Raw genomic sequence first — 71,182 nt, forward strand, 5'->3', positions numbered from 1 at the left:
GGAGACAGGTTATGAGGTGGGAAGGATGAAAATGTATTACCGTATGCCTGGTCTACAAGTAAAAACTAATGGACTTAAAGAAATAAATGATCCTTATGGCAATATGAGGGCCTTTGTGACCTTTAGGCATCACTTCATGGATATATACCTGGTCCATGATGAAACCATTAGGGATCTTGATAATGTTGTGAGATTTCCAATTATAAAATTACCTCCTATCGTTAGCTCTCTTAAGCTTGGAGCTGTGGGAGCATAGTCCAAACCTATAAAAGTGGCTAGGCCTATAGTAGAGGAAGCAAAGTTCATGTGTGCAGCTACATTACTGAAGAAGAAAGGCAAGAGAGTGGCTGATATGGATGTTGCTAACAGTGCTAAGTATGGTGATGAGACTGGAGATGTGAATGACAGTGGAGACGCAACAGAATCATCAGATGATGACAGTGGCATTAACTACAATGCAGAAATTGCAGACAATGACTATGCCATCTCAAAAGGAGATGATGATTTGTATGTCAACGATTTCTTTGATGAAGAAGAGAAAAGGAATGAAGAACATGCAGAGGATTCAAAAGATGATGAGCTACACAGGCCAAAGTCTGATGAAGATGGAGTTAAGATGAAATTCAAAGCATTTAGGGATGATGATATTCTATGTCCTATTCCATCTGGGCAAGTGTTCTAGAGTGTTGAGCTACTTAGGAAGGTTGTCAAAGAATATTCACGCAAGAACAGGGTCAACATCAAGATAACATCTAATGACAAGATGAGGCTGACTGTACGGAAAACCGCCAGCAATCTTGATAGGGTGGTGCGCATGACCGGAAGTACCAGAAGGGATCACACATGGGGGGTTTAACCTAGGTTTGGACCCTCATCTTGGAGGTAACACCCTACTCCTGCTTTAGTTTTTGATTGATGGGGGGAACGCCTCGTGTGAGGGGGTTACAATATCTATGGAGATGTTGCTATCGAGACTGTGACTTGATGTCAATGCCCTGAACTATCCTAAGGTATCACCTTATAAAGGGGGGCGAGTCCTAGGGTTACTTGGTTTGCTAACTGGCCTGGAGCCCTGATCGGTACGAGGGCTTCTTGACTTGCATGCCAAGATGAAGACACTTCCGGATTGAGGGCTTCTTGTGGGACGAGGGGCTCTGGCCACACCTTGTCTTGTTGGGACCTAAGGCCGGCCCATCGACAAGCCACCCTCGGTTCAGTACACCGTCAGTAGCCCCCGAGCTTGTTTGGAGTTTTGGCCATGCTTTTCCCAAATTTCTTGAGGACGAAATCCGGACAAGCTCCTCCCATATAAAATGATTGAACTAGTCTGGCTTCAACTTACCCGGCCTTAGCTGGTTCGTCTTCTTTTCCAACTTTTACATGCAGAGATCATTTGACAATGTCATTGTGAGAACTAGCTGGTTCATTTCCTCTTTGCCTTGGATTGTAATTAACTTGTGGTCACATACCCGTAAACCTCAACGAGAGTCAAATACCATTTCTTGTGCTCTCTGTGGGATCCATACTCTTACTTCGAAAAAGCTAGAACTGTACTTTGTGCACTTGCAAACCATCAAGGGGACGGTGAGCAGTTATAGCAGACCGGGCATAGGCAAGACAAAAAACAGACCCGAATCTTAGTTTGCGGCAAGAACAAGCGTGAAGAACAGGCACAACCAAAGAACATAGTAGATCCCCGAGTAGCTGGAAATACGAAAAGGAACGACGAGCAAGGACGTCAGATCAGGAATAGGCAAAAGCGAAACCAAGTCCGAACTTTAGTCAGTCGGAGAAGCAAACGACACGTTGGCGGACGAAGCAAACAGAGCGCCAACGAGCGGCAAAACCACCATGGAAGCTGGAGGAACCGGGCACGGGATGTAAGAAGCACCTGGCGTGCACAACGTGTGGCATGCAGTGTGGAACGACGAAGATGAAGAAATCTCGACAGAAGCGAGAAGAGACATATGAGAGTTGGGGGCTACCCCACGCACAATGCAAACCCATTGCGAGAGACGGGCGACAAGAAACATGAGCCACTAACCAGCGGGACTAGAAACAAACATGTGGTTGGATGGTTAGAAGGACAATGATATCACCAGCCCACCAGAGAGTAATGGTGTTCATATTTTTCTGTATTTATTTCAAATTTTCCGGCGATGCACTTTCAGTGAAAGAAGACGTTCCTGTTGACTACAAGACATCCGTGGTGACTTCGTCAATCTTAAAATGATATGTCGGTTCAGTCTCTCGAAGATGCTTATAGGAATAAGATGTGCGTCTCTGTGTTTATAAGGACACAATCACGGTCGCGCATACAACATTGATGCGAAGTTGCATGATAAGAGGAGAAAAGGAAGTATCTCAAATAAGCCGAGTACTTATTCAATGATGAATAGATCAAAAAAATTCTTGGAAAAAGAGAGAAAATGTTCATGACGATAATTCACACGCTAGTCTTGCATATTTAAAATGAGGACGGATTTTCTACCATGCACGGGATATTCCGTGCATGCATCTTTCCGACACACACTGTTGTTGTGTACTATACACAGTACATCTCATTCCACTTCTCTCTTTTCACTCAACTTCTCCATTCTTTTTCATTTGATTTTCATTTTCATATATCTTTTGGGTCAAAAGTGTGAATTTTGATATCTTTGCATATTTGGGTTCTTGGCGACAAGAGCTATTTAATGAGACCATTGTTGAATGTATTTCCAGAAAAATGATTTTTGAATCTTAAAACATGATGAGACTTAATGAAACCACACAAAATTATAGACATTTGTCTAGCATAATGTATCGAAATGTTACATAAGAATTTATTGCGTCCCAATGTCAGGGATCTTGGTAGCACTTGGTAAATTTGTTTAAAAAATAATATTACGAGTTTGAATTTAACATGTATTCTTATGAAGTTATAGTAGGGTTTTTCATGTTCTAGAGTGCATCACTTTGTCACATAAAGTTTTACACAAATATTCAAAACATTTATGAACTAGACTCTCAGTTCAAAAGATAAAATGCATTCAAACTTGAAAATAAGATGGAAAAAACATGGGTGGGTAGAACATGGCATAGACCGCACAAAGGTAGCTACAGGAAAAGCTGCCAGCATTGATGGAGGAAGTGGGCACGCATATGCATATAACCAAATCTCCAACTAGATCAAGGGCTGAACCATGCAGGGCCGTTCCTGACATTTCAGGGGCCCGGGGTGAAAGTAAAACACGGGGCCCTTTAATATAAACATAAAATACTAGTGTATAATTTGACCTCGGCTCTTGAACATCCTAATACATATGTGTAAATATCTCCTGCAGCTAGCCCATTAATTATCATTAGGTAAATATGAAAGCATAGCTTAGATTCTCCCTCTAATTTGAACTCCAAAGCACGTCATATACAAATTTCTAGGCTACAGATCGGTGATCCATTTTATGAAATGATAAAAAGAAGCAAATCAGGATATTTAACATGAAGCTATGTCCGTATTTCATGTTGTAATCAAAAACTGATCATACCTGGATATTGACTAGTTCTTGTGAAATAGAAATATGCTAAAAGTCACGAAAACAGTATCCGCTAAACTTTGAAAATACTTGTAAAACAACACCGTTCTGGTGATACCTCGGCAACCATGAATCCAAACTGAGCAAACTGGTTTCGATTGAAATACAATCAACGACCATTAGAAAGTTGATTTTTGTGTCATCTCGAGATTAAGCACGGATAGTGCAGTTTTCAGCACACTAACCTTATCCAATGATTGGATTATCAAAAAGCAATTCTCGGCATCGACTTCAATTAACAAAAAGCAAATTCGGGAACCAGGGACTAGGGACTACCAGAGGGGTTACCTTTGAGCTGTAGATCATGGATTTAAAAATCAACTGAGATTCTGACGATCTGATCCAATGTAAGCAGACCTTGTTCGCTCTTGTCCTTTGCTCCTGCCTGCTGCTGTGCGGTGACAAGGCGAGGTGAGGGCGCTAGATCAGGCGATGATCAGGAGATGACAAGGGCGCTCGGCGCGAGGGGAAATTCATCCTTCGCCTGCGTGCGTGCATGCATGGTTGCCATATCAAGTTGTATACGTACACGCAAAAGGACTGAAGCCATGCTACGATCCAGATTCGTTTTCTTTCCTAGAAAAAATTGATTTTTTTTCAGCCGAAGCCATGGGCTACTTGCAAACCTGAGAGTGGGCCCTGCATCTTGGGGGCCCGGGGCGCCCCCCCCCCCCCCCCCCCCCCCCCCCCCCCCCCCCCCCCCCCCCCAGGGCCGGCCCTGGCACCATGCATGGGATATCCCGTGCATGGTAAATATGCTTTTCTCTATTTAAAACAGGATCTTGTATTTTGTGTCCTTAAATAAACAGGATCTATACTTCGGCGGCTAAAATTACAGTTTGCGTAAAAGTAGTAAGGAAGGTGCTGACACATCGAGAGGTTGCTAATCATCAGCTTATAACAGCGGCCGTTGGATCCTCAGTGCCGGTCGATCTGAACGGCGGAGGACGCGCTCGCCGCGAGCCTCGCAACCCCATTGCAATGGCGCTGTCGGTGCAGGTCTCCGCCGTCGCCGCCCAGCATGTCCTCCCTCTCTCACGCCGCCTCGCGTCTGCTCCGGGCCCGGCGCCTCCTCTCACTCTCCACCGGTCCGGCTCCAGCTCCGGTCGGTTGGCGCGGCGGGCGAGCGTGCGGGTCCGCGCGGGCGCCAGCGGAGGCAGGCGGAGGAGGGAGTCCCTGTACGAGGTGCTGGGCGTGGCGCCGTTGGCGTCGCCTGCCGAGATCAAGCGCGCGTACCGGCGCCTTGCGCTCAAGTACCACCCGGACGTCAACAAGGAGGTGCGGTGCTCCCCTCCTCTTCCCATCCAAGCAGCAGGATTCAGCGATGGAACTAGCTTCAGTACTGTTTCCTGATGGAGATTTTGCTGACAAGCTCCTGGTTCAATGTAGGCGAATGCTCAGGAGAAGTTTCTGAAGATCAAGCACGCCTACAACACGCTGATGAACTTGGAGAGCCGGCCCAAGTATTCGGGCGGCGGCCATGATGCACAAGAGGAGTTTGATTGGTTCGGTACTGAAATCTCTTCTCTTTTGCTCTAATGTCGAACTATATTTCGTGCCAGTCAGTAAAATGGACGTCTGATCAATGATCAACCACTGATCAGATGTCTTTGTTTTTCCGTACTTACTCAGATATAAGAAGTGTAATTGATCGAAAATGTTCATTTCATTGACACCACTTCGGTTCTCATTTTGCAGCGGCTGTCATTAAAGAGATGGAAACATATCTGAACTCGGAAGATGGCCTGGATTTAGAGTGCAAACCTGAAAGCGTGTGGGAAGCAGTATTTTCGTGTTTTCTAATAACCGCCATGCTTATCTTCGTGCATCAAGAAGACTTGATTGTCCTCATCAAGTTCTTATCATTAGAAGTGCGCATTTTCATCAAAAAGTGTTGTATGACAATCAACTCTTGTATCAGAAAGAGTTGATCGTCAGTGTTTATGTATTCTCTAATGATAATTGGTCTTATCGCCACTCTTATCTTCTATATACTATACCTGACATAAACATGATACTTATTGAGCTTATTTCATGTATAGCATATAATCTTACTATCTACTATCATGTTTGGCTATAAGTGGCACATCATTGGTGGCCCCCACAAAATGTATCTAGTTGTTGTCCTCATCAAGTTCTTAGTATGTACTTTCAAGGTTTTTAGTGAATCCAAGATTCACATTGAGTATAGAACAACCATACTATGAAGTGGGGCATAAGCAAATACTATGTTTGAACTCCAAGAACAGTTCCTAAGCCAAAATCCTCCAAATTCTACTCCATGGCCATCACTTTGTATGGGTTTCTCTAAGAGCCTTGTACCTCCGAAAATTTATCTTCCTACACTATCAACCCTCTTAGGGTTATTCATATTCAGGGAAGAAACCTAGTTTCAACAATTCGGAGCCACCGCTTATGTTGTTCCAGAACTGCCGAGTCAAATCCTCCTTACACGTCCTTTGTTTGCTATGGCACTTTTGAGCACATCATTTTTCTTCGGCACTTCCGAGCCGTGTCGGTTTGCTTCTCCACTAACTACTGGTCACAGTAGAACTTGGGTACCTCTCTTTCTTTTCAGACGGAACTTCCTAGTTGTGACTCAACACTTTCTACAAATTCTCATTCCAACAACTGCTCGGTTTACTACGGTAGCCATTCTATCTCCGCAAAAAGTGCTGCATTTTTTGTTTGGAAATGTCGGTCAACTTTCAGTTGGTACTTTTGAGTACTGTATTTCTTATGGTTCCTGAACATTGCCCTGCTCGTTCAAATTTATTTGAATTGTCTTGATAGTTTTGTTAGTTTACTACCTAAGTACCTATGCTTCCGCCCCTAGTATCTTCTCATACCCTTTCATGGCTACAACAATCTGTTTCATTCATCATTGTTCATCCTTGTGAGCCACTTCCATCCCACTTCACCTCACTCCATCCACCTACCACATAGAGAAAGAGGGATAAGGCAAGAAAGAAGAAAGAAGTGTTGGGTGATTCCATGTGGTAGGTGGATGGAAAGCCAGGAACTCCTCTTTATTAAATCCCTACACCTCAAATTCATATTTTCACCGCAATCCTACCCTTGTGTCAACATGGCAATGGGGAACCGCTAGCCACAGGGGGGAGAAACCTATTAGGGCAAGGGTATGGAAAAAAATACCCATGGCTAAATAAATGAGAAAACCTCACCCATCAGGTAGTGCAGATACGGGAGGTAGAAACCATACCTGCATATCCACGTACCCATGTACTAATATACTCTAACATGTGGGACCTAGATGTCATTGTCTAAAATTAAAAAACCTTGCTTGTAAGACCCCCAGTCTGTGTCGCCCAAATTCCATCACGCCATCGCACGCACCGCACACACTCATCCACCCTCCCAACTCTCGTTCCTGATTCCTCGCCCTGTCTCGCTGCTTAATCCTAGGTGGATAGGCGGGAGACCTTTTCCCCGCATGCACCTGCAATCCTCCCGTGTGACCATGCAACTGTCTCCTCTCGCGGTCTTGCCTCAGCGGATGCATGGATGCACCTCACTTATTTTTCCTCCATAAAGTCAGGCCGCCCCCTTCACCACCGCCAGACGACCAGAGCATCTCCTCCCAGCCACCTTCTATGCCACATGAAAGTGCATTAGCCCCTAATGGTATTTCTGTGTAATGACAATGTGGAGTGAGGACTAATGATGATTACTAGTTTAGCTCAAGTCATCGGTCTCTAAGAATTATTTTATGGAGACGGTTGAGCCCCACTTTAAAAGGAAAAAAAGGTGTGGTTATCCGAAGACTTGAGAGTTTTGTTTTGGTTTCTTTTGAGTAATAGGAAAACCACACTATTAAGAGGGGTCGAGGTGTTGGGAGAAGGTGTGAGGTCATGCAAAACATATACACCAACTATCCTACTCCTACCACTAAATATAGCCCATTATCTCACTTCCTTTGTGCTCTTGGCTAACCTACCCTATGCCCATGGGGTCCAGGGGCCGTGTTCACGTCGTCCTGAGTTTGCTCTATGGACACCGTATGCACACGGGCTTGCTAACCCCCATGCCCACTAGGTTGAGCTGGAAACCCCATGCACACGGGATCTAGGATTTTTGTCTCTCTTGACCCGTGCACATGGGGCCATCTAGTGGGAACGATCACTTTGAGGGTTAAAGTATAAAAAACCCTTCTTTGACCTCTAACAACTAACCCTAATGTCTTGAGCTACTCCACCATTCCAAACCTTCAAAAGCTCAAATATTCTCGATCCCTCCACTCAAACTCCATCATATTTCAAGGATTGAAAGAGTAATAACCGATCTACACTTCCATGAAACAAATTTGTGATCCCCGATCGATTTCATCATCAACACTTTTACTTTAGGATATTTAGGATCCTAGACGCTAGGAGTCAAGGCCCATATGCTTGCTTGCTAGTGGTGTTCTCCGGGAAGTTTGTAATGGTTAGGTGGTCGTCGTCAAGATCATACCCTGAGTGATTTTAGGCTTGTCCGTTGAGGGTGACTCAAAGGGAGAATAAGGTGAGGCACTTGGTGGCGCTCCAGAGCTTTGGCTTCGGCACCTCTCCAGCGGAGACTAGAACTCCCCAAAGAGTGTGTACTTCGGGATACATCTGCGTCCTCGACTCACTAGTGGCTTATCCGTTCTCGTTCCTTTACTTTCTTTGTATGCTTGTTGCCTTGCTTACCTTATTGCTAACTTGATTGCCATATATGTTGTTCTCACCATAGATTGCATATCTAGAGAACTTACTTTATCTGCATTAGCCCCTAAAATAGGAAGTTGAGCTAAAATTTGTAGTCTCCTATTCACCCCCCTTCTAGTCGACCTCTCGATCCTTTCAATTCGTATCAGAGCTTTGACTCTTCATTAGGGCTTAACCACCTAAAGAGATTATGGCTGATCATCCATAGGAGGGTGTGGAACTACCACAAGGTGAGGGGGTTCATGCCCCTCCACCCGAGCTTCCCGCCATTGCTAACCCCATTGTTCCTACATCAGTCGCTACCTTGACTGTAATGGACTTCTCCTTACTATTGTTGGATTTAAATTTTGTTATGTTGAGAGAAGCACGCTCCACCATCAAGTATGAGGTGGATGTTCTCTTCAAAGCCTCCACATCTGCATGATCCTCATTTGTTCCAAGTGTGGCTCATGATGTGATGATACAAGAGAAACTCTTGCTCATCTCAAGCTTACCACCATACCTCTCTACAATTCCATAGAGCCTCATTACTCGCCACAACCTATCCCTCATCCAGATATCAATCATGTTGGGGCTCCACCCCCTTTGAAGGTTAACTCATTTTCTAAGTGGAAAATAGTTACGGGCCTTACATTCGCAATGCCTCGATGCAAGTTTGGTGGGTGATTATCAATGGCTTCAAGCACCATGATCATTGGAGCCTTACTCCAAGGGAAGCCATTGATGATCAACTCAATGATATCGCCCACAACATGCTTTGACTTGCAGTCACTGATGAATATAGCGATTCCATTGCTCCTTTCAAGACCGCCAAGGAAGTGTGGGATTGCCTTGAGTACATTCTCGAAGGTGATGCCAACATTCAAATATATTGGTTGGCCTTCTCAAGAAATAAGTCAATTTGTTTGCGAACAATGATGGAGACCGCAGAAGGAGGTGTATCGGAAATTGAAGTCTCTTGTGTTGGGTCCGAGGAACTTTTGTTGCACATGGGTGGATGACATTTTTATTGAAGTCATTGTTTTGAGGAACACACTATGGTTATGATGATTCATCAAAGTCCCGACTATGACCGAATGACTCCCAATCAATTTGAGTTTACTTTCACCACCCATGCACTTTTCGACACTACTAGGGAAAAGCCTAGTAGTAGCGCGGGTTAAACAGCTAGTAGTAGCACGGGTTCCCGTGCTACTACTACGGCGCTACAGCTAACTTGTAGTAGTAGCGCGGGTGCACCCGCATTACTACTACATTTGTTAGTAGTAGCGCAGAGTAGTGGCGTGGTTGCCACCCGCACTACTACTATTAATTTAAAAAACAAAAACAAAAATCTCAACCCCGTGCATGCTGTCAATGGCAGCAATGGTTCGATCCAGCGATGGCAGGGGTCGCCAGTGATGCGAAAGGGCAGCGGCAGACCAGATCCAGCGACCGCTGCTGTAGAGGGCCCGGATCCATGGCCGAGCAAGGCGGCGACATGGGGCTCCTCTTTTCAGCAAAGGCAACGAGCTCCTGGTCGTCCATGGCGATGACCTGAACGGGCAAGGACATGGGAGGGTTGAGTCAAACCATAGGGAGAGAGATAAAAAGAAAAACGAGGGAGAGAGGAAGGAGATGGGGGTAGCAGCGGGGTTGGTCGCCGGTGGTGAGGTGCTCCGGCGTGGTGGCATGGAGATGCGGGGAAGACCGACGAGCTCCAGGACACCGCTGGCCTCTTTTGGCGCCATGGAGGAGGAGGCGCGCATGGGTAGGAGGTCCATGTGGGAGCCTAGGGAGATAGAGGGGGAGAGTGAGGGGGGAGAGGAAGGATTTGGGGGAGGAGATAGGGATTTCAGGGCTCTTCAAAAACCATGTACTTAGTAGTAGCGAGCGATATAAACCCGTGCTACTACTATCAACTTAGTAGTAGCGCGGGTTTATATATACCCCTCGCTACTACTATGGCATGTCCCGGGGGGCACGGTAGACACCACTTAGTAGTAGCGAGGGGTATAAACCCGAGCTACTACTATCAACTTAGTAGTAGCGAGGGGTATAAACCCGCGCTACTAGTAAGCGTCTACCTATAAGCTTTTCCCTAGTAGTGGGAGACCAAGTCAAAAACACCCTTGCAATTGTTCAAGGGACTAATAACTCCAACCTTGCATTGAAGGCCAAGAAGGTGGTTGTGAGTGCTTCAAGAGAGGAAGTTGGAGAATAAAGATGTGTTGAAGATGAAGAAGATAGCACGTGCTCGACAATTGACTTTGAAGAAGACTTGGCCCTCTTGGTCAAGAATTATTCAGGCACCATGGGAAACAAGGGGGAGAATCTCAAAGGGAGGTCCTTTGGGAGAAGAAAGTGCTACAATCATGATTGCTCGTGACACTTTGTTGCGGATTGTACTTCTGAGAGAAGAGAAGACGAATCTGAGAAGCTTGTGCTCAAGACAAAGAAATTCTCCAAGTTCACCAAGAGGAGATATGATAAGGCGTTTGTTCATGAGGATTACATGTCCGGTGACGAAGAAGGCGATGAAGATGAGAATGTGGGTACGACCGCCATTGTTGTGCACTCCACACCCTCCTCCTCCACTGACTTTTTCGACTCCCCCAATGAGAACATGACATGCCAATTGTTGGGTAACGTAGCAGAATTTTAAAATTTTCTACGCATCACCAAGATCAATATATGGAGTCATCTAGCAACGAGGGAGAAGGGAGTGCATCTACATACCCTTGTAGATCACGAGCGGAAGCGTTCAAGAGAACGGGGTTGATGGAGACGTACTCATCGTGATCCAAATCATCGATGACCTAGCGCCGAACGGACGGCACCTCCGCGTTCAACACACGTACGGTTGGGAAGACGTCTCCTCCAACTTGATCCAGCAAGGGGGAAGGAGATGTTGATGGAGATCCAGCAGCACGACGGCGTGGTGGTGGAAGCAACGGTGATCTCGGCAGGGCTTCGCCAAGCTCAGGGAGAGGGAGAGGTGTCACAGGAGGGAGAGGGAGGCGCCAGGGGCTAGGGTGCGTCTGCCCTCCCTCCCCCCACTATATATAGGACCCCTAGGGGGGCACCGGCCCTAGGAGATGCAATCTCCAAGGGGGGGCGGCGGCCAAGGGGGGTGGAGTGCCCCCCAAGCCAAGTGGGGCGCCCCCACCCCTTGGGTTTCCATCCCTAGGCGCAGGGGGAGGCCCATGGGGGGCGCACCAGCCCATTAGGGGCTGGTTACCCTACCACTTCAGCCCATGGGGCCCTCAGGGATAGGTGGCCCCACCCGGTGGACCCCCGAGACCCTTCCGGTGGTCCCGGTACAATACCGATTACCCCCGAAACTTTCCCGATGGCCGAAACTTGACATCCTATATATAAATCTTCACCTCCGGACCATTCTGGGACTCCTCGTGACGTCCGGGATCTCATCCGGGACTCCGAACAACTTTCGGGTTACCGTATACTAATATCTCAACAACCCTAGCATCACCGAACCTTAAGTGTGTAGACCCTACGGGTTCGGGAGACACGCAGACATGACCGAGACGACTCTCCGGTCAATAACCAACAGCAGGATCTGGATACCCATGTTGGCTCCCACATGCTCCTCGATGATCTCATCGGATGAACCACGATGTCGAGGATTCAATCAATCCCGTATACAATTCCCTTTGTCAATCGGGACGTTACTTGCCCGAGACTCGATCGTCGGTATCCCAATACCTCGTTCAATCTCGTTACCGGCAAGTCACTTTACTCGTACCGTAATGCATGATCCCTTCATCAACCACTTGGTCACATTGAGCTCATTACGATGATGCATTACCGAGTGGGCCCAAGAGATACCTCTCCGTCATACGGAGTGACAAATCCCAGTCTCGATTCGTGCCAACCCAACAGACACTTTTGGAGATACCTGTAGTGCACCTTTATAGTCACCCAGTTACATTGTGACGTTTGGTACACCCAAAGCACTCCTACGGTATCCGGGAGTTGCACAATCTCATGGTCTAAGGAAATGATACTTGACATTTGGAAAAGCTCTAGCAAACGAACTACACGATCTTTAAGCTATGCTTAGGATTGGGTCTTGTCCATCACATCATTCTCCTAATGATGTGATCCCGTTATCAAAAGCATCCAATGTCCATAGTTAGGAAACCGTGACTATCTTTTGATCAACGAGCTAGTCAACTAGAGGCTCACTAGGGACGTGTTGTGGTCTATGTATTCACACATGTATTACGATTTCCGGATAACACAATTATAGCATGAACAATAGACAATTGTCATGCGCAAGGAAATATAATAATAACCATTTTATTATTGCCTCTAGGGCATATTTCCAACAGTCTCCCACTTGCACTAGAGTCAATAATCTAGTTACATTGTGATGAATCGAACACCCATGCAGTTCTGGTGTTGATCATGTTTTGCTCTAGGGAGAGGTTTAGTCAACGGATCTACCACATTCAGGTCTGTATGTACTTTACAAATATCTATGTCTCCATTTTGAACACTTTCACGAATGGAGTTGAAGCGACGCTTGATATGCCTGGTCTTCCTGTGAAACCTGGGCTCCTTGGCAAGGGCAATAGCTCCAGTGTTGTCACAGAAGAGATTCATTGGGCCCGACGCATTGGGTATGACTCCTAGGTCGGTAATGAACTCCTTCACCCAGATTGCTTCTTGTGCTGCCTCCGAGGCTGCCATGTACTCCGCTTCACATGTAGATCCCGCCACAACGCTTTGCTTGCAACTGCACCAGCTTACTGCCCCACCATTAAGAATATACACGTATCCGGTTTGTGACTTAGAGTCATCCAGATCTGTGTCGAAGCTAGCATCGACGTAACCCTTTACGACGAGCTCTCCGTCACCTCCATAAACGAGAAACATATCCTTAGTCCTCTTCAGGTACTTCAGGATATTCTTGACCGCTGTCCAGTGTTCCACACGGGGATTACTTTGGTACCTTCCTACCAAACTTACGGCAATGTTTACATCAGGTCTGGTACACAGCATAGCATACATGATAGACCCTATGGCCGAGGCATAGGGGACGACACTCATCTTTTCTCTATCTTCTGCCGTGGTCGGGCATTGTGCCGTGCTCAATCTCGTACCTTGCAATACAGGCAAGAACCTCTTCTTTGACTGATCCATATTGAACTTCTTCAATATCTTGTCAAGGTACGTACTCTGTGAAAGACCAATGAGGCGTCTCGATCTACCTCTATAGATCTTGATGCCTAATATGTAAGCAGCTTCTCCAAGATCCTTCATTGAAAAACACTTGTTCAAGTAGGCCTTTTGAAGGAAATATGCCCTAGAGGCAATAATAAAGTTATTATTTATTTCCTTATATATCATGATAAATGTTTATTGTTCATGCTAGAATTGTATTAACTGGAAACATAATACATGTGTGAATACATAGACAAACAGAGTGTCACTAGTATGCCTCTACTTGACTAGCTCGTTAATCAAAGATGGTTATGTTTCCTAACCATGAACAAGGAGTTGTTATTTGATTAACGGGATCACATCATTAAGTGAATGATCTGATTGACATGACCCATTCCATTAGCTTAGCACCCGATTGTTTAGTATGTTGCTATTGCTTTCTTCATGACTTATACATGTTCCTATGACTATGAGATTATGCAACTCCCATTTGCCGGAGGAACACTTTGTGTGCTACCAAATGTCACAACGTAAATGGGTGATTATAAAGGTGCTCTACAGGTGTCTCCAAAGGTAGATGTTGGGTTGGCGTATTTCGAGATTAGGATTTGTCACTCCGATTGTCGGAGAGGTATCTCTGGGCCCTCTCGGTAATGCACATCACATAAGCCTTGCAAGCATTGCAACTAATATGTTAGTTGTGAGATGATGTATTACGGAACGAGTAAAGAGACTTGCCGGTAACGAGATTGAACTAGGTATTGGATACCGACGATCGAATCTCGGGCAAGTAACATACCGATGACAAAGGGAACAACGTATGTTGTTATGCGGTCTGACCGATAAAGATCTTCATATAATATGTAGGAGCCAATATGGGCATCCAGGTCCCGCTATTGGTTATTGACCTGAGACTTGTCTCAGTCATGTCTACATTGTTCTCGAACCGTAGGGTCCGCACGCTTAACGTTACAATGACAGTTATTATGAGTTTATGCATTTTGATGTATCGAAGGTTGTTCGGAGTCCCGGATGTGACCACGGACATGACGAGGAGTCTCGAAATAGTCGAGACATAAAGATTGATATATTGGAAGCCTATATTTGGACATCGGAATTGTTCCGGGTGAAATCGGCATTTTACCGGAGTACCGGGGGGTTACCGGAACCCCCCCGGGGGTTATTGGGCCTACATGGGCCATAAGGGAGAAGAGGAGGGCCGGCCAGGGCAGGCCACGCGCCCCCTCCCCCCCTAGTCCGAATAGGACAAGGAAGGGGGGGCGGCGCCCCCCTTTCCTCTTCCCCTTCCCCCTTTCCTTCTCCAACAAGGCAAGAGGAGGGGAGTCCTACTCCCGGTGGGAGTAGGACTCCTCCAGGCGCACCCCTTGGGGGCCGGCCGCACCTCCCCCTCCCTCCTTTATATACGGGGGCAAGGGGGCACCCTAGGACACACAAGTTGATCCTCATGATCGTTCCTTAGCCGTGTGCGGTGCCCCCTTCCACCATATTCCACCTCGGTCATATCGTTGCAGTGCTTAGGCGAAGCCCTGCGCCGGTAGAACATCTTCATCGTCACCACGCCGTCATGCTGACGGAACTCATCCCCGAAGCTTTGCTGGATCGGAGCTCGGGGAGCGTCATCGAGCTGTACGTGTGCTAAGAACTCGGAGGTGCCGGAGTAACGGTGCTTGGATCGATCGGATCGGGAAGACGTACGACTACTTCCTCTACGTTGTGTTAACGCTTCCGTTGTCGATCTACAAGGGTACGTAGATCACACTCTCCCCCCCTCATTGCTATGCACCACCATGATCTTGCGTGTGCGTAGGAAATTTTTTGAAATTACTACGTTCCCCAACAGTGGCATCCGAGCCTAGGTTTTATATGTTGATGTTATTTGCACGAGTAGAACACAAGTGAGTTGTGGGCAATATAAGTCATACTGCTTACCAACATGTCATACTTTGGTTCGGCGGTATTGTTGGACGAAGCGTCCCGGACCAACATTACGCGTACGCTTACGCGAGACCGGTTCTCCCGACGTGCTTTGCATAGAGGTGGCTTGCGGGTGACAGTTTCTCCAACTTTAGTTGAACCGAGTGTGGCTACGCCCGGTCCTTGCGAAGGTTAAAACAGCACCAACTTGACAAACTATCGTTGTGGTTTTGATGCGTAGGTAAGATTGGTTCTTGCTTAAGCCCGTAGCAGCCACGTAAAACTTGCAACAACAAAGTAGAGGACGTCTAACTTGTTTTTGCAGGGCATGTTGTGATGTGATATGGTCAAGACATGATGCTAAATTTTATTGTATGAGATCATCATGTTTTGTAACTGAGTTATCGGCAACTGGCAGGAGCCATATGGTTGTCGCTTTATTGTACGCAATGCAAACGCCCTGTAATGCCTTACTTTATCACTAAGCGGTAGCGATAGTCGTAGAAGCATAAGATTGGCGAGATGACAATGATGCTACGATGGATATCAAGGTGTCGCCGCCGATGACGATGGTGATCATGACGGTGCTTCGGAGATGGAGATCACAGGCACAAGATGATGATGGCCATATCATATCACTTATATTGATTGCATGTGATGTTTATCTTTTATGCATCTTATCTTGCTTTGATTGACGGTAGCATTATAAGATGATCTCTCACTAATTATCAAGAAGTGTTCTCCCTGAGTATGCACCATTGCGAAAGTTCTTCGTGCTGAGACACCACGTGATGATCGGGTGTGATAGGTTCTACGTTCAAATACAACGGGTGCAAAACAATTGCACACGCAGAATACTCAGGTTATACTTGACGAGCCTAGCATATACAGATATGGCCTCAGAACACGGAGACCGAAAGGTCGAGCGTGAATCATATAGTAGATATGATCAACATAATGATGTTCACCAATGAAACTACTCCATCTCACGTGATGATCGGACATGGTTTAGTTGATTTGGATCACGTAATCACTTAGAAGATTAGAGGGATGTCTATCTAAGTGGGAGTTCTTTTAAGTAAATTAATTGAACCTAAATTTATCATGAAACTTAGTACCTGATAGTATCTTGCTTGTTTATGCTTGTTTGTAGATAGATGGCCCGTGTTGTTGTTCCGTTGAATTTTAATGCGTTCCTTGAGAAAGCAAAGTTGAAAGATGATGGTAGAAATTACACAGACTGGGTCCGTAACTTGAGGATTATCCTCATTGCTGCACAGAAGAATTACGTCCTGGAAGCACCGCTGGGTGCCAGGCCTGCTGCTAGAGCAACACCAGATGTTATGAAAGTCTAGCAGAGCTAAGCTGATGACTACTCGATAGTTCAGTGTGCCATGCTTTACGGCTTAGAATCGGGACTTCAACGACGTTTTGAACGTCATGGAGCATATGAGATGTTCCAGGAGTTGAAGTTAATATTTCAAGCAAATGCCCGGATTGAGAGATATGAAGTCTCCAATAAGTTCTATAGCTGCAAGATGGAGGAGAACAGTTCTGTCAGTGAGCATATACTCAAAATGTGTGGGTATAATAATCACTTGATTCAATTGGGAGTTAATCTTCCAGATGATTGCGTCATTGACAGAATTCTCCAATCACTGCCACCAAGCTACAAGAGCTTCGTGATGAACTATAATATGCAAGGGATGAATAAGACTATTCCCGAGCTCTTCGCAATGCTGAAAGCTGTGGAGGTAGAAATCAAGAAGGAGCATCAAGTGTTGATGGTCAACAAGACCAGTAGTTTCAAGAAAAAGGGCAAAGGGAAGAAGAAGGGGAACTTCAAAAAGAACAGCAAGCAAGTTGCTGCTCAGGAGAAGAAACCAAAGTCTGGACCTAAGCCTGAAACTGAGTGCTTCTACTGCAAGCAGACTGGTCACTGGAAGCGGAACTGCCCTAAGTATTTGGCGGATAAGAAGGATGGCAAGGTGAACAAAGGTATATGTGATATACATGTTATTGATGTGTACCTTACTAATGCTCGCAGTAGCACCTGGGTATTTGATACTGGTTCTGTTGCTAATATTTGCAACTCGAAACAGGGACTGCGGATTAAGCGAAGATTAGCTAAGGACGAGGTGACGATGCGCGTGGGAAATGGTTCCAGAGTCGATGTGATCGCAGTCGGCACGCTACCTCTACATCTACCTTCGGGATTAATATTAGACCTAAATAATTGTTATTTGGTGCCAGAGTTAAGCATGAACATTATATCTGGATCTTGTTTGATGCGAGACGGTTATTCATTTAAATCTGAGAATAATGGTTGTTCTATTTATATGAGTAATATCTTTTATGGTCATGCACCCTTAAAGAGTGGTCTATTTTTGATGAATCTCGATAGTAGTAACACACATATTCATAGTGTTGAAGCCAAAAGATGCAGAGTTAATAATGATAGTGCAACTTATTTGTGGCACTACCGTTTAGGTCATATCGGTGTAAAGCGCATGAAGAAACTCCATACTGATGGACTTTTGGAACCACTTGATTATGAATCACTTGGTACTTGCGAACCATGCCTCATAGGCAAGATGACTAAAACACCATTCTCCGGTACTATGGAGAGAGCAATAGATTTGTTGGAAATCATACATACAGATGTATGTGGTCCGATGAATATTGAGGCTTGTGGCGGATATCGTTATTTTCTCACCTTCACAGATGACTTAAGCAGATATGGGTATATCTACTTAATGAAACATAAGTTTGAAAGATTTGAAAAGTTCAAAGAATTTCAGAGTGAAGTTGAAAATCATCGTAACAAGAAAATAAAGTTTCTACGATCTGATCGTGGAGGAGAATATTTGAGTTACGAGTTTGGTGTACATTTGAAAAATTGTGGAATAGTTTCGCAACTCACGCCACCCGGAACACCACAGCGTAATGGTGTGTCCGAACGTCGTAATCGTACTTTACTAGATATGGTGCGATCTATGATGTCTCTTACTGATTTACCGCTGTCGTTTTGGGGATACGCTCTAGAGACGGCTGCATTCACGTTAAATATGGCACCATCAAAATCCGTTGAGACGACGTCTTATGAACTGTGGTTTGGCAAGAAACCAAAGTTGTCATTTCTGAAAGTTTGGGGCTGCGATGCTTATGTGAAAAAACTTCAACCTGATAAGCTCGAACCCAAATCGGAGAAATGTGTCTTCATAGGATACCCAAAGGAGACTGTTGGGTACACCTTCTATCACAGATCCGAAGGCAAGACATTCGTTGCTAAGAATGGGTCCTTTCTAGAGAAGGAGTTTCTCTCAAAAGAAGTGAGTGGGAGGAAAGTGGAACTTGACGAGGTAACTGTACCTGCTCCCTTATTGGAAAGTAGTACATCACAGAAACCTGTTTCTGCGACACCTACACCAATTAGTGAGGAAGCTAATGACGATGATCATGAAGCTTCAGATCAAGATACTAATGAACCTCGTAGATCAACCAGAGTGAGATCCGCGCCAGAGTGGTACGGTAATCCTGTTCTGGAAGTCATGCTACTAGATCATGATGAACCTACGAACTATGAAGAAGCGATGGTGAGCCCAGATTCCGCAAAATGGCTGGAAGCCATGAAATCTGAGATGGGATCCATGTATGAGAACAAAGTATGGACTTTGGTTGACTTGCCCGATGATCGGCAAGCAATTGAGAATAAATGGATCTTCAAGAAGAAGACTGACGCTGATGGTAATATTACTGTCTACAAAGCTCGACTTGTCGCAAAAGGTTTTCGACAAGTTCAAGGGATTGACTACGATGAGACCTTCTCACCCGTAGCGATGCTTAAGTCTATCCGAATCATGTTAGCAATTGCCGCATTTTATAATTATGAAATTTGGCAGATGGATGTCAAAACTGCATTCCTGAATGGATTTCTGGAAGAAGAGTTGTATATGATGCAACCAGAAGGTTTTGTCGATCCAAAGGGAGCTAACAAAGTGTGCAAGCTCCAGCGATCCATTTATGGACTGGTGCAAGCCTCTCGGAGTTGGAATAAACGCTTTGATAGTGTGATCAAAGCATTTGGTTTTATACAGACTTTTGGAAAAGCCTGTATTTACAAGAAAGTGAGTGGGAGCTCTGTAGCATTTCTGATATTATATGTGGATGACATATTACTAATTGGAAATGATATAGAATTTCTGGATAGCATAAAGGGATACTTGAATAAGAGTTTTTCAATGAAAGAACTCGGTGAAGCTGCTTACATATTAGGCATAAAGATCTATAGAGATAGATCAAGACGCTTAATTGGACTTTCACAAAGCACATACCTTGACAAGATTTTGAAAAAGTTCAAAATGGATCAAGCAAAGAAAGGGTTCTTGCCTGTGTTACAAGGTGTGAAGTTGAGTCAGACTCAATGCCCGACCACTGCAGAAGATAGAGAGAAAATGAAAGATATTCCCTATGCTTCAGCCATAGGCTCTATCATGTATGCAATGCTGTGTACCAGACCTGATGTGTGCCTTGCTATAAGTTTAGCAGGGAGGTACCAAAGTAATCCAGGAGTGGATCACTGGACAGCGGTCAAGAACATCCTGAAGTATCTGAAAAGGACTAAGGATATGTTTCTCGTATATGGAGGTGACAAAGAGCTCATCGTAAAAGGTTACGTTGATGCAAGCTTTGACACTGATCCGGACGATTCTAAATCGCAAACCGGATACGTGTTTACATTAAACGGTGGAGCTGTCAGTTGGTGCAGTTCTAAACAAAGCATCGTAGCGGGATCTACGTGTGAAGCAGAGTACATAGCTGCTTCGGAAGTAGCAAATGAAGGAGTTCATATCCGATCTAGGTGTCATACCTAGTGCATCGGGTCCAATGAAAATCTTTTGTGACAATACTGGTGCAATGGCCTTGGCAAAGGAATCCAGATTTCACAAGAGAACCAAGCACATCAAGAGACGCTTCAATTCCATCCGGGATCTAGTCCAGGTGGGAGACATAGAGATTTGCAAGATACATACGGATCTGAATGTAGCAGACCCGTTGACTAAGCCTCTTCCACGAGCAAAACATGATCAGCACCAAGACTCCATGGGTGTTAGAATCATTGCTGTGTAATCTAGATTATTGACTCTAGTGCAAGTGGGAGACTGAAGGAAATATGCCCTAGAGGCAATAATAAAGTTATTATTTATTTCCTTATATCATGATAAATGTTTATTGTTCATGCTAGAATTGTATTAACCAGAAACATAATACATGTGTGAATACATAGACAAACCGAGTGTCACTAGTATGCCTCTACTTGACTAGCTCGTTGATCAAAGATGGTTATGTTTCCTAACCATAGACATGAGTTGTCATTTGATTAACGGGATCACATCATTAGGAGAATGATGTGATTGACTTGACCCATTCCGTTAGCTTAGCACCCGATCGTTTAGTATGTTGCTATTGCTTTCTTCATGACTTATACATGTCCCTATGACTATGAGATTATGCAACTCCCGTTTGCCGGAGGAACACTTTGTGTGCTACCAAACGTCACAACGTAAATGGGTGATTATAAAGGTGCTCTACAGGTGTCTCCAAAGGTAGATGTTGGGTTGGCGTATTTCGAGATTAGGATTTGTCACTCCGATTGTCGGAGAGGTATCTCTGGGCCCTCTCGGTAATGCACATCACATAAGCCTTGCAAGCATTGCAACTAATATGTTAGTTGTGAGATGATGTATTACGGAACGAGTAAAGAGACTTGCCGGTAACGAGATTTAACTAGGTATTGGATACCGACGATCGAATCTCGGGCAAGTAACATACCGATGACAAAGGGAACAACGTATGTTGTTATGCGGTCTGACCGATAAAGATCTTCGTATAATATGTAGGAGCCAATATGGGCATCCAGGTCCCGCTATTGGTTATTGACCGGAGACTTGTCTCAGTCATGTCTACATTGTTCTCGAACTGTAGGGTCCGCACGCTTAACGTTACGATGACAGTTATTATGAGTTTATGCATTTTGATGTATCGAAGGTTGTTCGGAGTCCCGGATGTGATCACGGACATGACAAGGAGTCTCGAAATAGTCGAGACATAAAGATTGATATATTGGAAGCCTGTATTTGGACATCGGAATTGTTCCGGGTGAAATCGGCATTTTACCGGAGTACCGGGGGGTTACCGGAACCCCCCCGGGGGTTATTGGGCCTACATGGGCCATAAGGGAGAAGAGGAGGGACGGCCAGGGCAGGCCGCGCGCCCCCTCCCCCCCTAGTCCGAATTCCGAATAGGACAAGGAAGGGGGGGCGGCGCCCCCCTTTCCTCTTCCCCTTCCCCCTTTCCTTCTCCAACAAGGCAAGAGGAGGGGAGTCCTACTCCCGGTGGGAGTAGGACTCCTCCAGGCGCACCCCTTGGGGGCCGGCCGCACCTCCCCCTCCCTCCTTTATATACAGGGGCAAGGGGGCACCCTAGGACACACAAGTTGATCCTCGTGATCGTTCCTTAGCCGTGTGCGGTGCCCCCTTCCACCATATTCCACCTCGGTCATATCGTTGCAGTGCTTAGGCGAAGCCCTGCGCCGGTAGAACATCTTCATCGTCACCACGCCATCGTGCTGACGGAACTCATCCCCGAAGCTTTGCTGGATCGGAGCTCGGGGAGCGTCATCGAGCTGTACGTGTGCTAAGAACTCGGAGGTGCCGGAGTAACGGTGCTTGGATTGGTCGGATCGGGAAGATGTACGACTACTTCCTCTACGTTGTGTTAACGCTTCCATTGTCGATCTACAAGGGTACGTAGATCACACTCTCCCCCCTCGTTGCTATGCATCACCATGATCTTGCGTGTGCGTAGGAAATTTTTTGAAATTACTACGTTCCCCAACACCTTTATGCTTTCCAAGAATTCTATATCATTTCCCATCAACAGTATGTCATCCACATACAATATGAGAAATGCTACAGAGCTCCCACTCACTTTCTTGTAAATGCAGGCTTCTCCATAAGTCTGCGTAAACCCAAACGCTTTGATCATCTCATCAAAATGAATGTTCCAACTCCGAGATGCTTGCACCAGCCCATAGATCGAGCGTTGGAGCTTGCACACCTTGTCAGCATTCTTAGGATCGACAAAACCTTCCTGCTGCATCATATACAATTCTTCCTTAAGTAAACCATTAAGGAATGCCGTTTTGATGTCCATTTGCTATATCTCATAATCATAGAATGCGGCAATTGCTAACATGATTCGGACGGAATTCAGCTTCGCTACAGGTGAGAAAGTCTCATCGTACTCAACCCCTTGAACTTGTCGATAACCCTTAGCGACAAGCCAAGCTTTATAGATGGTTACATTACCATCTGCATGTGTCTTCTTCTTAAAGATCCATTTATTTTCTATGGCTCGCCGATCATCAGGCAAGTCAGTCAAAGTCCATACTTCATTTTCATACGTGGATCCTATCTCGGATTTCATGGCTTCCAGCCATTTGTCGGAATCCGGGCCCGCCATAGCTTCTTCATAGTTCGAAGGTTCACCATTGTCTAACAACATGATTTCCAAGACAGGGTTGCCGTACCACTCTGGTGCGGAACGTGTCCTTGTGGACCTACGAAGTTCAGTAGTAACTTGATCTGAAGTTTCATGATCATCATCATTAACTTCCTCTCTTGTCGGTGCAGGCACCTCAGGAACATTTTCTTGAGCTGCGCCACTTACCGGTTCAAGAGGTAATACTTCATCGAGTTCTACTTTCCTCCCACTTACTTCTTTCGAGAGAAACTCTTTCTCTAGAAAGGATACATTCTTGGCAACAAAGATCTTGCCTTCGGATCTGAGGTAGAAGGTATACCCAATAGTTTCTTTACGGTATCCTACAAAGACGCATTTTTCCGATTTGGGTTCGAGCTTTTCAGGTTAAAGTTTCTTGACATAAGCATCGCATCCCCAAACTTTTAGAAACGACAGCTTAGGTTTCTTCCCAAACCATAATTCATATGGTGTCGTCTCAACAGATTTCGACGGAGCCCTATTTAAAGTGAATGTGGTAGTCTCTAAAGCATAGCCCCAAAATGATAGCGGTAGATCGGTAAGAGACATCATAGATCGCACCATATCCAATAGAGTGCAATTACGATGTTCGAACACACCATTATGCTGAGGTGTTCCAGGCGGCGTGAGTTGTGAAACTATTCCACATTTCCTTAAGTGCGTGCCAAATTAGTGACTCAAGTATTCTCCCCCACGATCTGATCGCAAGAACTTGATTTTTCTGTCACGTTGATTCTCAACCTCACTCTGAAATTCCTTGAACTTTTCAAAGGTCTCAGACTTGTGTTTCATTAAGTAGACATACCCATATCCACTTAAGTCATCAGTGAGGGTGAGAACATAACGATAGACACCACGAGCCTCAAAACTCATTGGACCGCACACATCAGTATGTATGATTTCTAATAAGTTGGTTGCTCGCTCCATTGTTCCTGAGAATGGAGTCTTGGTCATTTTACCCATGAGGCATGGTTCGCACGTGTCAAATGATTCGTAATCAAGAGACTCCAAAAGTCCATCTGCAGGGAGCTTCTTCATGCGTTTGACACCTATGTGACCAAGGTGGCAGTGCCACAAGTATGTGGGACTATCATTATCAACCTTACATCTTTTGGTATTCACACTATTAATATGTGTAACATTATGCTCGAGATTCATTAAGAATAAACCATTCACCAGCGGAGCATGACCATAAAACATATCTCTCATATAAATAGAACAACCATTATTCTCGGATTTAAATGAGTAGCCATCTCAAATTAAACGAGATCCTGATACAATGTTCATGCTCAAAGCTGGCACTAAATAACAATTATTGAGGTTTAAAACTAATCCCGTAGGTAAATGTAGAGGTAGCGTGCCGACGGCGATCACATCGACCTTGGAACCATTCCTGACGCGCATCGTCACCTCGTCCTTCGCCAGTCTCCGCCTATTCCGCAGCTCCTGCTTTGAGTTACAAATGTGAGCAACCGCACCGGTATCAAATACCCAGGAGCTACTACGAGTACTGGTAAGGTACACATCAATTACATGTATATCACATATACCTTTAGCGTTGCCGGCCTTCTTGTCTGCTAAATATTTGGGGAAGTTCCGCTTCCAGTGACCACTTCCCTTGCAATAAAAACACTCAGTCTCGGGCTTGGGTCCATTCTTTGGCTTCTTCCCGGCAGCTTGCTTACCGGGCGCGGCAACCCCCTTGCTGTCCTTCTTGAAGTTCTTCTTACCCTTGCCTTTCTTAAACTTAGTGGTTTTATTCACCATCAACACTTGATGTTCCTTTTTGATTTCCACCTCCGCTGATTTCAGCATTGAATATACCTCAGGACTGGTCTTTTCCATCCCCTGCATATTGAAGTTCATCACAAAGCTCTTGTAGCTCGGTGGAAGCGACTGAAGGATTCTATCAATGACCGCGTCATCCGGGAGATTAACTCCCAGCTGAGTCAAGCGGTTATGCAACCCAGACATTTTGAGTATGTGCTCACTGACAGAACTGTTTTCCTCCATCTTACAACTGAAAAACTTGTCGGAGACTTCATATCTCTCGACCCGGGCATGAGCTTGGAAAACCATTTTCATCTCTTCGAACATCTCATATGCTCCGTGTCGCTCAAAACGCTTTTGGAGCCCCGGTTCTAAGCTGTAAAGCATGCCGCACTGAACGAGGGAGTAATCATCAGCACATGACTGCCAAGCGTTCATAACGTCTTGGTTCTCTGGGATGGGTGCGTCACCTAGCGGTGCTTCTAGGACATAATCTTTCTTGGCGGCTATGAGGATGATCCTCAGGTTCCGGACCCAGTCCGTATAGTTGCTGCCATCATCTTTCAGCTTGGTTTTCTCTAGGAACGCGTTGAAGTTGAGGACAACGTGGGCCATTTGATCTACAAGACATATTGTAAAGATTTTAGACTAAGTTCAAGATAATTAAGTTCATCTAATGAAAATATTCAATGAACTCCCACTCAGATAGACATCCCTCTAGTCATCTAAGTGAAACATGATCCGAGTCAACTAGGCCGTGTCCGATCATCACGTGAGACGGACTAGTTAACATCGGTGAACATCTTCATGTTGATCGTATCTTCTATACGACTCATGCTCGACCTTTCGGTCTTCCGTGTTCTGAGGCCATGTCTGTACATGCTAGGCTCGTCAAGTCAACCTAAGTGTATTGCGTGTGTAAATCTGGCTTACACCCGTTGTATTCGAATGTTAGAATCTATCACACCCGATCATCACGTGGTGCTTCGAAACAACGAACCTTCGCAACGGTGCACAGTTAGGGGGAACACTTTCTTGAAATTATTACGAGGGATCATCTTATTTAAGCTATCGTCGTTCTAATCAAATAAGATGTAAAACATGATAAACATCACATGGAATCAAATAGTGACATGATATGGTCAATATCATTTGCTCCTTTTGATCTCCATCTTCGGGGCTCCATGATCATCGTTGTCACCGGCATGACACCATGATCTCCATCATCATGATCTCCATCATCGTGTCTTCTTGAAGTTGTCTCGTCATCTATTACTTCTACTACTATGGCTAACGCTTTAGCAATAAAGTAAAGTAATTACATGCCGTTTATGTTGACACGTAGGTCATAAATAAATTAAGACAACTCATATGGCTCCTGCCGGTTGTCATACTCATCGACATGCAAGTCGTGATTCCTATTACAAGAACATGATCAATCTCATACATCTCATATATCATTCATCATATCCTTTTGGCCATATCACATCACACGACACATGCTGCAAAAACAAGTTAGACGTCCTCTAATTGTTGTTGCAAATTTTTACGTGGCTGCTATAGGTTTCTAGCAAGAACGTTTCTTACCTACGCCAAAACCACAACGTGATATGCCAATTTCTATTTACCCTTCATAAGGACCCTTTTCATCGAATCCGATCCAACTAAAGTGGGAGAGACAGACACCCGCTAGCCACCTTATGCAACTAGTGCATGTCAGTCGGTGGAACCAGTCTCACGCAAGGTTGTCAGAATCGCGATTCTGTTATACGATTCTACGACTTTACGATCCAAACTAAATCCCTATGATTCTACAATTTTAGTTCATAGAATCTACGTTTCTACGATCCTGATAGTGAAGATTCTACGATTTGCGATCTTACCATCGGAGCTCCGATCCGATTCGAAATCGCGATTCTGACAACTTGGTCTCACGTAAGCGTACGTGTAAGGTCCGTCCGGACCGCTTCATCCCACGATGCCGCCGAATCAAGATAAGACTAGTAAAGGCAAGTAAATTGACAATATCGACGCCCACAACTGCTTTGTGTTCTACTCGTGCATAGAAACTACGCATAGACCTAGCTCATGATGCCACTGTTGGGTAACGTAGCAGAATTTTAAAATTTTCTACGCATCACCAAGATCAATCTATGGAGTCATCTAGCAACGAGGGAGAAGGGAGTGCATCTACACACCCTTGTAGATCGCGGGCGGAAGCGTTCAAGAGAACGGGGTTGATGGAGTCGTACTCGTCGTGATCCAAATCACCGATGACCTAGCGCCGAACGGACGGCACCTCCGCGTTCAACACACGTACGGTTGGGAAGACGTCTCCTCCAACTTGATCCAGCAAGGGGGAAGGAGAGGTTGATGGAGATCCAGCAGCACGACGGCGTGGTGGTGGAAGCAACGGTGATCTCGGCAGGGCTTCGCCAAGCTCAGGGAGAGGGAGAGGTGTCACAGGAGGGAGAGGGAGGCGCCAAGGGCTAGGGTGCGTCTGCCCTCCCTCCCCCCACTATATATAGGACCCCTAGGGGGGCGCCGGCCCTAGGAGATACAATCTCCAAGGGAGGCGGCGGCCAAGGGGGGTGGAGTGCCCCCCAAGCCAAGTGGGGCGCCCCACACCTAGGGTTTCCAACCCTAGGCGCAGGGGGAGGCCCATGGGGGGCGCACCAGCCCATTAGGGGCTGGTTACCCTCCCACTTCAGCCCATGGGGCCCTCAGGGATAGGTGGCCCCACCCGGTGGACCCTTCCGGTGGTCCCGGTACAATATCGATTACCCCCGAAACTTTCCCGATGGCCGAAACTTGAGTTCCTATATATAAATCTTCACCTCCGGACCATTCTGGAACTCCTCGTGACGTCCGGGATCTCATCCGGGACTCCGAACAACTTTCGGGTTACCGTATACTAATATCTCAACAACCCTAGCGTCACCGAACCTTAAGTGTGTAGACCCTACGGGTTCGGGAGACACGCAGACATGACCAAGACGACTCTCCGGTCAATAACCAACAGCAGGATCTGGATACCCATGTTGGCTCCCACATGCTCCTCGATGATCTCATCGGATGAACCACGATGTCGAGGATTCAATCAATCCCGTATACAATTCCCTTTGTCAATTGGTATGTTACTTGCCCGAGACTCGATCGTCGGTATCCCAATACCTCGTTCAATCTCGTTACCGGCAAGTCACTTTACTCATACCGTAATGCTTGATCCCGTGATCAACCACATGGTCACATTGAGCTCATTACGATGATGCATTACCGAGTGGGCCCAAGAGATACCTCTCCGTCATACAGAGTGACAAATCCCAGTCTCGATTCGTGCCAACCCAACAGACACTTTCGGAGATACCTGTAGTGCACCTTTATAGTCACCCAGTTACGTTGTGACGTTTGGTACACCCAAAGCACTCCTACGGTATCCGGGAGTTGCACAATCTCATGGTCTAAGGAAATGATACTTGACATTTGGAAAAGCTCTAGCAAACGAACTACATGATCTTTAAGCTATGCTTAGGATTGGGTCTTGTCCATCACATCATTCTCCTAATGATGTGATCCCGTTATCAATGACATCCAATGTCCATAGTCAGGAAACCATGACTATCTTTTGATCAACGAGCTAGTCAACTAGAGGCTCACTAGGGACGTGTTGTGGTCTATGTATTCACACATGTATTACGATTTCCGGATAACACAATTATAGCATGAACAATAGACAATTATCATGAACAAGGAAATATAATAATAACCATTTTATTATTGCCTCTAGGGCATATTTCCAACACCAATCACTCATTGATGCTCATGGCTAAAGAGGTAATAAAAGTATGAATCCCCTAAACTGTCTCTTCTCACCTAAAACAATCCTAGTCAGAAGTTGGAGGATGAGTGTTATGATGGTGTGGACGATGCTGAGGATGCCTCATTGACCTTCAGAAAAACTATTCGTGGAGAGGCTCTTGCTCATTTTTGCTATCTCTTGAAGTCACTTGAGACCATATCAACTTCTACGTGAGCGGATCTTAGACGCGGGAATCACTTGAGACCATATCAACTTCTAAGTGAGAATGACTTGAGTTTGTATGTACCCGGAGATCACCCACTGTGAAGATCTGCCCTTGGTGATGCTTGTAAATGCAAGCCATGATGTAATAGGTTGGTTGTGCTTGGTGGGCGCCAGAACTGGGATTTTGGATCCTATAACCTTTTGGTTCGAATCCTCCATCAACGTGGATGTAGGATTGCGCCAACTATCCAAACCATGTGAAAAATCATTGGGTTAACAATTTTTTTTGCCTACTCTACCCTATTCCCTTACTTTCATTCAAGGTGGTATATTTTCCGATGCTTACTCACTATAATTGCTTGATTGTTTAAGGATCAACTAGCCTCTTCGTGCTTAAAATTGCCAAACTTTAAAAGTGGTAGAAGTTTGTATTATTTCTATTCACCCCCTCTAAACCATCCCCCCCAAAGGTGTGTGTGTGTGTGCATCTACATTGTAATTGATGTTCCTTAGAAATAGATAATATGCTTGATCGTTATGCACAAGTTGTTGAGACGGGCCATTGTGGTGTTTGTGAGTAATTTTTGACAAACCAACTTCGTTCAAAAGTTCAGACAAAAATTAAATCTAACCCTTTTGCTTAATGTGAGCTCCTCTCGCACTAAAGTTGGCAATGTCCGAGCCACATACTTGGAGTTGGAATTCTTTATTGCGTTTTTTGTGAGAGGACAAAATTCTCACTCGTTATTTTCAAATAAAGATACGATAAATCACCAAGAATCATTAGAGGTACTATCTTGTCTGGTTAAGACGTTCATGATGATAACTCACACGGGAGTCTTGCATATTATAGGATCTCAAACAATAGGATCCTAACCAGAGACTGTCAAGATTACCTTATAAAAGGAAGATCTCAAATAAGTGATAACTTGTCAAATAGTGAATTTAGGGGTAGAGTGGAGATACATGCATTAATGATCCGTACAGGGTTGGCTTGTCAGCGTACCAAATTATCAGTTATTAATTATCCAACTTTCTGACCGCCCTACCATGCCTCTCTGGGTCAAGTCCGAATCGCTTAGTTTATTGTCATTTTAATTGCTGACATTAAGTCTTTAATGGTCAGCAGGAAGTTTGTTCCCCAAAAAATTCATAGGTCTCTAAATAAAGTTGTTGATTGTCTGGCAAAGTATAGTTGCTGTGAGCGAGTCATGGCTGTATGACTTGACAAAGAACCCCATGTATTAACCATCTTTTGTTTCTAAATTATAACTCTGTCATCTTGAAATAAACTACTCCCTCTGTAAAGAAATATAAGAGTGTTTAGATAGCTAATACTCCCTCTGTAAATTAATATAAGAGTGTTTAGATCACTAAAATAGTGATCTAAATGCTCTTATATTAGTTTACTATTGATCTCGAAAAAAAAAGCAGCTAAATTGACAGTATGCAGTAAAAAGCAGTCACGATCATCAGCTTGTTGCACAGCCGTTGGATCCTCTTGGTCAGCCGATCTGGACGGCGGAGGACACCGCTCGCCGCTCGCCATTCGAAGCGGCCTGGCCGCGAGCCCCGCAACCCAATCCGTCCGCCATGGCGCTGTCGGTGCACGCCGCCGCCGTCGCCGTCGCCGCCCCGCGTCTCCTCCCCCCTACCCCGCTCCACCGCTCTGCTCCCGGTACGGCGCCTCCTCCCCTCCCCCTCCTCCGCGCCTTCGCCTCCCTCCGCTCCGGCCCCAGCTCCTCCCGGTGGACGCGGCGGGCGAGCGTGCGGGTGCGCGCGGGTGCCGGCGGCGGAGGCGGGCGGAGGAGGGAGTCCCCGTACGAGGTGCTCGGCGTGGCGCCGTCCGCCGCGCCCGCGGAGATCAAGCGCGCGTACCGGCGGCTCGCGCTCAAGTATCACCCGGACGTCAACAAGGAGGTGCGGTGCCCCCCTCCTCTTCACATCCAAGCAGCAGGATTCAGCGATGGAACTAGCTTCAGTACTGTTTCCTAATGGAGATTTTGCTGACAAGCTCCTGGTTCAATGTAGGCGAATGCTCAGGAGAAGTTTCTGAGGATCAAGCACGCCTACAACACGCTGATGAACTCGGAGAGCCGATCCAAGTACGCGAGCAGCAGCAGCAGCCCTGATTCTTGGTGGTCTCCCGGGAGCAGCAAGCCAGCTGACGCAGAAGAGGATTTCTATGGGTTTGGTACTGAAATCTCCTCTCTTCTCTTCTGCTCTAGCAAACTAGTACTATATTATTCTGGGGCTAGGAATTTTATGCTGGTCCGTGAACTGAAATGGGCCTCTGACCAGTGGTTGATCATTGATGCGGTGGTACGCTCTGCTAGTGTTGGTGCCATTTCATTCCAGTTTTCTGCTACGGAACTGCCTGTGGATCCAATTCCTATTGCAGTTTTTAATCTGCCGGTAGATAAGATGGTTATGCAGATATAACAAATTTGATTGATCCGTAAAAAAATGCGCATTTTGTTGACGCCACTTGGTTTCTGGTTTTGCAGGGGATTTCCTTAAAGACCTGCAAACAGAATTTCAGAACTGGGAGGCTGGCCTGAACTCAGAGCAGAAACCTAAAAGCTTGTGGGAAGAACTGTCAGTAAGTCATCTTTACAGCTTTGCTGCACATTGGAAAATTTACTTTTGGAAAAGGATGGCAAATGTCGACTTGCTAGAAGTACACTTATAATGTTGCAGCTGGTAACTATGGCCTATGATGTAGCCCATGCAAATTATACTTATTTCTGCTCGTGCAGGCTATTGGCGAGGAGTTTGTGGAGTTCCTGGAGAACGAATTGAACATCGACGGCTCGGGCACCGAGGAAGACGATGGGAACGATCCGTACACGCAGTTTGGAGGGAAAGGCGGAAATGCTCAGGGTGACAAGAAGGGAACAAGCAGCTCCGACGATGGCGTGTCGGACATAGAGTCCGTCCTTGAGCAGCTGAAGAAGGAGCTCGGGCTCAGCTGAACTGACAACGATGGCAACTGCAGCCACCGTGATTGGTACCAGCCCGATGTTCATATGGAGGTCCCCTGTTCTCCCGGATCGGTGGCGGTAATGGTAGGTACTACCAGATGCTGTACTTTAGCTGGTATAGCTTTCCGGTGGGACGACGGATCGAGCGTTTTGCAGAATGTTTTTGTTCCTCGTTCGTAGGGCTGCAGTTTGTTCTGGAAAGAGAAGAAGAGAAGGCGTGTGCTTCCTTCTAGTAGTACAGTTTTACGGCTCGATTTCGACGGAATCATGGATGAAGGGACATAATCACACCGAAAGAAGCAGCGGTTCCATTTTTCTTTTTGACCGGGTCAGCAGTTCCATTTCGTTTGTGAGAGAATGTACCCTCCGTCCGTCTGAAAATACTTGTCCTAGAAATGGATAAAATAGATGTATCTATAACTAAAATAAGTTTAAATACAATCATTTCAATGACAAGTATTTCCGGACGGAGGGAGGGAGTGGTATGTCTGAAGAAAAATGGCGTGCCCAATTACGGGGTGACTGAACTGAAGGAAAGAGGGAAGGATTTTGTTTCTATTTTTGTTGACGAACGAACCGGCCCAATTAGGGGGGACTTGCGGCGGGATCGGCCCACCTGGCCCGGTCGGCCGAACCAACCAACCAAGCCAACGCGAGAAGAGAGAGAGAGATTAACCTTAACCCTAGCCTAGCCCCTGGACCCCATCGGAACCGAACCGCTCCTCCCCTGGCTGGTTTTCTTCTCCCCCCGTCCCGCATCTCGCCCCACCCCGGATTTCTTCCGCCGATTCCGTGGCGGCCGGCCGATTCCCCGACAGACCACAGAGAGAAAAATAAACCCGGTGAGTTTTTCTCCTCTCTTCTCCCCCCTCCCCATTTGCCTCTCCCTCGGTTGGTTCGCCTGGTTTAATTCCTCACCGTCTGCCCGGGGATCAGCTCGTCCGGAACCTAGTTTTCGGGGATTAATTCCTCACTGACTGACGATGGCTGATGCAGGGACGGAGGCAGCGGATGGCGACCCCGGAGGCGGAGGCTGCTGCGGCGGCGGCGGACGCGGTGGCGCTGGCGGTTGCGAGGGACGAGGCGGCGGAGGAGGACGACGACGAGGCGGCCGCGGCGGCGGCGGGGGAAGGAGGGCTGGAGGTGGTGGTGCCGATCGGGGCGCAGAAGCACGACCCGGCGTGGAAGCACTGCCTCATGGTGCGCCTGGCCGGCCGGGACCGCCTAAAGTGCGTCTACTGCGGCAAGCACTTCCTCGGCGGCGGCATCCACCGCTTCAAGGAGCACCTCGCGCGCCGCCCGGGGAACGCCTGCTGCTGCCCCGACGTCCCCGCCGACGTCGAGGCCCTCATGCACCGCAGCCTCGACGAGGTCGCCGCCAAGAAGCTGCGCAAGCGCGCCCTCGCCGCCGCCATGGCCGCCGTCGCCTCCGCCGACCCCGCCGCCTTGCCCGCGGCCTCCTCGCCTTCCCCCTCCCCCTCCGCCTCCAACGGCGACCTGGCCAGCCCCATCCACGTCCTCCCACTCAACCAGGCCCCCCGCGCCGCCGAGGAGGCCCCTCCCATGGGGACGGGGTCGGGGTGGACCGGCGGCGGCGCCACCAAGAGGAGGAAGAAGGCGCTGGCCGTGAGGCGTGCTCCTGCTTCTGTCCCGCAGGCCCAGCAGCACCCTCTCCAGCCTGCTACTCCTGCTCCCCAGACGCAGCCTCCTCACCAGACGATCATGGCGCTTGATGCGACAGCAACAGCACTGCCGCTGTCGAGGCATGTCGATCCGGCTGCGGGCTCGGACAGGGACCAGGTTTGCATGGCTGTTGGGAGGTTCTTGTATGACGCCGGTGTGCCACTGGAGGCGGTGAATTCCGTGCATTTCCAGCCGATGGTCGACGCTATTTCCTCCATGGGAGGGAAGCCTGAGGTGTTCTCATACCATGACTTCCGCGGCTGCGTCCTGAAGAAGTCGCTGGATGAAGTGTCGGCTCAGTTAGAGTACTACAAGGGGTCATGGACTCGCACGGGGTGCTCAGTGTTGTCCGATGAGTGGACGACTGACAAGGGCAGGACCTTGATGACCTTTTCGGTGTATTGCCCTGAAGGCACCATGTTTCTGAAATCGGTTGACGCAACAGATATCGTCACATCATCAGACGCGCTGTTTGAGCTACTGAAGAGCGTTGTTGAGGAGGTTGGAGAGAAAAATGTCGTCCAAGTGATCACAAACAACTCTGAGATTCATGCAGCCGCAGGTAAAAGGCTAGGTGAAACATTTCCTACACTGTTCTGGTCTCCATGCACTTTCCGGTGCATCGATGGTATGCTTCAAGATTTCAGCAAGGAGACAGCAGTTAGTGAGATCATAAGCAACGCAAAGACCATCACTGGATTTTTGTACAGCAGTGCTCTTGCATTGAGTTTGATGAAGAAGCATCTGCAGGGGAAGGATCTGCTAGTTCCTGCAGAGACCCGTGCTGCCATGAACTTCGTGACGCTGAAAAACATGTACAGTGTGAAGGAGGATTTGCAAGCCATGATCAGTTCAGATGAATGGGTACACTGCCTGCTGCCAAAGATACCCGGAGGGATAGAAGTGAGCAATATTGTTAGCAATTCGCAATTTTGGTCTTCATGTGCCTTGGTTGTTCGTGCCACCGAACCACTTGTGCATCTTCTTAAGCTGGTAGGTAGCAACAAGAGGCCTGCTATGGGGTATGTTTATGCTGGATTATACAAAGCCAAAGCAGCAATCAAGAAAGAGCTAGTGAAGAAGAGCGACTATATGCCTTACTGGAACATTATTGACCAGAGATGGGACAGGCACATGCAACGACCGCTTCATTCAGCTGGTTTCTTCCTAAATCCACTGTTTTTTGATGGAATTGGAGATAACATATCGAATGAGGTTTTCTCAGGAATGCTAGACTGTGTAGAAAGGCTGGTGTCTGATGTCAAAATCCAAGATAAAATTCAGAAGGAGCTTAACATGTATCGGAGCGAGGCAGCTGGGGATTTTCGTAGGCAAATGGCTATCCGAGCCCGGCGTACTTTACCTCCTGGTTAGTACTATACAGAATTACAGATTGTATTGAACTCACTTTTACTTGATTGACTAAATTATAGCATTGTTGTAAGCATGAGGTTTCTGAACCAACCTTCCACGCTCCATCTGTTAAAGCATCAAGTTTGTTTGATGATACTTTGATCTTGACATGTTATATTATCTTGCAGCTGAGTGGTGGTATATGTATGGCGGAGCTTGCCCGAATTTAACACGTTTGGCAGTACGTATCCTCAGTCAGACCTCCAGCGCTAAAGGATGTGATCGGACACACATTCCTTTCGAACAACTCCATGACCAAAGAATGAATATTTTTGAACGTCAACGAATGCATCATCTCACCTTTGTTCAATGCAACCTGCGGCTACAATACAGGTAACCAAATCCCCGTTACATAGAATGTTTTAATCGATGATGTGTTATTCTGAAAAAAATTTAGCAAAGCATGGATGCAACAAGTGATTTGATTTATACAACTGTTCATAGGCAACAATACAAGGCGAAGGCATTTGATCCAATCTCGGTAGACTACATAGACATAGTTGATGACTGGGTGGTGGATAGATCCACACTGTTCTCGGGACCAGCGGAGCAGCCAAACTGGATGGAGATTAGTCAACCATTCAACTGGACCTCATCGGCAGGACCGGGCGATGAATTCGAGTCCTTCATTGAAGGTACATACCCTCCTTGCTTCCCGTTTGCCCGTGGGTAATGTTGAGGGTTAAACATGAAAATTTTGTTTGCAGGAGTCGATGATGAGATGATCCAAGGCGCTTCCCGAGGAATCCAAGCCGATGATGACGACAAAGATGATTCCAATGATGTAGAGAAAACCCTGCCTGTGGGTGAACAAGTTGGCTCTAACTTGGATAAACCTGTAAACTAATGGAAGTAGAAGAGAACTGCTCGTGGTATATTTCCATGTAGCAGTTATATGGAAGGAAAAAAAAAGTTTTCGAGTAGCAAAAGGATATAGGTGTTTCTTGTGTGATTTAAAATTTAATGCATATTTCGATGCTTGTGATATATTCGATGGAAAAAAGGAACTTTTATGCAAGCAGCATACAAGGGATATAGATGCTTCTTGTTCTGTGGTTTAGACTTTAATGCATCTTTCAGTGCTTGAGATAGTTTCGTGTCTTTGTGATTGAGGTATTTAGAGATTGGATGTTTTTTCTGTCTTTGTCCGGTCATGGATATACTAAAACCAGAGCTTCTCCTAATATGCTGCAAGTATGCAGCCGCTTTGTTTTAGTTTTTTATCTTTTCTGCACGACATAACCAACATCAGATTTTTTTTTTATCTGAAGGGCCTCCCATTATCAACAGAAGAAGGTAGTTGGACTGGTAGCTGAGGATATTATAGCAGAACAAAGAACGCTAATCTGGAGCCATTTTTCAAATATGTTGTAACAAGTTGCAGCCATTACATAAATAATTCGGTAAATATTTCCAAATTGTGTAGTTTACAAGTTGCAAACACCAGCGAAAACTATTTGGGTGGTACAGGAGCTACAGAATTACACAGCGGCATGCCACTTGTGAATACTTGTGGTGAAGCTCATGCGAGGCAAAATAATCTCCTTGGACGCCCCGAAAGAAGCCAGATGAGGAGCATGGCAGGGGAAAACGCTACAAGCGCCTGCATTTTGTCCCCTGGGAAGTAGTACATCATAGGCAGGACTACTCATCAGAGAATCACCCACCAATTTCTCGGTTCAAGTAGTCAACAAACATCCTCTTCGCGCTGTCGGCATCTGTTGGTGGGGGTCGCCCGCTCAAGCTGTACTGCCCTGCCAGCTTGATGAACGTGCGTCGGAGGCTCCGTAGCTCGGGCAGGCCAACCGATCTTTGAAGATTAATGTAAAAGTCAGTTAAGGATCTCACCGTGCAATGATAATATCCAACGAATGGTGGTTTCCTTCACTTGATTATCTTATGGCAAAATAATAATATAGAAAGGTGAATCCAATTCTAGATTGAGACCATGCAGACAGAAAACTACTCTACCTCAGAATTTTTAGTCTGCTTGATTGGTGTTTGAAAAGTCATTTGCAAGTTTGAAAAATAACGCATGGCATGTATGATATCATAAGGTTATTCTGAACTAGGAACTTGTGCATGCCTACAGATGCACAAAGACGGATATATGTTATTTGCATCTCCTGCAATAATATACTCCCTCTGTAAACTAATATAAGAGCATTTAGATCACTACTTTATAGTATTGTAAACACTCTTATATTAGTTTACGGAGGGAGTATATAAGTCCTTTTAGAGATTTCAATAAGGACTACATACGGATGTATATAGACATATTTTAGAGTGTAGATTCATACATTTTACTCCGTATGTAGTCCACATTGGAATCTCTAAAAAGACTTATATTTAGGAACGAAGGGAGTAATTTGCTAAGAGAATATTGCAAACAGTAAAGGATATAGTTGGCAAGTCAGGCCCAAGAGAAATCTTGTTCATGGCAAGCCCAAGACCACCAGACTGTGCCTCCACAATTGCACTGACCACCTCCTGCAAAGTACAGTTCATATCACAGGTTTGCAGCTCCTTCTAAAAACGTTGCTACATTTCCTGGGACTAGATATCATCAGCCAGGAAAACTGCAGTTACCTGTGTTGCTTTGTCCATCTCGTAGAGCGAATTGCCCTCAGTAGTCCGTACCTAAAATATTATCAAGTCAGGATTTGTTTAAATCTACAGGAAATCCAATATGAATGGAAAAGTACTGCAGGTTGGAAATACACAGTATTTGCACAATATTAGGAAGACTTTAATTGTTTTTGCATTTGCATCATGGAGTATTCAGATTTTGATAGAATTTGTTTGAGATATGGTTCATCTGGATTCCAAGCAAAAAAAAAAAACCTAGCCTAGCCCGGCACCATTCTGCATTTGGAGCAAGCAAAATTTCTTTTAGGCACCGTAGCCTGGGATGGATAGAAAATCAGCTGCATGAAGAGACAAACCAGCTCGCTTTCGTGGGCAAGAATCACACGAACAGCACTTCCGTTACTACTTACTACATACTCCCTCCGTCCCATAATATACTACTAGTGTAAAAAACGTTCTTATATTATGGGACGGAGGGAGTAGTTTAGTGCTTGTCTAGGAAAACATAACTAACCTTCAAAAGATTATTCAGATTAGAGGCAACAGCTAAGCCAACACTAGCACATGAAAGACTGGATAGGCCAGCTTAGCAAGAACCAAATTCACCGATAGTGTAACATGGGAAAAAAACATAGGAACTAAACACATTTCCTTAATATGTTCTTGTATTTGGCTGCAATATATAGTACCACACCAATTCATGCAGGCATTAACAGAGTACCAAATAATTATTGTTTATGTATTGGAAGATCATGCAGTCGTAGTCAGTCAATGATGTATACAAAAATTTCTTTGTTAGAAAAACATTTATACTTACAGACTGAGTAGCTATTGTAGGCTGGAGAACTTTCACATCTCTTGTTTTCGAATCCACTTTCTTAGTCAAATATGATACAGCCTCGGCAATAACAGGGGAAGATTCCACAATTTCCTCTATTGAAAACAGCAAGATCGATCAAATGGGATAATGAGTCAATTAAGGAAGTAAAGAAGTAGAGAGCGAGCACTAGCCAAGTATAGTGAGCATTTCTTGGGTGGTACTAATTCTTGTGTAACCAATATAAAACTGGATAGAAAGGATTGTGAAAAGAAGCCTGGAATTCTGTCTGACAATAAACTAATTAACTAAAATAATTACCAATTCAACCAATCACATGAGCATGAGTTTCTATGAGTGTTCGACAATAACAAGCAATAAATATTGTGGGTTCAACCAATAGGGACTATAGAACAATAGAAGGACAGAACATCTACTATGGCGAGTAATGCATAAGGTACTAGACATATGTGATACTAATTACAAAGATTAGATATACGATGAACATATTAGTACTGATTCAGATCACGCATGCTGTGAAAATAAAATAATTAGACAAAATGAACTACTGTATTTGACTACCTCTAGATGGAAACAATTCAAAAAGAGGGGAATCCCAGCGGCTACGACTATCAGGCCTCTCAAATCTCCTTGCCAGATCTTCAAATCTGTGAAAACAGAAGAAATCATGAGAGAGCAATGGCACCTGCTCGGTAAACTGAAGGAGACAAAGAGTCCATTACTTTCCCCATAAACCCGATACAACAGCAAATCCTTCCATAACCTATCAAATATTTCAGTGATTTGAAATAAAAATGCCAACTATATATACATGAATTCGAAATCAGAGCAAACAAAGTAACTGTGCAGCATATATCTCATTCGTAAGAGGTATTACATTTTGCAAACAGGTCAACAAGAGCCACAAGAGAAATATCTTACATATTGTTATCATATGAGGGTTCTCCTTTCTCCTGACGCTTGACGTTCCAATCCCTACAATGGTCCACTTCTGTATCACAAAAGAACTGAAACATAAAAGATGAAGTATGATGGAAATCACTTACTATTATATCATTTACAATATTAAATGGTGAAAAGGCGCAGTAAACTGGCCAATAGTTTCTATATGCACTCTCTTCAATAGGATACTTTGTGTAGGACATAATCATGGTTTGCAAATCAGGTAAAAAATACTTTAAGATCACTTTGGTAATGCATCTTATTTATTAAGGTCTGTCCCTCCAATTTCCCATGCTGTACTCCCTCCGATTCATATTACTTGTCGTTCAAATGGATGTATCTAGACATATTTCAATGCTAGATACCGTTTGAGCGACAAGTAATATGGGTCGGAGGGAGAACTCAATTTCTGAACTGACATTTTAATGTCGGCGGCGGTGGGTCTTCACCAAGAACCAGTCATGAATCACATCAATTAGCTCGTGTTAGCTCTATTATTATGTGGCATTTATGATTATCTGGTTGTCTCTTTACTACCTGACTTCTATTGCCATCTAACCAACAACAATACTTAGAGAACACATGATGCCATCTCATCATGATTTCATTGTGCTATGCTCATATTAGTGTAAACCTGTTATGTGTAAAATGAATGTAAGTCAATAAACAGGACATCAAGTGCCTACCACACAATATCTTATTCCCGAAGCACGCGCAAGACACCACAGCTCATATCGGTACCCCTGCATATTATAGGTAAAAATCATCACGCCTCTAACAGAGTACAGCACAAGTTGCAGAATCCACTTCATATTACAGTTTACGTAGTAACTGCTCAAGAAACAACAACAAAAAACTGAGCTATATTGACATTTTTTACTATGTAAAACGATGGACTTGAGCTTGTAATTCCCAAACTTGAGTGGTTCGGAAAACCATAGCACAGGGAGGGGCCCAGATTTTGTCCCCTGATCACACTGTGCCAAGTACAACAATAACATACATAAAAAGATAACCACACAGTGCTGCTTCTATCTTCTATTACTAATTGAGAATGGAGTAGTGATTGCAAGTTGCAGCAATAGAATTAAGGAGACAGTACTGCCATCACCTTAATATTGTTCAAAGAATCCACGATGATTATGCCATCCCGTGACACAGACCTATCAACTTCTGATCTCAAAACTCCTCTTAAGTTTTTCTCCACAACCATATCTAAGAAATAAAAGCACAGAATCAGTTGGCAGAAATAAGTGGATGGTAAAAGAACAATAAAAATGAATTGAATAGTAGCATAGAGAAAACATGAAGACTAAAAACCGACAATACCTTTGTAGCTTTCATTCCGTCCAAGATGGAGCGATGACTCGTCAATGACGCGGACAGTGACGTCAGGCACGGAGGAGCGAAGAGCGGCAGCTAGACAAGCTGCAGCCTCTGACTTGCCGCTGCACGGCTGCCCGCACATCACCACGAGCGCCATGGAAGATGCAGAAACCTTAGGAGACGGATAGAACAAAAGCATCAGGGCATGGTTCCATCTTCAATACTCCCTCTGTAAACTAATATAAGAGTGTTTAGATAACTATTTTAGTGATCTAAACGCTCTTATATCAGTTTACGGAGGAAGTACAAGCTAAAAGTCGAGAAAATTCCCCTTTGCAAATGTTTAACCCTACATCACTCTGAGCAGGGATATTGTTGTCTGTCAAAACGGCCACTATACATGCCATTTATCGAGGTCGATACAGCATATGAAGTACAAGCTAAAAGTCGAGAAAATTCCCCTTTGCAAAATGTTTAACCCTAAATCACTCTGTGCAGGGATATTGTTGTCTGTGTCAAAACGGCCACTATACATGCCATTTATCGAGGTCGATACAGCATATGAAGTACGAGGAAATTGATGATTTATATAAGGAAGTTTATATCACATAGCTGGTCAGCCCTTGACAAAATATTCAAGTTAGTCGTTTGGTTTGGCTACCAATAGGGAATGAAAAAGCACTCCTAATTAAAACCCAGCACGGAGATCTCAAATCAGTATCGCTGATCATATATCGGTAACCATATCTCTCTGTACATGACGAGCTCTCCAGCGAGCAAAGACAGGGTTCCTCGACGAGGTGGTGGCGAGAATTGCCTCCCACTGTAGCGGGGCCGAAATTGGTTAGGGGAATCGATCGCGAGAGCGAGAAGATCGCGCGGCCCGGACGAATCGGAAGGGGGCACACCGTGGGCGGCGGACGGGCATGGAGGAGCCTCGGCCGGAGCTGGGAGGGATGGCCGTTGCTGCCCTGGGGTATACGGGGAGAAGGGGAGATGGGGCTCACCTTCCGTCCGCGCTCCGTTGAAGTAGGTGCCGGCCGGCCCTCGCCTGCTGCTGGTCCGGTGGTGCGTGCGCTAAGCGGCGACACGGCGGGACGGAGCTCTAGGGCACCGCGGCGGTGGACTGGCGTACTGCGAGGGGGGAGATTCCGTTGGGCCGGACTGGAGGAGGAGTTGGGTCCTGGAGAGGAAAGGTCGGGCCGGATTGGAGGAGGAGTTGGGTCCTGGAGAGGAATGAGAAGCCGAAATCACTAATTACTAATTCAGTTTTGCTAAAGCATATTTAGATGTGCCATAAGTATTGCACATCTAAGTCCTATGTCATTGCTTACTAATTAAGGAGTACTCAAACACTCCACTTTCGAATGTCGCGACAAGTGGCGCACATGCAGCGCGTCACTTGTCGTAACCTGCGAGTTTTTCCTTTTTTTCGTTTATTTAAAACGTTTTATCTCTTAAACCGTGCGTCCAAATCTCGAACCGTTTTCACCATTAGATTCTTCGCGTCAACATCTTCAAAACTAGATTCCATGTTGATAAATTTTGACGAACTTTCTTTTCACAAAAAAAACTGGATGAAAAAAACCGGACGAAAAAACTAAACCGGGAGCACGGTTTTTTTTCCCTTTCCGAAAGAGTCGTGGAAGCAAAACCGTGACTCTCGTGTAAGGAAAAAAAAACAGAAAACACGTTTTTTTTATTTCCGAGAGGCACGGCCGTGACTCTCGCGAAAGCACAACCGTGCCTCTCGCGAAAGCAAAACCGTGACTCTGGCGAAAGAAAAAAAACAAAAATACGTTTTTTTTCGTTTCCGAGAGGCACGGTCGTGACTCTCGCTAAAGCACAACCGTGCCTCTCGTGGAAGAAAAACCGTGACTTCCACGAAAAAAAACACGTTTTTTCGCGAAAAAAAAATTTCGAAAAAAATTTAATCGAAAAGCTAAGAAAGACCGGGGAAAAACCAAAACGTTGAAAAAACCCGGAAAAAAACGTTTAAAAAGCCGAAAACGCGTGCGAAAAAAAAACAAAGAAAGCATCCAGAGCGTGACACGTAGCGAATGGCTGAGAGCGCGCCAAGTGACGCTGATCGTTGCGAGGCTCCCGAAGGAACGCTCGTTAACTAGTTGCTCCCATGAGAAACAGGCTAGCGCTGGTGGAGAACTTCCGAACGGGCCCGAAAGGTCGGGCCGGGTTCTGACTTTTGTCAACATCATCAACAACAACAACAACAAAAAATCTCCCTTTCAAATAGTGTCGAACTTTCTTTTACTTTCTTGTAGCGGAAATAGTGTCGATTTTTCTACTAGGACTAGATACCAAAGTGCTCAAAAAAAAGATACCAAAGTGTTTTTGCCCTCGCGAGCTCAAATGCACGTGTGATAAACGGTAAAATCAAATGCACGTGTGATAAACATAATAATATCTGATTTGTTTTGCAATAAACATTGCTGATTTGTTTACATTAGTGCAAATTTTGTCAAGAAAAAACATTCTTAATGTTTTACGGCAAAATAAAATAAAACTAACGCCCCAAAATGCTTTAAAATAGTTTCTTTGGAGCATCAATTTTTTTTTTCAAGATCATTTAGAAAAAAGATCATGAATTTCCGTACGTATGTCCATGATCTGTCGTTCATTATCTTTATATTTATCTTTACCTACTAACAAAACACGCATTGCTTCTGTCGAGTTCACTGTTGTGACATTTTTGTAGAAAAGTCCTTATAGTTTTTGACAATTGAACCCGCCAGTCCCTATTTTAGTGAATTTGGAAAAACAATTCGTTTAAAAAAACCCTACATCTATATGAATTCAACCCATGATTCCTCTGTTTCATTTTATTCAAACGCCTGCTACCTTTCCAGCCACGGCGGAACAGGGTAAGGTGAGGGCTGCGCCCTTGCCGGTGGATGGCTACAACCACAGCGGTGAGCTGCGGAGGAGTAGAAGAAGCGCTGGGGAGGGGGACGCCCCACGGCGGCAATGCTTGGGGTTCCGATGAACGGAGGCGAGCAGCGATAAGGAGAAGCTCCGCGGCGACACTCTGAAGGCTATCAGCCATGGCGGTTGTGGCTGAGCGCGGCTGGATGGCGCATGAGGCTCGAGGCAAGGGGGAGGACCAAAGCACCTCCGCCGTGGGGCCTACTATAAGAAGAATTTCCCGACCCGGATTTGAGTTGCCTGCTATAAGAAGGAAGTGTCCTCGGCCGGAATCTCCATCAGGTTGCGTCCTTGGACCATAAGCTCCATCAAAGCCCGTCGAAATTGCAATTTTCATCGAAACGTCCAATGTTGCCGCCGAGTTCGCCAGAGGAAGAAGCACCGAGTTTGCGGGAAGAATAAGAACATCCGTCCAACCGTCCAATGTCACCTGCGGCGGCTACACCAGAGGTATATATCCCCTTGATATTCATTGGATGGAATCCCCTGTTTTAGCTATTGTTTCTGTCCCCTGCCTCTGACTATGCTATCTTTATATTGCTGAATGTAGGGGCTTATTTTTTTAGTTATTCAATGATATTGGGCAGGGCATGTGAATGAACCAATTCGTGTTGAAAATAACTTGGGCATCAAGTCCACCAGGTTTGAGATGTTCACAGAAACATGTCAGTTTCATGCAGCTATTTCAGTTGACAATATACTGAATAATTTGGCAGTGAACAAGTACAGAAAATGCTCTTAAGAAGCGGTAGTTTTGAACCTGAATTTATAAAATAAAATGAACCAGTTCGTGTTGAAAATATCTTAGACATCAAGTCCACCAGGTTTGAGATGTTCATAGAAACATGTCGGTTTCAGGTAGCTATAATTCAGAATTGTTTGCCACACTGTAACGTTTCAGTCATTCAGAAACATTTCCCATGATGTTAATATGTTGACTAGAGGCCTTTTGTAGCTACTTTAATGAAAATTGTAGTAGCACAGCATCCTGCTGCATATATTAAATTGCAAAGTGAAAGTAAAAAAAATCCAAAAGTTTCTGTTCAATTCATAATTCAAATTACTCATGTGTGTTCTTTTATTTAGTTATTATAATTTTACTCCTGTGTGCTCTTTTATTTAGTTGGTGGCACTTCACACCTATCTGGATTATGAAACACATTATATCCATATATAGGAACGTTTCCTGCTATATGATCGACTTGTTCTGGTAGGGTTTAATGGTGTGATTTTTGTTCTGTACGTTCGAGTTGATGGCACTGTTGGTATTATTTCTGTTACCACTGAAGTATGGCATCTCTTTTGATGGTTCAGTAGAATTAAGTGTCTAGTGTCACTTGATATTCAGAATTGCCCTACCATACATGCAATAAATAAAAAAGTGATTTGATCTGGTTTTGATGTTTCTGCTGTGTGTGCGCGTGCAGGTGCCAAAAGCGTCCAATCCAACTCAGGTGGAAGCGAAGGAGGTTCGGCTCTCGGACATTGCACCAATAATACTGTATGATACCGACGTGTAGACTGCAAGTTTCATATATTCACACTAGGACCTTTCTTCTTGTTATTTTGCCGTCAAAACTGAAAAAGAGTGAAGCTAATTGGGCAAATGTCGATGTGGTCATCAGCCCGTATGCTCTCAATCTCCTGGCAGAGTATTTTCCCCTTAAATGATGCTACTGTCACATGATGCATATCATGGTTCTCTGACCTTTGATCACTTTATTTTGCATTTACATGATATATTGTTTCTAGCCGATGAAATTTGGTCCACATTTGTGTGCGTATGGATATCCTATACTGAAAACTCGTGCCTGCCCATTGTATGATTATATATTTTTCGAAAAGGGGATTATCCCCGGGCTCTGCATCAGAACGATGCATACGTCCATAATTATTAATAAGCAAAATGTTCAACACAAGTCCTCAAGTCTCAAACAAAGAATGAAAAAGGCTCACAAAGAGCTAAAAAAGTACTAGAGAAGCCACAACCGGCCGGCATTAAAGATATGAATACTAATTGCCTATCATATAACATGACCGTCATCCAAACCGGTTTGAAAATAACCCATGCTACCATCTCCCATCGGGTAGATCCAGTAACCATACGCTCTCTAGGCTCCGTCGGAGTGAGTAGCGACAACATACGGATCAATGCAGTGACTCGGAAAATAACCTGCAAAAAATTAATATTTGTTGTTCTGTTAAAGACCAAATCATTTCTGCAGTTCCAGACTGCCCATAATAAAGCACATACTCCTACACGAATATGTATCGATGTTTCAGAGTCTATCCCATCTAACCACGTCCCAAATAATGTGTTGATAGTATTCAGAGGAGTAATATTAAATGCTATGTGAATCGTCCGTCATAATTTTTTTGCCAAAGGGCAATCAAGAAAGAGGTGTTTGATGGATTCATCATGGTCGCAGAAACTACATCTTGTAGATCCTGTCTGGTTGCGTTTTGCCAAATTATCCTTGCTTAAAATGACTTGTTTATGCACAAACCACATAAATACTTTGATTTTAAAAGGTACTTTGACTTTTCCAAACATGTTTCGAACGAGGAATAGCGCTAGAGTTGATAACATCCAAATACATGGATTTAACCGAGAACTCTTCATTCTTAGTTAGTTTCCAGCACAACTGATCGGACTGTTGAGACAACTGAACATCCATCAAACGTCTCACAAGATGGAGCCAGGCGTCCCACCTGTTTCCCGCTAGCGTCCTCCTAAATTGAATATTCGGAGGAGTGGATTGTATTACTGTTGCAACGTAAGCGTCTCTTCGCTGAACAATGCTATAACGAGAAGGATATTTGAGTGCGAGAGGCGTCTCCCCTAGCCACGTATCCTCCCAGAATCTCGTAGTGGTACGATTTCCAACTATAAACTTTGTCTTGTTGAAAAAGAGTGATTTAACTCTCATCAGTCCTTTCCAAAAAGGCGAATCGGTCGGCCTCACTATCACCTGGGACAAGGTTTTAGAGTGGAGGTACTTATTACGCAGAATATGAGCCCATGTGGCCTCCGTCTCTACAGATAGCTTATACAACCACTTGCTGAGAAGACATCTGTTCTTCACCTCAAGATTTTCAATACCTAGACCCCCTTGGTCTTTCGGCCTACAAATGATATCCCATTTAGCGAGTCTGTATTTTCGTTTTAGTTCATCACTCTGCCAGAAAAAACGTGATCGATAGAAGTCTAGCCTTTTTCTAACTCCAACTAGTACCTTGAAAAAGGATAAGAGAAACATGTGCATAGTCGTGAGAACCGAATTAATGAGAATTAATCGGCCTCTGTATGACATCAGCTTGCCCTTCCAGCAGCTCAGTTTCTTCTCAAATCGATCCTCAATGCATTTTCATTCTCTGTTTGTCAGCTTAGGATGGTGGATTGGTATACCTAAATATGTGAAAGGTAAAGCCCCCAATTCACACCCGAACAATTGTCTGTACGCATCTTGGTCATCATTAGCTCTTCCAGAACAGAATACTTCGCTTTTGTGGAAGTTAATCTTTAACCCGGTCAATTGTTCGAATAAGCATAACACCAGCTTCATGTTTCTCGCTTTTGCCAAATCGTGCTCCATGAAGATCATAGTATCATCAGCGTACTGTAGGATAGATACACCTCCGTCAACTAAGTGCGGAACGAGGCCACCTACCTGACCCGCATCCTTAGCCCACCCTATTAGAATTGTCAACATATCGACCACTATGTTGAACAGAATAGGTGACATCGGATCTCCTTGCCTCAGACCTTTGTGTGTTTGGAAGTAGCGACCTATGTCATCATTCACTTTAATTCCAACACTCCCTTCTTACGTGAAAGATTCTACCTGGTGTCTCCAGGCCAGATCAAAAACTTTCATACGCAAGGCCTGTTGAAGAAAAGGCCATTTGACCTTATCGTACGCTTTCTCAAAATCCACTTTGAAAACAACTCTGTCTAGTTTTTTCATGTGGATTTCATGGAGCGTTTCATGTAGGACCACAACCCCTTCTAGGATGTTTCTGTCCGGCCGCATGAAAGCAGTTTGGGACGGCTGCACCACAGAGTGCGCAATTTGCGTAAGCCTATTAGTCCCAACCTTGGTGAAAATTTTAAAACTTACATTAAGAAGACAGATCGGCCAGAACTGCTCAATTCGTACCACCTCTGTTTTCTTAGGAAGTAAAGTTATTGTTCCAAAATTTAAATGAAACAACTGAAGCTGTCCAGAGAATAAATCATGGAACATCGGTAGCAAATCCCCTTTAACAATATGCCAACACTTTTTATAAAACTCCGCCAGGAAACCATCCGGCCCTGGAGCCTTATTATTCTTCATTTGTGAAATAGCTTCAAACACCTCTTTCTCCGTAAACGGGGCGGTCAAAATGTCATTCTCATCCACAGCAAGTTGAGGGACATCCTCAACCCTAGACTCATCCAAGGATACGAAGTTATCCTTCGGAGGGCCAAACAACTGCTTGTAGTAATTGGTTATATATAATTTTAGGTTTTCCTGTCCTAAAATCGTCCCCTTATCCTGCTCAAGTTGAAAGATCCGCTTCTTACAGTGCTTGCCATTCGCAATCATATGAAAAAATTGAGTGTTATCATCCCCTTGGACGATTTTGCGAACTTTAGCTCGCAATGCCCACTTCAATTCCTCCTCTCGAAGTAGTTCTTTCAGTCTCATCTCCGCCTCCATTTTAGTTTCCAGCTCCCTGGTATCTAAAATGGTGGACTCGACTTTTAAATCAAGGGATTGAATAAGTACGAGGAGCCTTTTCTTTTCAGCCTTATAAATCCCACTCATATGCTTAGCCCACCCATGAAGGAATATTCGTAGATACTGATACGTCTCCGTCGTATCTACTTTTCCAAACACTTTTGCCCTTGTTTTGGACTCTAACTTGCATGATTTGAATGGAACTAACCTAGATTGACGTTGTTTTCAGCAGAATTGCCATGGTGTTATTTATGTGCAGAAACAAAAGTTCTTGGAATGATCTGAAACTCCACGGAGCGTATTTTTGGAAATAATAAAAAATACTGGCAAAAGATCAAGACCAGGGGGCCCACACCCTAGCCACGAGGGTGGGGGCGCGCCTACCCCCCTGGGCGCGCCCCCTACCTCGTGGGCCCCCTGGAGCTCCTCCGACCTCAACTCCAACTCTATATATTTGCTTTCGGGAAGAAAAAAATCAGAGAGAAGGATTCATCACGTTTTACAATACGGAGCTGCCGCCAAGCCCTAAAACCTCTCGGGAGGGCTGATCTGGAGTCCGTTCGGGGCTCCGGAGAGGGGAATCCGTCGCCATTGTCATCATCAACCTTCCTCCATCACCAATTCATGATGCTCACCGCTGTGCGTGAGTAATTCCATCGTAGGCTTGCTGGACGGTGATGGGTTGGATGAGATTTATCATGTAATCGAGTTAGTTTTGTTAGGGTTTGATCCCTAGTATCCACTATGTTCTGATATTGATGTTGCTATGACTTTGCTATGCTTAATGCTTGTCACTAGGGCCCGAGTGCCATGATTTCAGATCTGAACCTATTATGTTTTCATCAATATATGAGAGTTCTTGATCCTATCTTGCAAGTCTATAGTCACCTACTATGTGTTATGATCCGGCAACCCCGAAGTGACAATAATCGAGACCACTCCCGGTGATGACCGTAGTTTGAGGAGTTCATGTATTCACTATGTGTTAATGCTTTGGTCCAGTACTCTATTAAAAGGAGGCCTTAATATCCCTTAGTTTCCGCTAGGACCCCGCTGCCACGGGAGGGTAGGACAAAAGATGTCATGCAAGTTCTTTTCCATAAGCACGTATGACTATATTCGGAATACATGCCTACATTACATTGATGAATTGGAGCTAGTTCTGTGTCACCCTAGGTTATGACTGTTACATGATGAATCGCATCCGGCATAATTCTCTATCACCGATCCATTGCCTACGAGCTTTCCATATATTGTTCTTTGCTTATTTACTTTTCTGTTGCTATTGTTATCATCACTACAAAATACCAAAAACATTACTTTTTCTATCATTACCTTTTTCTACCGTTACCACTACTATCATATTACTTTGCTACTGAATACTTTGCTACTGATATTAAGTTTCCAGGTGTGGTTGGATTGACAACTCAACTTCTAATACTTGAGAATATTCTTTGGCTCCCCTTGTGTCGAATCAATAAATTTGGGTTGAATACTCTACCCTCGAAAACTGTTGCGATCCCCTATACTTGTGGGTTATCAAGACTATTTTCTGGCGCCGTTGCTGGGGAGCATAGCTCTATTCTTTGAGTCACTTGGGATTTATATCTTCTTATCATTATGAAGAACTTGAGAGATCCAAAAACCAAGATTTATCCCTCAACTACGAGGGGAGGTAAGGAACTGCCATTTAACTCCGCACTTGATTCACTTTCTGTTTTGAGTAAGCTTGCGACACCTAAACCTGCTTCTGCTATTCGTTCTGATATGTCGCATGTTATTGATGATGCCACTTCTGCTATGCATGATACTTATGATGAAATTACTTCTATGCTTGATACTACTGTGCCACTTGGTGAATTTCTTGATGAACAACTTGCTAGGGTCAGAGAGAATGAAAATATTGAAACTGATAATATTGATGAGAGTGATGATGAAGACTCCCCCCTAATAAATATGAATCGTCTGTTATTCCTGAGGGTTATGTTTTTGGAAAGGAAGCTGCTTTAGCTATTTTAGCTTGCAAAGATAGATATGAGCTCAAGAGGTTATTAGCTAAATGGAAGCAGCAATCTCTTAATGCTAGAATGAAACCTGACCCTGCTTTTGCTACTTCACCTATCTGTGTTACTGACAAGGATTATGAATTCTCTGTTGATCCTGATATAATTACTTTGGTTGAATCTGATCCTTTTCATGGCTATGAATCTTAAACTGTTGTGGCACATCTTACTAAATTAAATGATATAGCTAACCTGTTCATTAATGATGAGAGAACTCGTTACTTTTATATCCTTAAAATATTTTCGTTCTCATTAAAGGGTGATGCTAAGATATGGTTTAATTCTCTTGATCCTGGTTGTGTGCGTAGTCCCCAGGATATGATTTATTACTTCTCTGCTAAATATTTCCCTGCTCATAAGAAACAAGCTGCTTTGAGGGATATATATAATTTTGTGCAAATTGAAGAAGAGAGTCTCCCACAAGCTTGGGGGAGGCTTCTCAAGTTACTTAATGCTTTGCCTGATCATCCTCTTAAGAAAAATGAAATACTTGATATCTTTTATAATGGACTAACCGATGCTTCTAGAGATTACCTGGATAGTTGTGTTGGTTCTGTTTTCAGGGAAAGAACAGCGGATGAAGCTGAAATTCTATTGAATAATATGTTGACTAATGAAAATAATTGGTCACTTCCTGAGCCAGCTCCCGAGCCTATTCCTAAACCAACTTCGAAGAAAAGAGGTGTTCTATTTCTCAGTCCTGAAGATATGTAAGCGGCAAAGAAATCTATGAAAGAAAAAGGTACTAAAGCTGAAGATGTTAAGAATTTACCTCCTATTGAAGAAATACACGATCTTAATTTACCGCCTGATGAAGAAACATATGATCTTAATCCCTCACCTATTGAAGAAACTCATGGTCTTGATAACCCGACACAGGTAGTAAAGGTAAATTCTCTCTATAGATATGATAAAGCTGAAATCCCATTTACTACGTTTGCTAGCCCATGCTTAGATGAGTTTGATAATTTTGTGGTGAAGCAAGAAGATTTTAGTGCTTATTTTGGTAGACAATTGAAATACAATTTAAATATGCTTGAACACTTGGGTGATTATATGGCTAATGTCAAAGGTGAACTTAAACTTATTAGTAAACATGCTTCTATGGTTACCACTCAAGTAGAACAAGTACTTAAGGCTCAAAATGATTTGCTCAATGAATTGAATAGTAAGAATAATAATTATGCTGTTAGAGTGGCTACTAGAACTGGTAGAATGACTCAGGAACCTCTGTATCCTGAAGGCCACCTTAAGAGAATTGAGCAAGATTCTCAAAGAAATAATATAGATGCACCTAGTCCTTCTAAAAGGAAGAAAAAGAAAAATGATAGAACTCTGCATGCTTCTAGTGAACCTATTGCTGAAACACCTGAGAATCCAAATGATATTTCTATTTCTGATGCTGAAACACAATCTGGTAATGAACCTGAAACTAGTGATAATGTTAATGATAATGTTCATGTTGATGCTCAACCTAGTAATTATAATGATATAGAAATTGAACCTGCTGTTGATTTTGATAACTGAGGGAGTCCTGGATTAAGGGGTCTCCGGACAGCCGGACTATATCCTTTGGCCGGACTGTTGGACTATGAAGATACAAGATTGAAGACTTCGTGGGACTCTCCTTGGCATGGAAGGCAAGCTTGGCAATACGGATAATATCTCCTCCCTTGTAACCGACTTTGTGTAACCCTAGCCCCCTCCGGTGTCTATATAAACCGGAGGGTTTAGTCTGTAGGACAATAGACAATCATACCATAGGCTAGCTTCTAGGGTTTAGCCTCTACGATCTCGTGGTACATCAACTCTTGTAATGCTCATATCATCAAGATCAATCAAGTAGGACGTAGGGTATTACCTCCATCGAGAGGGCCCGAACCTGGGTAAACATCGTGTCCCCCGCCTCCTATTACCATCCGCCTTAGACGCACAGTTCGGGACCCCCTACCCGAGATCCGCTAGTTTTGACACCGACATTGGTGCTTTCATTGAAAGTTCCACTATGCTGTCACTATAAGGCTTGATGGCTCCTTCGATCATCGGTAACGATGCGGTCCAGGGTGAGGTTTTCCTCCCTGGAGAGATCTTCGTATTTGGCGGCTTCGCACTGCGGGCCAACTCGCTTGGCCATCTGGAGCAGATCGAGAGCTACGCCCCTGGCCATCAGGTCAGGTTCGGAAACTTAAACTACACTGCCGACATCCGTGGAGACTTGATCTTTGACGGATTTGAGCCCATGTTAGGTGCGCCGCATGATCACGACGAGCATGATTTAGCTCTGCCGCCAGACAGTGTTCGGGAGATCACACCTGCAACTACTCCGGCCTTCAATCCGGAGCAAATTGCACCATCCGAGGACGGGTGGATAGACCCCGCCATGGAGGCCGCACTCTCAGTGGCGATAGAGCCAGATACTGACTTCACCCCTTACGAGAGCCGTGTTGCCGAACCACTGGATTCGTCTCCGGCCACGGACTCCGAGCCGCCTGCGTCCATGCCTATCAAGTCCGATTGGGCGCCGATCATGGAGTTCACCTCCGCGGATATCTTTCAGCACTCACCTTTCGGCGATGTGCTAAATTCATTAAGGTCTCTCTCCTTGTCAAGAGAACCTTGGACGAACTATGTCCGGCTAGGATGGGATGCAGACGACGAAGAAATTCGCTCCCTACCCACCACCCAATTAGTAGCCACTATCGACGATTTAACCGACATGCTCGACTTTGACTCCGAAGACATCGACGGTATGGACGACGATGCAGGAGATGAACAGGAACCACCGCCCACGGGGCGCTGGACTGCCGCCTCATCATATGATATATACATGGTGGACACCCCCAAAGAAGGCAATGGCGACGAGTTAGCGGCACCGCTCTAAGTCCCGCCATAGCAAAAGTAGTGATACCGGCACAAGAGACAATAACACTCTGGATAGTGCCGAAGACGACAACAATCCCCTCCCGCACGATTTAGAGCGGGAGGGTGAACAAGCTAGCCCTCCAGAGCGGGCAGCAGATAGAGAATCGGAGGAGGACAATTACATGCCTCTCTCCGAAGACGAGGTGAGCCTCGGCGACGAAGAATTTATCATGCTTGAGGATCCCGTCAAGCAGGAGTGTTTCAAGCTCCGGCTTATAGCCACAGCAAATAGCTTGAAGAAAAAGCAACAACAGCTTCGAGCTGATCAAGATTTGCTAGCAGACAGATGGACCGAAGTCCTTACAGCCGAGGAATATGAACTCGAGCGCCCCTCCAAGAATTACCCAAAGTGCAGGTTGCTACCCTGACTCGAGGAGGAAGAATTGAAACCTACGTCACCAGTGTACGATGCGGCTGACCGGCCACCTCGTGGCCAAGACAGAGAGGCATTTCAGCCTGAAGTCCAGCCCGCACCCCACCGCCACTCAAACAAAAATACCAAGGCCCGGGGCAACACACGGGACCTGCGAGACATATTGGAAAGCAGGGAAAAACATGCAAGGTCGATATATGGGTCACGGGGGCGGGCACCAACGCAGGACGATGACCGTCGTGCCGGATACACTAAAAGTAAATCCGGCCGGGCCGAATACAGCAGACAAGACTCATATGAACTGCGTCGTGACATAGCCTGGCACAGAGGCGCCGCACACCCCCTATGCTTCACTGATGAAGTTATGGATCATGAATTCCCGGAGGGTTTTAAACCCGTAAATATTGAATCGTATGATGGTACAACAGATCCCGCTGTATGGATTGAGGATTTCCTCCTCCACATCCACATGGCTCGCGGTGATGATCTGCATGCCATCAAGTACCTCCCACTAAAACTCAAAGGACCAACTCGGCATTGGCTGAATAGCTTGCCAGCAGACTCCATCAGTAGTTGGGAGGATTTGGAAGCCGCATTCCTTGACAACTTCCAAGGCACTTATGTGCGACCACCAGATGCTGATGACTTGAGCCATATAACTCAGTAGCCAGGGGAATCGGCTAGGCAATTCTGGACACGGTTCCTAACTAAGAAAAACCAAATCGTCGACTGTCCGGATGCAGAGGCCTTAGCGGCATTCAAGCATAACATCCATGACGAGTGGCTCGCCCGACACCTCGGCCAGGAGAAGCCGAAGTCTATGGCAGCCCTCACGACACTCATGACCCGCTTTTGCGCAGGCGAGGATAGCTGGCTGGCTTGCAGCAACAACACATCAAGGAATCCCGGCACTTCAGATACCAAAGATGCCAACGGCAGACCACGTCGTAACAGACACAAGCACCGCAACAACGGCGATAACACCGATGATATGGCAGTCAATGCCGAATTCAGAGGCTCTAGATCCGGTCAGCGGAAAAATCCATTCAAAAGAAGTACTCCGGGCTCGTCCAGTTTGGATCGCATACTTGATCGCTCGTGTCAAATCCACGACACCCTCGATAAGCCAGCCAATCACACCAACAGAGAATGCTGGGTGTTCAAGCAGGCCGGCAAGTTGAATGCCGAAAACAAGGACAAGGGGCTGCATAGTGATGACGAGGAGGAGCCCCGGCTGCCGAACACGGGAGGACAGAAGAGGTTCCCCCCACAAGTGAAGACGGTGAACATGATATACGCAACCCACATTCCCAAGAGGGAACGGAAGCGTGCACTAAGGGACGTCATTGCAATGGAGCCTGTCGGTGTCAAAACCGGCGGATCTCGGGTAGGGGGTCTCGAACTGTGCGTCTAGGCCGGATGGTAACAGGAGGCAAGGGACACGAAGTTTTTACCCAGGTTCGGGCCCTCTCGATGGAGGTAAAACCCTACGTCCTGCTTGATTAATATTGATGATATGGGTAGTACAAGAGTAGATCTACCACGAGATCAGAGAGGCTAAACCCTAGAAGCTAGCCTATGGTATGATTGTTGTTCTGTATGTTGTCCTACGGACTAAAACCCTCCGGTTTATATAGACACCGGAGAGGGTTAGGGTTACACAAAGTCGGTTATAATGGTAGGAGATCTACATACCCGTATCACCAAGCTTGCCTTCCACGCCAAGGAAAGTCCCTTCCGGAAACGGGACGAAGTCTTCAATCTTGTATCTTCATAGTCCAGGAGTCCGGCTGAAGGTATAGTCCGGCCATCCGGACACCCCCTAATCCAGGACTCCCTCAGTAGCCCCTGAACCAGGCTTTAATGACGACGAGTCCGGCGCGCAGATTGTCTTCGGCATTGCAAGGCGGGTTCCTCCTCCAAGTACTTCATAGAAGATTTTGAACACAAAGATAGTGTCCGACTCTGTAAAATAAGTTTCCACATATTGCCATAGAGAGAATAACATTTACACAAATCTAATCTGCTGACGTATTCCGTAGTGTGACACACCACGGCCAAGCCTTTATCCGAGTTGTTTTATTATCCCACCTCAGCGTGTTATGCGAGGCGGTTTCCTTGGCACGTCTTGTTAAAGCAGAGATCGTGTCCCCTTATTCCGGGATTCTCATCAATACGGGCGTGGGTAACCCAACCGCGCCATTGATTACGGCGCTTGGAGATAAGCGAGTTTTACTAGGCTGGTGGGGACACGTAGTTGCGTCCACCCATATAAGGGGATAAGGATCCACCTTTTCACCTACGCCTTCTTCCTCCCTTGCTTATCCATTCTCGCACACTCGAGCTCCAGCGCCCAAGTCTGCACTCCCCACCTCAACCTTCTCCAGCCATGTCCGGAGCGGGAGGCAAGTGGATGGTCTCCTCCGTCACGGAGGGACACATCAAAAAACTGAGGAAGGCCGGATACTTGTCTAACGATATCGCGTACCGGCTTCCCGAAAAGGGGTAGCTCATCCCCACCCCTAGGCCCCATGAGAGGGTGGTGTTCCTCCCCCATTTCCTCCACGGACTGGGCTTCCCTCTTCACCCATTTGTCCGGGGGCTCATGTTCTACTACGGCCTGGATTTCCACGATCTGGCCCCGAACTTTGTCCTCAACATCTCGGCGTTTATTGTCGTGTGCGAGGCTTTCCTCTGCATCCGCCCCCATTTCGGCCTATGGCTCAAGACTTTCAATGTCAAGCCGAAGGTGGTGCGCGGCAACCAGGCGGAGTGCGGAGGCGGCATGGTGGGCAAGATGCCCAACATCTTATGGCTCGAGGGCTCCTTTGTGGAGACCCTGAAGGGGTGGCGATCGGGGTGGTTTTACATCACCGAGCCGCACGACCCCGAATGGGTCGCAGCCCCTGAGTTTCGATCCGGACCCCCTACGTGGCTCACCTCCTGGAAGGAGACGGGCCTGTCGTGGGGCAAAAAAGGAGAGATGACCGGACTCCAAACATGCGTCCAAACCCTGGTGGACAAGAAGCTCAAACTTGTCAACGTAGTCCAGGTTATGCTCATCCACCTGATCCTCCCGTGTCAACAACAGGCTTTCAACCTGTGGGAGTTCGACCCGGCGCGGCACCGAACTCTGAGCAGGCTCTTCGACACGACGTACGAAGATGCCTGGAAGGTGCTTTTCAAGGGCGCCGAGGCCCCCGCATCCGCTACCGAGGATCGCGGATTCAGTATGCAGCGTCACACTCATGCGGTAAGCTGTTTTTTCCTTTTACAGGGTATCAGTTTTTCATAGTTTGACTCCATGCGGGATCTAAGCTCCCTTACCTTTGACAGGATTGGCAGGAGACGTACGGACAGATCAACTGTCCGGCTCCTTTGCCCGAAGGCCCAGTGGATGCTTGTTTGGCGAAGCTGCTGGTTTCGGCACCCCATGTGGTGCCGGAGAAGAAGGCCAAGAAGAAGGCCACGGGGACTCGAAAGAGTGCCCGGCGCCTGGAGGTGTCGGATCCCTCATCCGACGACTCCAAGATGCACTCCTCCCATGAAGACAAGGAGGAGGAAGAAGAGACCCCCCTCCAGCGGGGGAAGGGAAGAAAAGGAAGGCCGCCCCAACTGGGGAGGCCGAAGGGTCCAAGAAGGGGAAAACCCTTCCTCCGGACTACTCCACCGACGCCGACGACGGCGGAGAGGAGTGGCAGCTCAGGGCCAAGCCCCTGGCAAAATTGTAAGTATCCGGATACCAGATTAATTCATAGTATTCGTTTATTGCACAGCTTTCCCTTATGTCAAATATGTTTATGCAGCCCACCCAAAGACCGGCTCGACGCGTCGTCGAGCGGCTCACTGGACTCGTCGGATGTGAACTCGCTTCCGACGGCTTCCTCCCCCCGCCCTACGGACGACACCGAAGTGTTGTCCCAACAGGTTCCAAGCCGGGAGGAGGTGGTCCTGGAGGCGCCGCTAGGCGACCTCCCGGACTCCAGGAGTAAAGGGGATGAAACCCCCCAGGGCTCCAAGTCCGGCTCTAGGCCGGACACCGCTCCGGAACCTTCAAAGGTTCCAGAGTCCGGCGGGGGACCTCCTTCCAAGAGGAGCAAGCCCACCGTGCCGATGACCCCCGTCCAACTGGAGGCGCTGGACAATCTGTTGGAGGCGCTCCAAGGCGCCTCCATCGACGAGGAGCACCGCACCATTATGAGTGCGGTGGTCCAGAAGGTTCAGTCCGCCAAGAGCGGACTGACTGAAGCTTGTACTAGCCTTTTAACAGGCTTTGAGGTAAGTAAAGAATGTGTAAATAATATTACCGCATAGACAGTAGCCCCTGATGCTCTGTTTGGCGTTCGGGAAGAAAAGCCGAATAGAGGATCAAATAAAATTCACAGGAGTCTAACAAAAAGGAGTCAATATGCGTATGCAGGATTCTCTGCTTGCGTCCGCCGCACTGACTGCGGAAGTGGACACGCTAAAGCAGAACCTCGAGCGGTCAGAGCAAGAGCTCGGGCGTGCCAAGAAGCAGCTCGAGGACAATGAAGGTAAGAAATACCTTGTTTAAATATATATAGAAAGGTGCAATTGCAAAAAATGATAGGATTATCGTGGCTATTGTAGGGGCCACGTCTGAGGTGGCGACCCTTAAGCAAGCGCTGCTCGAGGCCGAGAAGAGGGCAGCCATGGAGCGCATCGAGCGGGAGAAGTATGAGGCCTAAGTTGGCAAGGTGCGGCAAGAGCTCCAGGTTCTCATGAAAAAACATGAGAGTTTGGAGCTTGACTCCAAGACGCGAGTGTCCGAGCTCGCGGCGGCTATTGAAAATGCCAAGTCTGCCAAGGCAGAATCCCAGAAGACCCTCCAGGAGTTGGATGAGGTGAAGAAGATAGCGGCGGGTAAGGCATTCTTTATGCAAAGCAAACACATAAACATGAGTTATTTGTTACTTACCCGAATCCGGAGCTCTCCAGGAGCGTTTGCAGATCTTCCCCGGAGTGTGTCCGATGCCGCCGCATTCTATCGAGCCGAGGAGGGCAGCTCGACAGAGAAGGTGTTCTGGTCTCAGTACGTTGAGGCCGGACACCCCGTGCCCCTGAGTGACCAGCTGAAGCAACTGGTCGAGCTCCACAAGGCGGTCGAACAAGCCATGAAGGGCCTCATAGTTCGGCTGTGGCCTGGAGAGGCTCTGCCTGGGAGCTATTTCGGGCTGGTGCGGCGGCTGGTGAGGGTTTTCCCAGTCACGACGTTGTAAAACGACGGCCAGTGAATTGTAATACGACTCACTATAGGGCGAATTCGAGCTCGGTACCCGGGGATCCTCTAGAGTCGACCTGCAGGCATGCAAGCTTGTGAAGGACGGGCCACCGCCGGGGAAAGAGCATCGCAAGCCCGAGAATTACTATAAGGATGTTCTGAAGGGTGCCTGCCTTGTGGCAGATGAATGTTCCAAGGATGTATTTTTTGTGTAAAACTCGCTCATTTTGTCCTGTGCGCTGAAAACTTGTTCATATGCGCTAAGCAATGCTGTTGGAATTTAAAATATTACCTTCTGTGCGGCTTTTTATCAATTCTGAGAGATGGCAAGTCGTCGGCTTCTGCCCCCGTGCCGCTAGTGCTGGGGTGTTTGGGGATAAACCTGAGCGCTCTTTTTCCCATGTTTGGGTCCTTCAAGGGAGGCGCTCAGCCCAACGAACAAGGCAATCGGACTATAATGCGTGAACACTCTCACTTAGCCATAGAATTCTATAATTTTAAATTTCGGCGAAGCCCCTGGTATTCGGAAGAACGAGTTCGGGGCGCTATCCACGCCTTGGCCGGACAGAGCCGACTCCTCGCTCTAAGCGGCATAAGTCTTTAGGGACTCGAAAAACCTCTTGAACAGTGACTAGCTCTCGCTTCATCATGACAGTCAGTTTTAGATTTCTCCTCTGAGGTGCTCGACCCAGCTCAACTGGGGCACAATCGCAGTGGTTCTCCTAGTGCTACCTTAGCCGATATAGCGGAATGTAAGGCACCAAAACATAGGAGCCGGGCAAACCCAACTATTGACCCAAGACATGATTCGGAGCCGATGCATATAATGCTATAAGTTTGGGGTGCCGCACTTGTTAAAGTGTTCGGACTTCTCACACCATGTTGAGGGGTACTGAAGCCCCTGGCGTATTTTGGCCGTACCAAAGTGTACGGGTGCAACATGTCGTTAAGGAACATATATTAAAAAAGAGTAATGCAAAAATAGACAAAAGCTATGCATTGTTTATTAAAGAGGGTTGCGATCAAAGCCGAACGATACAAATAATGCGATAAGCAAAAGGTTGGACTATTTAACATGTCCGTTCCAGGGGCAAGCTGCGGAATAGTATGCGAAACAGGTATACTGCTCGTGATAGAGACCACCTGGGAGTTCCGTAATGCGGCGTGGCTTGTCTGCTTCCCTGGTTCTTGCATCGTTTGTGCGGCAATTGAACTGCCGAACAGGCCTTCCAAAGAATGGAGTCCTGAAAGTAAGAGAAAATTAAAAAATCGGCAGCCCCTGGTGCGGTTTAAGCCGTGCTTCGGGCGTGCCATGATGGTGCCCCTCCCCCTGTACCCATGGTATTTCTAGAGCGTAGTTATGTATGCGAAGCACTGGCGTCGCCTTTTTGCTAGGGCTGGGGTTGGGGCCGCATTGCTACGCCTGCTCGGATCATGCCAGGCGGTCTTGTTGTAGGTTACTCCGGGCCCGCTTGACGGTGTCCGGTCGTTTAGTGGCCGGACTGGAGAACTGCCTGGAGAGGCTGCTTTGTACTTCCGCTGCAAGGGCCGCCGTGTGCTCCTCCATTCGGAGGGAGCGTTCGGTGTTTTCATTGACCGTAATTACTCCTCGAGGGCCTGGCATCTTGAGCTTAAGGTATGCGTAGTGCAGTACTGCATTGAACTTGGCGAATGCGGTTCGCCCGAGCAGTGCGTGATAGCCACTGCGGAATGGGACTATGTCGAAGATTAACTCCTCGCTTCGGAAATTATCCGGAGATCCGAAGACCACTTCAAGTGTGACTGAGCCTGTACAGTTGGCCTCTACACCTGGTATTACGCCTTTAAAGGTCGTTTTGGTGGGCTTAATCCTCGAGGGATCTATGCCCATTTTCCGCACTATATCCTAGTAAAGCAGGTTCAGGCTGCTGCCGCCGTCCATAAGGACTCTAGTGAGATGAAATCCGTCAATAATTGGGTCTAGAACCAATGCGGCGAATCCTCCATGACGGATGCTAGTGGGCTGGTCCCTTCGATCAAAGGTGATCGGGCAGGAGGACCATGGGTTGAACTTTGGGGCGACTGGCTCTACCACGTATACGTCCCTTAACGCGCGCTTCCCCTCCCTCTTGGGGACGTGGGTTGCGTATATCATGTTCACCGCCCGCACTTGTGGGGGAAAACCCTTCTGTCCACTGTTGTTCGGTGGCCGGGGCTCTTCGTCGTCATCGCTATGCAGCCCCTTGTCTTCGTTTTCGGCATTTAACTTGCCTGCCTGCTTGAACACCCAACAATCCCTGTTGGTGTGATTGGCCGGCTTTTCGGGGGTGCCATGTATCTGGCACAGGCGGTCGAGTATTCGGTCCAAACTGGACGGGCCCCTAGGATTCCTTTTGAATGGCTTTTTCTGCTAACCGGATTTAGAGCCTCTGAATCCGGCATTAACTGCCGTATCCTCAGCATTGTCGCCGTTAATGCGGCGCTTCTGCTTGTTGCGACGCAACCTGCCACTACTGTCCCTGGTATCCGAATTACCGGGGTTTTGTTCATATTGTTGCTACGAGCAAGCCAGCTGTATTCTCCCGCGCAAAAGCGGGTCATGAGTGTCGTGAGTGCTGCCATAGACTTCAGCTTTTCCTGTCCAAGGTGCCGGGCAAGCCACTCGTCACGGATATTGTGCTTGAAGGCTGCTAGGGCCTCAGCGTCCGGACAGTCGACTATTTGATTTTTCTTTGTTAGGAACCGTGTCCAGAATTGCCTGGCTGATTCCTCTGGCTGCTGAATTACGTGACTTAGGTCATCGGCGTCTGGGGGTCGCACATAAGTGCCCTGGAAATTGTCGAGGAATGCGGCTTCCAGGTCCTCGCAACAACTGATTGATCCTGTTGGCAAGCTGTTAAGCCAATGCCGAGCTGGTCCTTTAAGCTTGAGTGGGAGGTATTTGATGGCGTGGAAATCATCGCCGCGGGCCATGTGGATATGAAGGAGATAATCCTCGATCCATACCGCAGGATCTGTTGTGCCATCATATGATTCAATGTTTACGGGTTTGAAACCCTCGGGGATTTGATGATCCATTACTTCGTCTGTGAAGCATAGTGGGTGTGCGGCGCCTCTGTACTGGGCTATGTCGACGTAGCTCCAATGAGCTTTGTCTACTGTGTTCGGCCCTACCGGATTTATGTCCGGTGTGACGGTTATTGTTTCGAGTCGTGGGGCACCCACGCGATCTGTAGATCGATCTTGTTTGCCTTGCCTTGTCCTCCAACATATCTCGCAGGTCTGGCGCATTTTCCCGTGCCTTGGTACGGGGTGCGGCTTGAGTGGAGGGCCGAGAGGCCTCTCTGTCGCGGCCACGAGGTGGTCGGTCAGCCGTATCAAGTGCTTCCTCCTCTAATAGGGGTAACAACCTGCGCCTTGGGTAGCCCTTGGAGGGGCGTTTGAGTTTATGCTCTTCGGCCGCAAGGACTTCAATCCATCTGTCGACTAGCAAATCTTGATCAGCTCTAAGCTGTTGCTGTTTTTTCTTGAGGCTTCTTGCCGTGGCCATAAGCCTGCGTTGAAAACGCTATTGCTCGATGGGATCCTCTGGCACGACGAATTCGTCGTCGTCGAGGCTTGCCTCGTCTTCGGAGGGAGGCACATGATTATCGTCCTTGACCTCTCTGTCTGCCGCTCTCTCATGAGGGCTGGTTTCTCCATCCTCTTGTGCTGAATCTTGTTGGAGGGGGTTTTCTTTGGCACTCTCTGGAGTATTATTATCTCCCGTGCTTGAATCACCGTATTTGTTTTGGCGGGATTTTGAGCGGCGCCGCTGACGCCGGCGCTTAGGCTGTTTCTTGGAGGGGTCGTCCTCCGCTGTTCCATCGCCATCTCCTTCTTTTGGGGTGTCCACCATGTATATGTCATATGACGAGGTGGCTTTCCAGGGCCCGATAGGAGCTGGTTCTTCATCGTCTCCTTCATCGGCGTCCATACCATCGATGTCTTCGGAGTCGAAGTCGAGCATGTCGGTTAAATCGTCGATAGTGGCTACAAAGTGGGTGGTGGGTGGGCTTTGAATTTCTTCATCGTCCGTACCCCAACCTTGTTGACCGTAGTCCGGCCAGGGCTCTCCTGATAAAGAGAGAGACTTTAGTGTCTTCAGAATATCGCCGAAAGGCGAGTGCTGGAAGATGTCCGCGGCAGTAAACTCCATGATCGGCGCCCAATCGGATTCGATCGGCAGGGGCGCGGAGGGTTCGGAGTCCGGAGAGGAGTCTGGCTCCTTGGAGTCACGAGTCTCGCAGAGTGCAGGGCTGATGTTCGGCTCGATCGCCGTTGGGATCGCAGCCCCCAAAGCGGCGTCCAACCACCCATCCTCGATCGGCACAGTTGGCTCCGAATTAAGGGTTGAAGTCGATGCGGGTGCGGCGTCCAGGGCACTGTTCGGCGGCAGAGCTAGATCATGCTCGTCGTGACAGTGCGGCGCGCTCGGCAGTGGCTCGAATCCGTCGAAGATCAAGTCCCCGCGGATGTCAGCCGTGTAGTTTAAGCTTCCAAATCTGACCTGACGGCCAGGGGCATAGCTTTCGATCTGCTCTAGATGGCCAAGTGAATTGGCCCGCAGTGCGAAGCCGCCGAAGACGAAGATCTGTCCGGGGAGGAAGGTCTCACCCTGGACTGCATCGCTATTGATGATCGTAGGAGCCATCGAGCCTGACGGCGACGACATAGAGGAACTCTTAATGAAAGCACCAATGTCGGTGTCAAAACCGGCGGATCTCGGGTAGGGGGTCCCGAACTGTGTGTCTAGGCCGGATGGTAACAGGAGGCAAGGGACACGAAGTTTTTACCCATGTTCGGGCCCTCTCGATGGAGGTAAAACCCTACGTCCTGCTTGATTAATATTGATGATATGGGTAGTACAAGAGTAGATCTACCATGAGATCAGAGAGGCTAAACCCTAGAAGCTAGCCTATGGTATGATTGTTGTTCTGTATGTTGTCCTACGGACTAAAACCCTCCGTTTTATATAGACACCAGAGAGGGTTAGGGTTACACAAAGTCGGTTATAATGGTAGGAGATCTGCATATCCCTATCGCCAAGCTTGCCTTCCACGCCAAGGAAAGTCCCTTCCGGACACGGGATAAAGTCTTCAATCTTGTATCTTCATAGTCCAGGAGTCCGGCTGAAGGTATAGTCCGGCCATCCGGACACCCCCTAATCCAGGACTCCCTTAGAGCCCGTCGCCCCAAAGTTCAACCCATGGTCCTCTTGTCCGATCACCTTCGATCGCAGGGACCACCCCACTAGTTTTCTTCATGGCGGATCCGCCGCATTGGTCCTAGACCCCATCATCGATGGATTTCACGTCACTCGAGTCCTTATGGACGGCGGCATCAGCCTGAACCTGCTCTATCAGGATACAGTGCGCAAAATGGGTATAGATCCCTCGAGGATCAAACCCACCAAAACCACCTTTAAGGGCGTCATCCTAGGTGTAGAGGCCCATTGCACGGGCTCAATCACACTGGAAGTGGTCTTCGGATCTCCGAACAACTTCCGAAGCGAGGAGTTAATCTTCGATATCGTCCCGTTCCGCAGTGGCTATCACACTGCTCGGGCGAACCGCATTTGCAAAATTCAATGCGGTACCGCATTACGCATACCTCAAGCTCAAGATGCCAGGACCTAGGGGGTCATAACAGTCAATGGAAACACAATCCGCTCGCTCCGCACGGAAGAGCACACTACGACCCTCGCAGCAGAAGCACAAAGCAGCCTTTTAAGGCAAACCGCCAATTCGGCGATTCAACCCCCGGACACCGTCAAGCGAGTCCGGAGTAACCTGCAACATGATCGCCTGGCACGTTCAGAGATCGCCTAGAAATTTGGCCCCGTCCCTGTCCCAGTCAAGCAATGAAATCCGTGCCGCGCGTACATAATTACGCACTGAAAATACCATGGGCATAGGCGGGGGCACGATCAGGGCACGTCCCGCAATGCGGCTTAACCGCCCTAGGGGCTGTATACCTTTATCATTTTTTCTCTTTCATGACCTTACTCTCTGGAAACCCTTTCCGGCAGTATGATTGCCGGACACATTATAGGAAGGAACAACCAAGGAGGCAAGAAGCTAAGACGTACAAGGGAGCCCCCAGGTGGTCTCTAATAACAATCGATATACCCACTTTTTACTACCCATACGCAGCTTGCCCTTAGATAGGACATGTCAAATAGTCCTATTTTTTGCTTATTGCACTACTTGTATCAGTACGCTTCGACGTATTATTTAAATAACAATGCATAGCATTAGTCTATTATTGCATTATCCATCCCCTTTTTACTTATATGCTCATTTACGACAACTTGCACCCGTACATTCTGGTACGGTTAGTATGCCAGGGGCTTTCGTTTACCCCATAATACAGCGTGAAAATCTGAACACTTTCGATAGTGCAGCACCCCGAACTTATAGCATTATATGCATCAGCTCCGAATCATGTCTTGGGTCAATAGTTGGGTTTGCCCGGCTCCCATGCTTTGGTACCTTACGTTCCGCTATATTGGCTAAGGTAGCACTGGGAGAACTACTGTGATTGTGCCCCGGTTCATCTGGGCAAGCACCTCAGTAGAGAAAGCTAAAACTGACTGTCATGATAAGGCGAGAGCTGGTCCCTGTTCGAGAGGTCTCAAGTCCTTAAAGACTTTTTCCGCTTCGGGCGAGGAGTCGGCCTTGCCCGACTTAGGCGTATATAGCGCCCCAAATTCGGCCTTCCGAATACTAGGGGCTTGGCCAAAATTTAAAATTGTAGACTTCTATGGCTAAGTGAGAGTGATAAAGCCTTATAGTCTGATTACCTGGTTCGTTGTGCTGAACACCTCCCTCGAAGGACCCAAAATTGGGATAAAGAGTGCTCAGGTTTATCCCGAACACCCCAGTACTAGTTACATGGGGGCAGAAGCCGACGACTGGCCAACTCTCAGATTTTATAAATGGTCGCACAGAAGGTAATATTTTAAATTCAAAAAGCGTTGCATAGCGCAAATGAACTCATTTCAAATAAACAGGATCACATAAGCATGTTCATTCAAAAATTACATCCCTGGCACATTCATCCACCACAAGGCGGGAACCCTTCAGGACACTTTCATAATACATTTCGGGGCACCGATGCTCCTTGCCCTCCGGCGACCCCTCCTTCACCAGCTTCACGGCGTCCAGCTTCGCCCAGTGCACCTTTGCCCGGGCAAACGCCCTGCGCGCACCCTCGATGCAGATGGACCGCTTTATGACTTCAAGCCGTGGGCAGGCATCCACAAGCCGCCTCACCAGACCGAAGTAGCTGCCGGGCAGGGGCTCGCCAGGCCACATCCGGACTATAAGACCCTTCATGGCCTGTTCGGCCACCTTGTGCAGCTCGACCAATTGCTTCAGCTGGTCGCTCAAGGGCATTGGGTGTTCGGTCCCAGTATACTGAGACCAGAACAACTTTTCCGTCGAGCTCCCCTCCTCAGCTCGGTAAAACTCCGCGGCATCCAGTACACTGTGTGGAAGATCTGTGAACGCTCCTGGAGAGCTCCGAACTCGGGTAAGTAAAAGCAAAGTTTCCTTCACATGCTTGCTTTGCATAATGAATGCCTTACCCGCTGCTATCTTCTTCACCGCATCAATCTCCTGGAGGGCCTTGTGGGCTTCAGCTTTGGCGCTCCGGGCGCTTTCAAGCGCCTTCGCAAGCTCGGACTCTCGCGTCTTAGAGTCAAGCTCCAAGGACTCGTGTTTCTTGGTGAGAGCCTCGAGCTCTAGCTGCACCTCGCCTACTCAGGCTTCTTGCTTTTCCCGCTCAAGGAGATCCTTGGCCTCTTTGTTTTCGGCCTCAGACAACGCCTTCTTCTGGGTCGCCACCTCGTTGTGGCCCCTGGCGAATTCATGATGATCCTATTACTTTACAACCGAACTCCTTTTTAAAGCGTAGGCAAGGTATTGCTTACCTTTTCTCTCCTTGAGCTGCCTCTTGGTAAGGCCGAGGTCGTTCTCGGACCGCTCCAGCTCCTGCTTCAGTGCAGAGACCTCTGTAGTACGCGCGGCAGCGGCCAGTAGTGAAGCCTGCACATACACATAGACATATTCTGATTAGACTCCTGAGTCATCATTTGATCCTCTATTCAGCCTTTCTTCTCGAACGCCGAATAGAGCATCAGGGGCTACTGTCTATGTGGTAATATTTTCTTATATTTTGATTGCTTACCTCAAAGCCTGTTAGGAGGTTGGCACAAGCTTCGGTCAGTCCGTTTTTGGCAGACTGAACTTTCTCGATCACCGCACTCATGATAGTGTGGTGCTCTTCGTCGATGGAAGCGCCGCGAAGGGCTTCCAGCAAGTTGTCCGATGCCTTTGGATGGACAGAGGACACCGACACGGGCGGCTTGCCCCCCTTAACGGGGGATCGCCTGCCAGAGGCCGGAACCATCAAAGGTTCCGGCGCAGTGTTCGGCTGGGGGCCGAACTTGGAGCCCGTGGGAGTCTTGCTCCCTTTGTGCCCAGGGTCGGGAAGGTCGCCTCAAGGCGCCCCCAGGACTACCTCCCCTCGGCTCGGTGCCTTTTGAGACAACACCTCGACGTTGTCCGTAGGGCAAGGGGTGGAGGCGGTCGGAAGTGAATCGCTATTCATATCCGACGAGTCCAACGTCCGACGAAGATACGTCGAGACGGGCTCGGAACGGACTGCATAATCATATTCGGCGTAAGGAGAAGCAGTGCAATAAAACATACCATGAATTACTATGGTATCCAGATACTTACGACTTCACCAGGGGCTTGTCCCTGGGTAACCACTCATCGTCGCTGTAGGCGGCCGTCGTGGAGCAGTCCGGAAGGAGGGTCCTTCCCTTCTTGGACCCTTCGGCCTCCCCGGTTGGGGCGACTTTCCTTTTCTTATCTCCCCCGGTTGGGAGGGGGGGAACTTTTCTCTTCCTCCTCCTCGTTTTCATGGGAGGAGTGCGCTTCGGAGTTATCGGATGATGAGTCCGATATAACCTTGCGCCGGAGACCCTTTCGGGTCCCCGTGGCCTTCTTCTGGGCCTTCTTCACCAGCACCTCGTAAGGCACCGGAACCAGCATCTCCGTTAGGAGAGCATCTGCAGGATCTTCAGGAAGGGGGGCTGGGCAATTGAGCTGCTCCGCTGTCTCTACCCAGTCCTGTTAATGGCATGGAAGCTTAGATCCCGCACAAGATTAAACTGGGGCAAATAAAATATCCTGTGGGATATAAAAACTTACCGGATTGGCATGGCGTTTTGCGCTGAGTCCGCGATCCTCGGTAAGGGGAGGAGGTACCTCGGCGCCCTTGAACATCACCTTCTAGACGTCCTTTTGCGTCGTGTCAAAGAGCTCTCGTAGCGTCTAGTGCTTTGATGACCCACAAGTATAGGGGATCTATCGTAGTCCTTTCGATAAGTAAGAGTGTCAAACCCAACGAGGAGCAGAAGGAAATGATAAGCGGTTTCCAGCAAGGTATTCTCTGCAAGTACTGAAACAAGTGGTAACAGATAGTTTTGTGATAGGATAATTTGTAACAAGCAACAAGTAACAAAAGTAAATAAGGTGCAGCAAGGTGGCCCAATCCTTTTTGTAGCAAAGGACAAGCCTGGACAAATTCTTATATAGAGAAAAGCGCTCCCGAGGACACATGGGAATATCATCAAGCTAGTTTTCATCACGCTCATATGATTCACGTTCGGTACTTTGATAATTTGGTATGTGGGTGGACCGGTGCTTGGGTGCTGCCCTTACTTGGACAAGCATCCCACTTATGATTAACCTCTATTGCAAGCATCCGCAACTACAACAAAAGTATTAAGGTAAACCTAACCATAGCATGAAACAGATGGATCCAAATCAGCCCCTTACGAAGCAACGCATAAACTAGGATTTAAGCTTCTGTCACTCTAGCAACCCATCATCTACTTATTACTTCCCAATGCCTTCCTCTAGGCCCAAATAATGGTGAAGTGTCATGTAGTCGACGTTCACATAACACCACTAGAGGAGAGACAACATACATCTCATAAAAATATCGAACGAATACCAAATTCACATGACTACTAATAGCAAGACTTCTCCCATGTCCTCAGGAACAAACGCAACTACTCACAAAGCATATTCATGTTCATAATTAGAGGGGTATTAATATGCATATAGGATCTGAACATATGATCTTCCAACAAATAAACCAACTAGCATCAACTACAAGGAGTAATTAACACTACTAGCAACCTACTAGCACCAATCCCGGACTTGGAGACAAGGATTGGATACAAGAGATGAACAGGGTTTTGAGAGGAGATGGTGCTGATGAAGATGTTGATGGAGATTTCCCTCTCCCGATGATAGGAGCATTGGTGATGACGATGGCGATGATTTCCCCCTCCGGGAGGGAAGTTTCCCCGGCAGAACAGCTCCGCCAGAGCCCTAGATTGGTTTCGGCAAGGTTCCGCCTCGTGGTGGCGGAGTTTCGTCCGAGAAGATGTCTTCTTATTTTTTCCCATCGAAAGACTTCATATAGAAGAAGATGGCCATCGGAGGGCCACCAGGGGGCCCACGAGGTAGGGGGCGCGCCCAGGGGGGTAGGGCGCGCCCCCACCCTCGTGGGCAGGGTGTGGCCCCCTGGCGAATCTCTTCCACTGAGTATTTTTTATATATTCTGAAAATGTCTTCCGCGAAGTTTCAGGACTTTTGGAGCTGTGCAGAATAGGTCTCTAATATTTGCTCCTTTTCCAGCCCATAATCCCAGCTGCCGGCATTCTCCCTCTTCATGTAAACCTTGTAAAATAAGAGAGAATAGGCATAAGTATTGTGACATAATGTGTAATAACAACTCATAATGCAATAAATATCGATATAAAAGCATGATGCAAAATGGACGTATCATGCTTGGCCGGGTCGAACTCCCACAAATTGAATGCCCGTCGTTGACACGGGAGGATCCGGTGGAAGAGCATGAGCTGGACCACGTTGACGAGCTTGATTTTCTTGCTCATCATGTTCCTGATGCAGGTCTGGAGTCCGGTCAGCTCTACCGGGGAACCCCAGGACAGGCCCTTTTCTTTCTAGGAAGTGAGCCGCGTGGGGATTCCGGATCGAAATTCGGGGCCACCACCCAGTTGGTGTCGCGCGGCTCGATGATGTAGAACCACCCTGATTGCCACCCCTTTATGTTCTCCACATAGGAGCCTTTGATCCAGGTGACGTTAGGCATTTTGCCCACCATGGCGCCTGCGCACTCTGCTTGCTGGCCGACCACCACCTTCGGTTTAAATTGAAGGTCTTCAGCCACAGGCCGAAGTGGGGCCTGATGCGAAGGAAGGCCTCGCACACGATGATAAACGCCGAGATGTTGAGGATGAAATTGGGTGCCAGATCATGAAAATCCAGCCCATAGTAGAACATGAGCCCGTGGACAAACGGGTGAAGGGGAAATCCCAGTCCGCGGACAAAATGGGTGAGGAAAACTACCCTCTCATGGGGTTTGGGCGTAGGGATGATCTGCCCCGCATCTGGCAGCCGGTGCGCGATGTCCGCGGCCAGATATCCGGCTTCCCGTAGCTTTGTGATGTTCTCCTCTGTAACAGAGGAGACCATCCACTTGCCTCCCGCTCCGGACATACTTGGAGTGGTTTGAGGAGAAGGACATGAACTTGGGTGCTGGAGCTCGAGTGTGCGAGAATGGATAAGCAAGGAGGAAGAAGGCGTGGGTAAAAAGGGTGAATCTTTGTCCCTTTATAAGGCAGAAGCGGCGATGCGCCTCCCCACCTACCTGGTAAAATCGCTTATTCCCCGAACGTCGTAATTGACGGCACGGTTAGGTTACCCATACCCATATTGATGAGAATCCCGTGATAAGGGGACACGATCTCTGCTTCGACAAGACGTGTCAAGAAAACCGCCTCGCGATATGTGCAGAGCTGGTTGAGAAAAATGATTCGAATAATGACCGGGCCATGGCATGATGTCATGTTGCTAAACATGTCAGCAGATTAGATTTATGGAAATATCATTCTCTCTACGGTGGTATGTGGAACTTGTTTTGCAGAGCCGGACACTGTCCTTGTGTTCAAAATCTTCTATGGAGTATTCGTAGGAGGAACCCGCCTTGCAATGCCGAAGACAAATCTGCGTGCTGGACTCATCGTCATTGAAGCCTGGTTCATGGGCTACTGAGGGAGTCCTGGATTAAGGGGTCTCTGGACAGCTGGACTATATCCTTTGGCCGGACTGTTGGACTATGAAGATACAAGATTGAAGACTTCGTCCCGTGTCCGGATGGGACTCTCCTTGGCGTGGAAGGCAAGCTTGGCAATACGGATATGTAGATCTCCTCCCTTGTAACCGACTTTGTGTAACCCTAGCCCCCTCCAGTGTCTATATAAACTA

The 71,182-nt window shown here is 46.8% G+C and overlaps 4 protein-coding genes across 5 annotated transcripts; 3 read left to right on the forward strand and 1 right to left on the reverse strand.

The window, feature by feature from the left end:
- Positions 1 to 4,485: 4,485 nt before the first annotated feature.
- LOC125507532 (dnaJ homolog subfamily B member 12-like) lies at positions 4,486 to 5,506 on the forward strand. The gene is made up of 3 exons (XM_048672085.1): positions 4,486 to 4,853; positions 4,965 to 5,085; positions 5,274 to 5,506. The coding sequence occupies exons 1-3, from the start codon at positions 4,557 to 4,559 to the stop codon at positions 5,504 to 5,506; spliced, it is 651 nt and encodes a 216-aa protein (XP_048528042.1). The 5' UTR covers positions 4,486 to 4,556.
- Positions 5,507 to 30,265: 24,759 nt separating this feature from the next.
- Positions 30,266 to 32,048, forward strand: LOC125511206 (chaperone protein DnaJ-like). The gene is made up of 4 exons (XM_048676527.1): positions 30,266 to 30,665; positions 30,777 to 30,939; positions 31,253 to 31,347; positions 31,505 to 32,048. Exons 1-4 carry the CDS (start codon positions 30,339 to 30,341, stop codon positions 31,718 to 31,720), a joined length of 801 nt encoding a protein of 266 aa, XP_048532484.1. The 5' UTR covers positions 30,266 to 30,338; the 3' UTR covers positions 31,721 to 32,048.
- A 366-nt stretch (positions 32,049 to 32,414) lies between these two features.
- Positions 32,415 to 35,916, forward strand: LOC125511203. 2 transcript variants are annotated; one of them, XM_048676523.1, is made up of 5 exons: positions 32,415 to 32,571; positions 32,726 to 34,781; positions 34,954 to 35,158; positions 35,270 to 35,460; positions 35,533 to 35,916. In XM_048676523.1, exons 2-5 carry the CDS (start codon positions 32,741 to 32,743, stop codon positions 35,670 to 35,672), a joined length of 2,577 nt encoding a protein of 858 aa, XP_048532480.1. In that variant the 5' UTR covers positions 32,415 to 32,571; positions 32,726 to 32,740; the 3' UTR covers positions 35,673 to 35,916. The 2 variants fall into 2 exon arrangements, with proteins under 2 accessions (XP_048532480.1, XP_048532479.1); XM_048676522.1 differs by lacking the exon at positions 32,415 to 32,571 and having other exon boundaries at positions 32,589 to 34,781.
- Positions 35,917 to 36,189: 273 nt separating this feature from the next.
- Positions 36,190 to 41,717, reverse strand: LOC125511205 (protein KTI12 homolog). Its single transcript, XM_048676526.1, has 10 exons — positions 41,528 to 41,717; positions 40,524 to 40,692; positions 40,306 to 40,409; positions 39,881 to 39,937; positions 39,174 to 39,259; positions 38,814 to 38,899; positions 38,232 to 38,347; positions 37,415 to 37,465; positions 37,229 to 37,315; positions 36,190 to 36,649 (listed from the first exon to the last, which is right to left on the reverse strand). The coding sequence occupies exons 2-10, from the start codon at positions 40,675 to 40,677 to the stop codon at positions 36,485 to 36,487; spliced, it is 906 nt and encodes a 301-aa protein (XP_048532483.1). The 5' UTR covers positions 40,678 to 40,692; positions 41,528 to 41,717; the 3' UTR covers positions 36,190 to 36,484.
- Positions 41,718 to 71,182: the final 29,465 nt, after the last annotated feature.

This window comes from Triticum urartu, chromosome 5, assembly GCF_003073215.2.
Source record: "Triticum urartu cultivar G1812 chromosome 5, Tu2.1, whole genome shotgun sequence".
Taxonomy (NCBI): domain Eukaryota; kingdom Viridiplantae; phylum Streptophyta; class Magnoliopsida; order Poales; family Poaceae; genus Triticum; species Triticum urartu.

Excerpts from the sequence above, each read along its gene's own strand:
- LOC125507532 (XM_048672085.1), top strand. The coding sequence starts at position 4,557 with ATGGCGCTGTCGGTGCAGGTCTCCGCCGTCGCCGCCCAGCATGTCCTC. Across the intron at positions 4,854-4,964 it reads ACCCGGACGTCAACAAGGAG|GCGAATGCTCAGGAGAAGTT; the intron begins GTGCGGTGCTCC and ends GGTTCAATGTAG. Across the intron at positions 5,086-5,273 it reads AGAGGAGTTTGATTGGTTCG|CGGCTGTCATTAAAGAGATG; the intron begins GTACTGAAATCT and ends CTCATTTTGCAG.
- LOC125511206 (XM_048676527.1), top strand. The coding sequence starts at position 30,339 with ATGGCGCTGTCGGTGCACGCCGCCGCCGTCGCCGTCGCCGCCCCGCGT. Across the intron at positions 30,940-31,252 it reads AGAGGATTTCTATGGGTTTG|GGGATTTCCTTAAAGACCTG; the intron begins GTACTGAAATCT and ends CTGGTTTTGCAG. Across the intron at positions 31,348-31,504 it reads GCTTGTGGGAAGAACTGTCA|GCTATTGGCGAGGAGTTTGT; the intron begins GTAAGTCATCTT and ends CTGCTCGTGCAG.
- LOC125511203 (XM_048676522.1), top strand. The coding sequence starts at position 32,720 with ATGCAGGGACGGAGGCAGCGGATGGCGACCCCGGAGGCGGAGGCTGCT. Across the intron at positions 35,159-35,269 it reads AACCTGCGGCTACAATACAG|GCAACAATACAAGGCGAAGG; the intron begins GTAACCAAATCC and ends AACTGTTCATAG. Across the intron at positions 35,461-35,532 it reads ATTCGAGTCCTTCATTGAAG|GAGTCGATGATGAGATGATC; the intron begins GTACATACCCTC and ends TTTTGTTTGCAG.
- LOC125511205 (XM_048676526.1), bottom strand. The coding sequence starts at position 40,677 with ATGGCGCTCGTGGTGATGTGCGGGCAGCCGTGCAGCGGCAAGTCAGAG. Across the intron at positions 40,410-40,523 it reads ACGGAATGAAAGCTACAAAG|ATATGGTTGTGGAGAAAAAC; the intron begins GTATTGTCGGTT and ends TTTATTTCTTAG. Across the intron at positions 39,938-40,305 it reads ATTCTTTGAACAATATTAAG|GGGTACCGATATGAGCTGTG; the intron begins GTGATGGCAGTA and ends TATAATATGCAG.